The 72,089-nt window shown below is 39.9% G+C and overlaps 2 protein-coding genes and 1 long non-coding RNA gene across 3 annotated transcripts; 1 reads left to right on the top strand and 2 right to left on the bottom strand.

Annotated features, from left to right (window-relative positions):
• Window positions 1-14,492: 14,492 nt before the first annotated feature.
• Window positions 14,493-22,265, bottom strand: LOC125377076. Its single transcript, XM_048389964.1, has 14 exons — window positions 21,595-22,265; window positions 21,159-21,360; window positions 20,863-20,967; window positions 20,399-20,601; window positions 20,086-20,227; window positions 19,109-19,762; window positions 18,763-18,789; window positions 18,408-18,470; window positions 17,529-17,632; window positions 16,225-16,504; window positions 15,408-15,466; window positions 14,989-15,171; window positions 14,855-14,896; window positions 14,493-14,642 (listed from the first exon to the last, which is right to left on the bottom strand). The coding sequence occupies exons 1-14, from the start codon at window positions 21,997-21,999 to the stop codon at window positions 14,538-14,540; spliced, it is 2,574 nt and encodes an 857-aa protein (XP_048245921.1). The 5' UTR covers window positions 22,000-22,265; the 3' UTR covers window positions 14,493-14,537.
• Window positions 22,266-22,783: 518 nt separating this feature from the next.
• Window positions 22,784-44,866, bottom strand: LOC125376822. The gene is made up of 3 exons (XR_007219278.1): window positions 44,291-44,866; window positions 23,171-23,192; window positions 22,784-22,930 (listed from the first exon to the last, which is right to left on the bottom strand). It is a non-coding gene; the product is annotated as an uncharacterized LOC125376822 (long non-coding RNA).
• Window positions 44,867-45,832: 966 nt separating this feature from the next.
• On the top strand, window positions 45,833-71,026 carry LOC124141815 (pre-mRNA-splicing factor ATP-dependent RNA helicase DHX16-like). Its single transcript, XM_046509967.2, has 18 exons — window positions 45,833-46,137; window positions 46,493-46,621; window positions 47,666-47,748; window positions 49,384-49,555; window positions 51,208-51,380; window positions 52,516-52,852; window positions 54,196-54,384; window positions 56,246-56,356; window positions 57,832-57,947; window positions 59,549-59,690; window positions 60,682-60,750; window positions 62,484-62,615; window positions 63,192-63,311; window positions 64,177-64,317; window positions 65,428-65,777; window positions 66,718-67,042; window positions 67,543-67,719; window positions 70,696-71,026. The coding sequence occupies exons 1-18, from the start codon at window positions 45,940-45,942 to the stop codon at window positions 70,831-70,833; spliced, it is 3,102 nt and encodes a 1,033-aa protein (XP_046365923.2). The 5' UTR covers window positions 45,833-45,939; the 3' UTR covers window positions 70,834-71,026.
• Window positions 71,027-72,089: the final 1,063 nt, after the last annotated feature.

Below are 72,089 nucleotides of genomic sequence, written 5' to 3'. Positions count from 1 at the left end.
GATACGCCGTGGTATAACTGGAATACTGTTAAAATCGGCGTTAAAGTCAGCTCACTCACTCACTTCAATAGTCTGTGGTAACGTTAACTGCACAGCAAAGTGGATCTCCTTGCCCTATGTTACTTACTACTATATTACGTCAATGACGTGGTTGCTGCACACTAACGACCCAATGCTGACAATATAACGCAGACAATATAACCACAGAAATATATGCTAATATTGTTAATATGGTAATCTTCCATTTACCTATAACCGAAATGTAGGAGCGTATGAAACAGGATAAATCTAAACCTTTCTTGTGTCATATGTGTTCAACATTTACACTTATTGCACACGTTAGAAAATACATGAAAAAGCGATGACCATATTTATACACCTCAGTGATATATGTTCATTGCTACTTTATGCTCTTTAATTTCATGGGACCGCCTCCGTGGTCGAGTGGTAGAGCGTCCGCCCGGAGAGCGGAAGGTCCGGGGTTCGATCCCCGGCTGTGTCATACCAAAAGACGTTAAAAGATGGTTCTTGTTGTTACCCTGTCTGGCGCTCGGCATTAAGGGGCTAAAACAAGGACTGGTCGGCTCGGAGTCAGTATACTGTGTCTGAGTGGGGTATTCATGTTAAACTGCGGCATGGTATCTCAGTGAGCTAGCACTATAAATCGGCATCAGTCTGGACTAGTACAAGCAGCCACACAAACACACACACGTACATGCACGTCACTATATAAGTGCAACAATCTTGGACGCGACGTTAAACCCAATTTCACCTCACCTTTATTTCATGACCTGCGTAATATATGCAAACTTGGCGGCCACATGATACGTACATTTCACACGTTGGTCATTTGGTCATTGGACTACACCTTCATTTCCTAGCATGCATAAATTTGGAAAATACTGTCCCTTCGTGTCGTGTTAATCCGCGTGAATACACCCAATACATCGGGATACAATGACATGCAATCAACCAAGTGGTCGAGCCCGACCATCCGATCTATTTGGTCGCTATTTGGAAGACAAGCGATTGGTTGCTGAGGACCAGTATTTCCAAAGCTTGCCACAAAAGGGTCACAGTCGTATGCAAGCGAACTGTTAGGATTAAAAAGACGGCGTCATCTAATGTTGACATTTTATTCTTCTAGAGATGTATTTGTGGCTTGACAGTTAAACTGTGTTGTGCAGACAAATAAGAAACACGACTGTGATGGCTGTTGTTAACTCCAAAGGTAAGTTGTTTTGACAGACTGCAGGTGTCTGAGAAAGACGCGTGTTCTATTCATTAATTACAAACTACAATAAAAGATGATGTTTGTTGTTCCATTTTACCAGCATTACCAGCATTACCATTAGGTTAAAATTATTTGTTACAAGTGCGGCTTGATCGATCGGGACAAGACAAACACCTGACGATTGTACGGAGGTGGCTGAAAAGCTACAAAAGACGTACAGTACACCCGTAACAGTTTGCATGTATCAAGCATAATGCCTTCCGTGCCTCCGGGCTGCACTTAAACCACATACACAACCAGACAGCATAATTCTGCAGGCTTCCAAATGACTACGCATACTCTGTTGATGAAAATGGACAAAACTGGCTGCCGTGCTGTCATCAAGTATCTCCAACTGAAAGGACGAGCTCCAACACCCATCCATGCGGACACGGCAGCAACCAAAGGATTCCCAGTGTTAAGAGGTGGGTAGCGGGGTTAAAGAGGGATTGAAGACGATCCAAGATCAGAAAGATCTTCAACTGCTACCAAAATGGAAAATGTTGATAAAATATATGATGTGCTTGTGGATGATTGACGACACACCACACGTCACATAGCCAATATGAACTGGGCATGACAAAGGTTTCCGCATGCTGTGTTCAAAGGCTTCTGACTCCGGATCAGAGACGCTCCAGGTTCATCACCTCTCGTGAGAAAGTACGTCGTTTTGTTGAGCGAATTGTAACCATGGATGAGTCTTGGCTTCACCACTATCAGACAGAGACTAAACAACAGTCAAAGCTGTAGAAACATCTAACATCTCCTCCCCCGAAGAAGGTGAAGTCTGTCCCATCAGCTCGAAAGGTGTATCTTCGGTTTTCTGGGATTCCAAAGGAATCCCATTGGTGGGCTACCCCCCGAAAGTTTAGACCATTAATTACCAATATTATGTTAATCTGCTTTGGCAACTTGCTGATAATATCCAGGCTAACCGTCGTGGAAAACTCGCAAAAGGTATGTTGTTCCACCAGGACAAGTCTGTTGTCGCCATGGCTGAAATGCATGGCTGTGGCTTTGAACTCATTGAACATCCTCCGTATTCACCATAACTGGCATCATCAAATTCCACCTCTTCCCAAACTTGAAGAAATTGATTGAGTGAGTATGGTTTTACGCCGCTTTTAGCAATATTCCAGCAATATCACGGCGGGGGACACGGGCTGAATACATTGTACCCATGTCGGGAATCGAACCCGGGTCTACTTGAAGAAAGAACCGCCGGGCAAGCACAACGCAAATGATGATGACGTCGTGTCTGCTGTGGGGGACTTTATACACAGCCAGGCGGAAGCTCTCTAAACCAGTGGGAGCCAGGCACTCCAGCGTCGTTGGCAGAAATGTCCGAACCTCTGAGGGGATTATTTTAAACATAGTTAGCACCCAACTCCATCGACGCAGTCCATCGCAGTAAGACTCGGAACTTCTGAGCTACCCCCAGTAGAATCAACTTCATTTGTTTACTTCAATAGTTGCAGGGGAACTAATAGCCCGTGAAACCATACACTACACCTGTGTCATCACAGAAAGAAACTACCTCTTCCGATTGTGTTAAATTGTAAGGGAGATTCACGAATCTACATCTAAAAGCTAACATTTCGTTCTATCGTACGCGCTCATGTTTGCGTCTTTTACGAAGCCAAGGTTATAATAAATCAAATAATCACCCTTATTCCATTCTTTGCCCATTTCAGGTCAGAAAGTAAGAGATTTAGAAGTTCGTTTATACTGGAGGGTTCTTTTGTCTAAACATTGTACTAAACCTTAACTATGACTACATTTTAGGGACTATACGTAATTACGTATATTCGTAAGAAACTCACAAGCTTATATATACGAAATTACATAATTCACACACACGTTTACCTCTACGTACCTAGGTAACTCGCGCGCACATATATATCTTCGAACATTCATGATTTATAAACATGCATCTGCGTACTTACATAACACAACCCACACATGTGTATCAACGAACTTTCACAACATATAAACACTTATGTATCGAAAATGCACAAAATACACAATGCATCTACGAACTTGCACAACTCATGCATGTGTATCTACGAAATATTTAATCCACACAATGCGTCTACGTACCAGCGAAACCCATGCATGTGTATCTACGAACTTGCGCAACACAATCACGTAACTACGAATTTGCACACCCACACATGTGTATCAACGAACCTGTGCAATCCACTGATGTGTATCTACGAACTTGCATAACACAATCATATATCCATGAACTTAAACTACACACACCCACACATGTATCTACGAACTTGCACAACCCACACATGTGTATCAACGAACCTGTGCAATCCACTGATGTGTATCTACGAACTTGTACAACCCAATCATGTATCTACGAACTTTAACCACACACATACACACACATGTATCTACGAACTTACACACCACACACACGTGTTTCTACGAACTTGAACACACACATGTATCAACGAACTTGCACAACCGACAACTATGTATCTACGAACTTGCACAACACACACGTGCCTACGAACTTACACAATACACTGATGTGTATCTACGAACTTGAACAACACAATCATGTATCTACGAACTTAAACCACACACACACACACATATATCTAAGAACTTGCACACCACACATGTGTATCTACGAACTTGAACACACACATGTATCAACAAACTTGCACAACCCACAAACATGTATCTACGAGCTTGAACAACACACACATGTATCTACGAACTTGCACAACACAATTAGTATCTACGAACTTGCACAACACAATTAATCTACGAACTTGCACAACCCACAAACATGTATCTACGAACTTGCACAACCCACACATACAATAGGTGCCATAACCCAACATTTGATTAAAACATCTTTTCAAACGGATTTGTTTCAAACTCAGGACTTATATCTGACCGCTATTAATAGGTGAATACAATTGTATCTCTTCCCACGTTTTCAATGTGTTCATCGTCTTACCTTTATAGTGACGTCTTGACCGCCATGACAACATGTCTCCAATGTTCAACAACTGCAACTCCTGACAATCAAACAGATCGACAGCATCGCGTCGTCTTATTGATCGCTCCTCTGATCACAAACAACATTCAGTACAATGTAGACTATATCAAACTGCTGATAAATCACTACCTGGACCACTTCAAAACATTTGCTGACAAACACACACGCAGATTCACGTCAATGGGAAATAAACGTGAACGTCGCGGCTTCTGTTCCAGCGAATACTCTGACTGATCTGATACAACGATTCGTTCAATATTTCAGCAAACAAAACAAACGGGGCTATTTCAGCAAAGCTTGGTATTGTCTGTTTTAATCTTCTCTCTGCTTCCGTAGACACTTCAATGGTAAGACGTGTGTGGTACTTGCCTCTAAGCAAATAGAATTAAAGGGAAATAACATTAGCGATGAATAGTTGTTAAATATTACTTTCGACGATCACTTATGGTAAAACAATGTATCTAGGCAACGTGTCTTGTTTGTTCATGTCTTGCGTGGTGTTAAAAGCGCGTGTATGTGTTCCGTGTGTATGATTTGTCAGAATACAGCGCATATATTGAGGTTTTTTAGATTATCTTGTCAAATAACAAATTTATTTCATCGACTTATCTGGAAAGAAAATATGATCACGAGTACGAAAGTTACGTCGGACCACGAAAACAACAGGCCTGGCATTTAACTAGGTTAACAAAATATTTATTTTCAGCTCGTATTTTGAAAAACATCCACAAACACTTAACTCTCTTGTCCTTTTTCTCTCAAGCCGTTTGTTCAATGACGTCTTTATATTAATACATGCGTAAAAGCAACAAGAATGAAAACAGTTCTTTGCATTCGAGGGCCCCCTCGAAAATATATCATATTAAAGAGAGTGATATCGATCCGATAAACCAAGCGGATATATTTTGTATCACCAACCGATAAATATGCAAATGAGGTTAACGAACTTCCTTTAATAAATTCCATTACTGCTACTTTGGTTAACGTTCCCCAGTTACGTAATAGGGCCTTCACGAATTGTAAGAGTTCATGTAATCAAACAGTTTGCACGACATAATACATAGAGCGGTTCACTCAGGCAACGTATTCCTAAAGTTACTTTAGGGATGAAAATAGGGCTCAAACTTCAGTTATTTTGAGGAGGAGCTCATGGACCAATATACACATTCCTGATCTCTCCGTTCTGACAACAAACGTCTTCTTAAATGTCACTCCCCACTCACTCCTCCCATACTCCTCACTCACTCTTCCTACTCTCCTCATCCATTCCTCCCACTCTCCTCCTACTCTCCCCACTCACTCCTCCCACACTCCTCCCACTCTCTTCCCACTCTCCTCACTCACTCCTCCAACACTCCTCACTCACTCTTCCTACTCTCCTCACTCACTCCTCCCACTCTCCTCACTCACTCTTCCTACTCTCCTCACTCACTCTTCCCACTCTCCTCACTCACTCCTCCAACACTCCTCACTCACTCTTCCTACTCTCCTCACTCACTCTTCCTACTCTCCTCACTCACTCCTCCCACTCCCCTCACTCACTCTTCCTACTCTCCTCACTCACTCCCCCAACACTCCTCACTCACTCCTCCCATTATCCTCCTCCAACACTCCTCACTCACTCTTCCTACTCTCCTCACTCACTCTTCCCACTCTCCTCACTCACTCCCCCAACACTCCTCACTCACTCCTCCTCCAACACTCCTCACTCACTCCTCCCACTCTCCTCACTCACTCCTCCAACACTCCTCACTCACTCTTCCTACTCTCCTCACTCACTCTTCCTACTCTCCTCACTCACTCCCCAAACACTCCTCACTCACTCCTCCCACTCTCCTCCTCCAACACTCCTCACTCACTCCTCCCACTCTCCTCACTCACTCCTCCAACACTCCTCACTCACTCTTCCTACTCTCCTCACTCACTCCTCCCACTCTCCTCACTCACTCCTCCAACACTCCTTAATCACTCTTCCTACTCTCCTCACTCACTCCCCCAACACTCCTCACTCACTCTTCCTACTCTCCTCACTCACTCCTCCAACACTCCTCACTCACTCTTCCTACTCTCCTCACTCACTCCTCCAACACTCCTCACTCACTCTTCCTACTCTCTTCACTCACTCCTCCAACACTCCTCACTCACTCTTCCTACTCTCCTCACTCACTCCCCCACCACTCCTCACTCACTCCTCCCATTCTCCTCACTCGCTCCTCCCACACACCTCACTCAATCCTCCCACATTTCTCACTCACTCCCCCCACTCTCCTTACTCACTAATCCCACCTTCCTCCCATTCTCCTCACTCACTCCCCCCACTGTTCTAACTCACTCCTCCAACACTCCCCCCATTCTCCTAACTCACTCATCCCACCTTCCTCCCATTCTCCTCACTCACTCTTCCAACACTGATCACTTAGTGCGCTCGACAGTAGTTTCGACATGGTTTTAACTGATTTTGCCCTGTTTAAACGTATGTTCGAGTAACCTCCATAAAGCATCAACATCGGTTTGATTGTTTTAATATCTGGATGAAACGCCGACGTGCGAGATGAGCGATGGGCTTTAACATGAATAACATCTACACAGTGCCGGAAGCAGTCGCGCGCCGTGCTGCAGGAACGCTCTATGAAGTATAGTTAGCTATTCCAAAGCAATCAAAGCGAGTGTGTACAATAAAGCAAATGATACAACAGTACATATCAAACCCTGATTATACAAATCATCTGAATGAATTCGCGTACTTGCCTCGCTCTCGACCGGGCTAACAAAGACTTTCTGACACTCGATTAGTAGATCCCAGTATGGTCCACGGACCCGTGTAAATAATCTTCGTTCTTTCTTTGTGTGTTGTTTAACGCCGCACTCAGCAATGTTCCAGCTATATAACATCGGTCTGTAAATAATCGAGTCTAGACCAGACAATCCACTCATTGACATCATGAGCATCGATCCACGCAATTGGGAGACGATGACATGCATCAACCAAGTCAGCGAGTCTGACCACCCGATCTCGTTAGTCGCCTCGTACGACAAGCATAGTCGCGTTTACGGCAAGCATGGGTTGCTGAAGACCAATTCCACCCCGGATCTTCACGGATGGTAAATAATCTCTATTACCACGTGACCAACATATCGTGGACATCATTGAACCTTTGGTTCAGTATTGATCCTTTGACTAGTACACGAACGGATTAATGTGAAGGAGCGTTATACGAGTGCAAGTCTTATATATAGCGATTTAATCTAGGATACTGGCCTGTTCATCACCAGCGTGTGTTAATTCGTTAATCGTTATACCAACCCGTTCTTTATAGTCAATCCTAGCCGGTCAGAATATTTAAGCGACAATTATCGTATTTTATCTAATAAGCCCAGAACTGTTAACTTTAAAGATTACCGTATTAAACATACCACCGCTGTAGTCATTGATACAGTTGAAGAAAAAAATTCACGATTCTAAATTATTGACAAACGTCCCCGGTGGCTCGGTTGATGTTTTGATTAAATATTGCTTCAACCATGGTGCATATTAGATTACAGTACTTTTTATAGGAAATATGGTATTAAACAATCATTAATGTCATCCGATTGTTCCAAAAGAAGACATCGGCTATAGGCAGAGATTAGAAAGGCGTCGTATGTTGAAAAATATGTCCCTAGTTGGACGTGAATTAGTTTTTACATATAGAAGATAGAACTGACAATCCTTGAACCTTTATGCGGTGGGCTGTTACACAAATTTAGGTGATGGATTATTTTTTTAATATTGTCCTTCAAAGGGAACCTTTCAAACACTCATTTGAACAATGTTTGAAGTGTATGACTATCTCCAATGTGTCCGTATAGCTGTACATATAAACGCTCTCCCTTCAACTATTGAACATGCATACCAATTAGCAGATTAACGGTTAAATAATTGTTGTATTCCTATTAATGTGTGTAGTACTCTACACAGCGCAAGTTCATCTGTTCATGCTTGCTTTGGGTTCCGAAGAAGAGTGAGTGAGTGAGTGAGTGAGTGGATGGGTGGGAAGGTGGGTGGGTGGCTGAGTGAGTGAGTGAGTGTGTAAGTGCGTGAGTGGGTGAGTATTGTTTTACGCCGCCGCTTTTAGAAATATTCCAACAATATCACACATAATGCCCATGTCGGGAATCAAACCCGGGTCTTCGGTGTGACTAGCGAACGCTTTAACCACAAGGCTACCCGACCGCCCAAGTTCCGTGGAGTATAGATCTCTAGTGTTTCATTCTTCGCAGTAAACAAAAGCCGATGAATCAGAGCCAGGCCAGGTGATTGGCTGAGTGCATGACATTGGAAGCAGTTGCTATTTCCGAAATGAATTTTAAAATTAAATAACATCCGTGCTATACATTCCCCTCGTCCTGCATGGTGTGTTCCGAAAGCCTTAGAAATATCTGGAACAATGTTTCAAAACATTATTTTTGTTTTTCATGTTTAATGATTACAGGTTTCTATTTTTAAGGTAGCATAATGTGTTACTGGGCGATTTCCAAATTAAAAGGCAAAGTAATGTTATATTTGGGATAACACTTTCATAATAAAGTACAGATTCTCGAACTTTTGGGTTGCGTACCGTCCGGGATTCGAACACACACTGCCAGAGTGAGGCATCTAATCGCCAGCACACAAAGTCACACCTCAGCCACCGAGGCTTCCACAAAAATGAAAGTTTGACAACTGGTAGTCTAGATCACGTACTTTGTGTACCCCTCTGACAAGTGTAAATTGATGGTTGGAGTTTTTGATGTTGAAAAAAATAATCCTAGCAAGAAAATAAGACATAAGTCTGGTGGTTAGAGACATCGTATCGCCCCATCTTCTTGTTATAATAGGCATTCTCATTTTTCCAGAAACTGTTCCATCCCGAAACGTCTCGGGCGATCAAGCCTGCCATGTTTGTAAACAACCAGGGGCAGATAACTCTAATCACTCCGTGCCACCGACAGCGCTTGATATTACCGCGATATAACTTGGATATAGCTGACTGAATACTCACTCAACTCCAACCACCAAACCACCAAACCACCAACCCACATATTCACTCACTCACTATTTATTTATTTCTGTCACACCGGTGGGGTACATTAGAGTACACTTAAAAATAACAACCCCAAAATAGACACGCATAGTTTCGTCACACAACGACGGTTTTTTTCGAACGGCACGAATTGATAATGATAAATTCGTAGGCATACTTTGCCTATTAAGTACAAGAAATGAGGGGGTAAGATAAGGGCCCTTTATTGCCCACTGGAAATGTCAATTTTTGTAGTTACTGCAAACTTGTACCAATGGTGTAAAAATCAGCGAACAGACACACTAACACACGGAGACATCTAAGACCGGAAAGCCCACTGTACACTTGACAGTTCAGTTTCATTTTAATATTTGTTTTCATCGCACATGAAATTGTTGAAAACAAGCCCTTCTTCTGCTTTCTTGAACTTGCACAGCTTTTGCTTCTGGCATGTTCAAGAACGCAAGGGACCCGTGAAGATTCGGGGTAGAAAAGTTCCTCAGCAACCCATGCTTGCTGTAAAGGGCGACTGTGCTTGCCGTAAGAGGTGACTAACGGGATCGGGTGGTCAGGCTCGCTGACTTGGTTGATGCATGTCATCGTATCCCAATATTGCGTAGATCGATGCTCATGATGTCAATCACTGGATTGTCTGGTCCACACTCGATTACTTACAGACCGTCGTCATATATCTGGAATATTTCTGAGTTGGGTGTTAAACAACAAACAAACAAAAGTACGCAAGGGTGGCTAAAATGACCACAACAAGGCAGATTTTAAAAGAAAACCTAACCACGAACAAGTCCGTGACCCAAAACGACCTTCACTTACATCTCCTAAGCTAATCTGTGTGGGTCAAACACTTGATCAATGTTAGAATATATTTATAAACTATTGCTCTGTTGTTGTGAATACATACATATTCATAAAATACAATGTCTGTAAATAACCTTATCCTTGAATAAATAAAACAGTGTTGTTCTCGTTCATATGAACATAGATCTATCTATATGATAACTTTCAGAATGATTTCCGAATGTTTTTGTTGAAGCATGTGCATGAGCTCAAATATGCCGAAATCAGTGCCGTAGCAACCCCTGTCAAAAAAAGAGTAGGGGAAGGCTCCTATGTGCCGTGTGCCGGGAGCCACAAGGAAGTGCCAGTAAGCGTGAACCCAGGGGAGAGTTAAGTTACATAGACTGGCGGCAAGCCTCCCTCGCCAGATCCTTTATTACGAGGCTGTAGAAATACGGGACGCCCCTCACTCACATCTGTCTCCAGAACTCTCACGCCGACTTCTTGAGATAATTAAAATATTTTTTCAATGTTCTGCACTTTTTAATATAAAAATGTATTTAGTGTTTGTCAGAAAAGTTAGTTACATAGTTTACTTAATCAATTCTGGTTTATTTACGGTAGACGAATTTATATAACCATAGTGTTATTGCCAAACCCTTCAGTCAATTCTAATTGATCCAGACTGCACAATATCAGGGGAAATCATCATTACAGAAGAAGAAGAAGAAGAAAATTATTTTATTATAGTGCCACCTGGTGTTTAAAAACAGTAAAAAACATTACACGTATACATACGTATGATTGCACTTAAAATCATTAAATTATCCATTATATAAATTGGCAAGAATAATACACGAACATAATCGAAAGTACACACACACGCACGCACGCACGCACGCACGCACGCACGCACCCACGCACGCACACACACACATAAATATTACACGCATTTCATTTTCAATCACACATGCAGTGTACCACATCCACTCAATATCACGTGCGCATACATCACATACAAACACTACCCACATACTCATCTATCATTCACAAAAACATACACATTATATACATCACTGCCCGGCACGATACATCTCTGTAGTGTTTTTGTACCGTTAACAAAGGCGAAAATATTGCATTAGTGTGTCGCATCATGTATGACGAACAATACACAATAAATTACTAAAAATACAACATCTGGCCGATTCAAATAACGGGGATTGCTGATTGTAACAACCTGTAAATACCTCCCATGGTAGGTGAGACGCCGTTTATGCTCCTGATTAGAATCGGTCGTCAGCAACCCATGCATGTCGTAAAAGGCGATTAACAGTATCGGGTTGTCAGGCTCGCTGACTTAGTTGATGTATGTCATCTTATTCCAATTGCGTAGATAGATGCTCATGATGTTAATCACTGGATTGTCTGGTGCAGGTTCGATTATTTACAGACGCCGTCATATAGCTAGAATACTGCTGAGTGCGGCGTTAAACAACAAACAAATCATCATTTATCACCATGCATTTGGTGAAGTCTACCGTAAGGACGAGCGCAGGATTCTCTGGAATGCTGAGAACACCGCAATCTATGTGTACAAAGCTTTGGAATTCCCTTTGCCGCCAACATTTGAGAGAATTACCCTATCGCATCAGCATTGCAATTGCACGTTCATCCAATGGGCTTTTGACGTTCAATGTGTATTGTGTAGTACAGTGGAATATCTGCTTCGGACTTCATTGCGTCAATGTTTTGACATCCAGGGGAAATGAACGTTTTACTTATTGTGGGGCCGAAAGTAAGTCTGATTGTTACAGAGGCCTGTGTTAGGAATATTATAGAAGTATTATTATGAATCATAGTATATTCGGCACCATTGATATCGCCTTGTATTACAAATGCTGATTAGTTAAAGTCCTGTCCCGACAGATTCCACTTTGCACGGTAATATTTGTAAATGTAATAGGTGTGAAGAAAATATGTCCATATTAGCGATAGGGTAGCTCAGTGTCTCAATCAACGCCGAAACTGTCGAGTTCGATTCCTTACATCGGGGTAATGTTTCGTTTGAAGCCCATTCCTGCAGCCCCCCGACGCCGTGATGTAGCCGTTGAAGCGTATAAAACCATACACATGCATTAAGTGCACACAAAGAACTCAAACTTTGGGGTACATGATAACAAAGAAATTTATTCATAACAGAATAATAAACACATATAATATATCCATTGTAATAAAAAAGGTGTGTTAGGTATACCTGCTTCAAATAGCTTCACCAGCAAATATTAACACACTCGGGATACTGTGACACTCAATCAACCGAGTCACCGAGTCCGACCACCCAGTCCACGTAAGTCGCCGCTTACGACAAGCACAGGTTACTTGAGGCAACGCCTACTTCTTTAGGACTCCCCATAGGGTCACATCAACATTTAAGGCCATTAATACATTTATATTTGTTATTTAACGCCGCACTCAGCAATATTCCAGCTAATGACCACGGGTCTGTAAATAATCGAGTCTACACCAGACAATCAAGTGATTGACATCGTGAGCATCGATCACGCAAATGGTATACGATGATATGCATCCCGTTAGTCGTCTTTTACTACAAGCATGGGTTGCTGAAGACCAGTACATGTACTAACCCTCGCGTTCTTGGGGTCGTGATTACATAATTAAGAGAGTATTAGATATAAACACAGAGCAAGTAGTACAAATGACACAATTATTCAAATGAACAGTTCACTCATTCACTTGCCCTAGCGACTGTCCATTACACATACGCAAGACACTGAACTGAACTTTATATACATTTGATGGCTAATGGTTGTGTTGTACAAACATATATCTACAAAATTGAAAATATGGAAAAGAGTAAACTAAGTGAAGAGCCTTTGACTTTAAGTGAAGTGATTCATGTATTAGGGGTGTTCTGTAAACGTCAGATCTGAGAATAAGTTTGTCGGCCTTTGACACAGTGCATGGGTTGCGTCTGTCTGGACTGCTTGAGTACTCAGATCAATGATGCGTGAGTAGATCTCTTGTCCCCAACAGTGATAACTCACCGGATGCCTTTTGTGTAAGTTCTATTCTATGAATGACATTGTTATAAACTTGTCACAGCTGCTGCTGCTTAATAAACCGTAAGGTGCAATATACACTGTATGTGCAACGATTAGACTTGATATGTATCCAGTTACCTGTTGCTAAATTAAGGGAATGTTTGTCTTCATCAACTTTATTCAATTCATTCAATTCATTTCCTCAATATGTCGGCGTCTTTCGGCGGTTCACAAACTCTTCCAGTGCATCTTATCTCACTTATGATACTGTCAATTTCAGAAAACGCTTTTTCTTGAAGATTTAATTTTCCTTTCTCAATAATGACAAGCCTTGCAAGGCTAGGCGATTCTTATTCACCAACCGACAGTGAATGATATCTTCTCCTCAACGTCATCTTCGAAATATTCTTCTCTTTACCCATTCCCACTTTATGACAAATAGAGAATACTAAACGAGCTCCTTTGTAATACTTATTGTATGAAACGAGTGAATAGTTCTGGTATCTCACGATCGAAAGGGAGTCCGATATAAGAAACTATTGACGAGTTTCATAAAAATGTTATTAAACAGGAGCGAGCTTAGTAATTTATTTATTACTTGCCGTTTATAACTTTTCTAAATATGTTACTGACCCACTTTTACAAATATGGAAATGTCATAGAACAAACCAGATGATGTCATACTTGGGTTTTGACTATTTGTTAGGATAGGGATAGGTGACGTCATGTTCAATAGTGACGTCATCTGGTTTGTTCTATGGCGTTTCCATATTTGTAAAAGCGGGTCAGTGACATTCGTGTTGATTGCAGTAAATGTTTCAAAACCGATATCGTTGATTCTTTTTATTTGATAACAAATTCCATCCTTTTTAGCTATTATAACGGTAACGCTATTTTCAGGGCATTATCATTTGCAGAAACCCTCGGTCTTAATGGAAGACCTCTGGCTTCTCAGGATGCTGCATCAAAAAGATTACAACACGTCACAATACCCTCTGACGTAATATGTAGAATATTGTTACAAGATCCAACCACGAAACAATGTCATGTGACGTCAGCATAGCATCAGGGTTGAGAGGGTCATTGCGTGTGCATACCCTCTCAGTGATCTATCGTCACTACACGCAATGTCGTTGAATAAGCCCAAGGATGTTGGGAGTTTTCAATATTTGTTACTGAAACTTGTTCCCGCAGTATATAAGCACGCGCTTTGGTATAATACAACGTGTTATACAGCTGTATGTTTATTAAACGGGTGATCTCTTTACGGGCGAATAAAAGAACTATATATTCCCTTGGCATATTTTGTCTTCAGTTTAAAATTGTAACTGCAGATATTTCTAAAAAGCAATTCTGACCTTTTGAACAAGTGGCGCCCGGCGTCTCCTTTTGGACTTGAAATGTTGCCATCCCTCTATAACTTGGCTTGATAAAGCTGCGTTTCTCTGCTTACCCCGAAACAAATAACATATTCTAAAATAGCAAGTGATATATTCAAGGACGAATATTGTTTTGGTATTTGCACACATTATCACAATTTGTAACAAAGTTGATTAATCTATTAATGAATGACATGGCATCTTGTAAACATATCTACATATCATTTTGTACATATCATATGTATATATCACGGTATGTTGAATATCCTGTCACTTACCCCCCACCTTTGACACAGCACATACAAGAAGACGTTTATTATCTGCAAAGAAACATAATATTATTAACGTTATTGTTCCACTTTATCACCGTTTAATAAATGTACTTCATGTGTATACAGTGGTGTACACATACCTGATCATATAGCCAGCCCACAGCCCATCTGGTCTCTTTGTCAATTTTCACTCTCATCTGGTCTTCTGTTTCTTTCGGAAGTATTGGTGCTATTGTCAGAATATCCAATTTTGATATTCGGTAGGGACCTATCGTCACTACTATTTCGTCCAATCTTCTGTCATCATTACAGATATCTTGAAACTGAAAAACATACAACAAATTATATCTATATATCAAAGATATCATTGTATCCGCCAAGTTTATATTTCCTTTATATATTGTAAGTGTACTTAGTTATAGGTTACAAGTAACAGTTACAGTTAAACCGCCCTGTAATAACAAACATTATTACATGACTCTCTACCTTAAGGCAGTTCGCCCTGTATCGTAAGCATATTTGTAAAGACGAAAATATCAATATGTTTCATCACACTCACCACATCCTCCGCCGGCAATGGTGATGAATCTGCTTGCGCGGTGGAACATTCCACTTGTCCTAAAATAACAATGACGGATTGTTTCGGCAACAGCTTGCTAAAATGACATATACGTCATGTATTACTTTTTTTATTACTTGTACTTATATACATTGCAAGTGATTCCATGGCATTTCATTGACTAACCAAGGAATTTTAGGCGGAAACAATTACCGAAAAATATTTAGGTCACTAACGAACAACTGTGTTATGATTGGCTTATGAAGTGTGTGCGCTGTTTTAGCTCGAAATGTTGGCTACAGTTGTTTGTTTAATGAACAGTCTGTGAAGTTACTATCGTTGACGTACTTATTTATGCTTATGTACACAGTGTGCAAACCGGTTTTTATCTTTATACCAACATAAAAGCAAAAGATATATATTGAAGTTAATTCTTAAATGTAACACGTCAACGACAGCGATTAACCAGTCTCGATAATCTGACGAAACAGATTCCACTGGGCGTAAAAGGCTCAATAGTGGTGATAGTTAAAGGAAATATTCCGCGTTGTATGCGGTTGTGAAAAAAAATATACTTTGTATTTTTAATTAGAATAAGTCGCCAGCGCTTGTCTTAAGAGACGACTAAAATGTATCGGATGATAACACTTATTATGCCAACCACTGGCCCAGGTTCTTGAATTAGAAGAATTGATATAGAAGAACTGTTGGTGAAAGCAAATGTGTGGCAAAAGTGGGTACTTATTTCATATTTGATCTTTTAGTTACTTATATATGAAACCCGTATGAATGAAAATATTGAATATAGAATACTTACCAGCACGTTGGAAATCCAGACTTTGATAATGTGCTTCATGATAGTGACCTAACATCATAGCCGCTCCTGGTCCACCAGATATCATTACAACATTGCTGTCGGACGCGGTTCCATCTTCGGAACTTGTGAAAACGGCAATGTCCTTTTTGAGAAACTGCGATGTTCTCTGTACTACAAGGTGATCAACGTATTCACCCGGTGTAGACATGGCCTCCAAGTAAAGGTTCCAGGTTTTGTGCCGTTGCACATCGACAAAATTGGATAGGTGTGTGCCTCCTTCCTATAGAAAACAAGTATATATAATTGACGTTACACAAGCAGGTTTGGTAGCATTTTAATTAGTAATTCATCATATATCAATTTTAGGCACACTTAGGGTGTGGGTGTAGTATTGTGGCTGAAACGTTTGCTTGTCACGCCGCAAGCCATTGTTACATTTCCCACATGAGTACCATCTATGGATCTAATTTCTGAGGTCATCAACGGTTCCATTGACCGGCTAAAACCACAATCACTCTCTGAAATTAAACACCTACATGCGCCTTAAACTCTAATCATAGCGAGGTGAGGTTGAATGGGGCGAGGAACAAGGAGCTGTCATCTATTCGCTGTGCAGAGTTACGTCCATTAACCATGTTAGAAAATACCGACCATGTACACAGCTATAGAACTGACATTATCCTCCACTTTAGTCGGCATGTTTTATGCCAGTCTTGGAACTGCCTTGTCCAGCGAAATTTCGTACCTCCACCTGAACCCCACTGAATACCTGTGTTATGAATTTGAATGATGTGCGCAGACATCCTGTATCATCTGTATTCACTTATCGAGTGTATCTGCACGCGAAGGGCAACCCAAGTACCCTCACCAGACCAATAACACGTCACAATGGTTATCTGCATGAATTCTCCATGTGATTCCTTGACAATGCTGTTTTCCATTATGTTGTTATCTGATTATGTATTATCCTTTCGAAATGTGTTCCTAGACACAGATTAATTTGAAGCCATTACTAGCCTATTATACTGTACTCGCCTAAGCATATATCAGTGGCATGCGTCTTCCATGACAGCTCGCCCTTATATAGAAGGGTTCTGTATGAGCTTACATATGCACAAATATATGGTCCGGTGTGCACTTACATAAGGATACCTCCGTAGGCTGTCAACTACTGCCATCATTAGTCCCCTGTGGTCAAACACTGATCTGGTATCGAGGCGTTGAAGCTGATCTACAACTGCGTGGAAAAAACAGTTGCCATCTCCGGCAGTTCTCCCTCTAAAACGCAGCCCGTGTTCGGTTACCGAGGCCAGAAGTCGTTCTGATGTCCCTTGGCAAAACGTTGTCACGTTTGATGGACTAGCCTTCTGCAGTGCTTCTTGCAGTTGTTTCAAGGTAACTTTGTGATCTGTATCATACAAAAGTACAATAAAAAGTAGGCAATATGTGTGTGTGTGTATATATATATATATATGTGCGTGTGTGTGTGTGTGTGTGTGTGTGTGTGTGTGTGTGTGTGTGTGTGTGTGTGTGTGTGTGTGTGTGTGTGTGTGTGCGCGCGCGCACATGTGTCAATCTAGGCACGGATCGAGTCTATAGTCTGTGTGTGCATATCTTTAAATATTATGTTCACTAGGATGAGTCGTAACGAGGATATTCCATCACTGCCATACAGTCAAACACTTGTATGCAGAAACCCTAAGTTCAAGATGAAAATGCCCAAATGATCAATACTGACACTTCTCAATTCTTCGTTATAGAGAATTCCCAGGAGTTTCCCATGGGGATGTGGAAGAAGTCCGCCATTGTTTACGACAATTTCTGAAATACAGTATCATGAAGACATGCATCTAAATTTCAATGTGTGTTGTTCATACGCTTATAAACGTCAGTTTCGTGGTCATGTGACCGGCCTCTTGACATGACATGTGACTTCATGACATGTGAACTTCACATTAAAACATTATATTAATGTGTTAAAAATACATGCAGGTCAACAGATTCATCAGTGAAATGACTAATATTTGATGCCGCTGTTAGCACTATTCTAGCAATATCCCATACAGGGACATAAGACATTTGCTTCATGCATTTCCCACGTGTGAAATCGGACATTGACCATCGGGAAGAACACCGACCTCTAGGGTACCACACTGCCCAACAGATACATAAATGTTACTTACATTTGAGCGATATTTTCTTGTGCTTCTGTGCGTCTTCAGTCCTCGTCCAAAGGTCTGTTTTCCCTGTAAATATGAAAGGTCAACACCAGAACGATTATCTCGATTATCCGACGAAGCAGATTCCATTGGTTGTAAAAGGAACAATAGCCTTGAAAATTATATGAATGGATCACTGAAAAACAACAGATAAAGTTTAACATGCCATTGTAAAAGTTCAAATAAAATACAACAAGAGCCTTTATTATTTCTTGTCATCTAACTTATAATTAGACAAGGCACGTAATGGATGCTAAATCATGCTGGATGTTTAGGTACATGTATATCAACATGTTAGAAATAAATTGTATCAATTTACCTTCTTTTTCTGCTGCATTGTCCAAATCTGGAAGGTAAAATGTCACTTTGGAAATGAAATACGACGCTTGTGCGTGCTGATTGGCGTATATCGTCAAAATAATGTCAACCTATTATATTGTATTCAATTTCTTCATATGGACGGTGGAGTACCCTAGTGGTTAAAACGCTTGCTGGTCACGCTGAAGACCCGGGTTCGATTCCCACATGTGAAGCCTATTTCTGGTGTCCCTCGCCGCAATATTGCTGGAATATTGATGAAAGCGGCGTAAAACCATACTCACTCACTCACTTCCCAATAAAGTCATACATGATCATGTCATAGAATGCCACTTATAAGTTCTTACCTGAAAGATGCAGGCGGCCAAACTTGTCATGACGTATTTCACCATACGAAATGTCTGTGTACAGTTTTCCTTTGATTGCTTCTGTCATTTTCCTGTTTGTATGTTCATTGTGAAAATGTAGAAGCAATCGCAGGACAAACATGTAGTTTCCCGGCGACATCGCATCTAGAAAGTAGTTGTTCCGGTTCATTTCCCTGTGCAGCTGCTCTTCAACTTGTGAATTTATTGAGCCCTTCATTTCGGGAACAAACGTTATACGCCTTAGGAGTTCCTCATCTGATTTTGTATTCCCTTCATGAAACCTATCCAGCAAACAGAACGTTTCATTTGAGGTTGGCAAATCATAGTCGGAGACTGGTGCTACTGTCACCCATTCCTTCATGCAAGGTATACTCTTTGAAAATACCCCCTCCTTAGCTTTTTTTATGTTGTCTGCAGTCGCTTCACCCAAGCGTCCTTCGTTGGGCGAGAACATGTTCTTCCGCCGCTTGTTACCATGGCGTGACATCATTGGGGCTACGTCACTAATGATGACTGGCGGTTGTCTTGACATAGATAGAATTATGTCGACATGGTCTCTGACACTTTCAGGCCTCAGAATAGCTTTGAATGCGTACACTATTCTATGGGGGCAGGACGCTGATACCCATCCACCTGAATGAACATTAACATAGTGATGGGACACATTTGGTTTAACCTTGCTTTTAATAGTATACTATATACTCCAGTAGTCAGATTGTGGAGTTTCAAGTTACAAAATGACATTCCATTAACAGACTCAGTGCTGATTCTTATGCAGAGGGGGCTGGGGATGGCCTATCTTGAAGACATTTAACGAAAATAATATTACCAAGCAAAAGCAATTGTGTTACAAAGTAAGTAGTTATTTTGCATCATTTAGTCTGGCACTTGAATGTGGGAACACACACTATATATGTTTTATTCATCATTTTAAATGCAATAGTAGGCATAATTACCAGAATGGCCCCATATGCTTGAAAATAACTTGTTGAAGGTTGATTTGCTTTTCAACTTTTCCTTCAAGCTGTTGATCATCTCTAATTTGGTCCCTTTGGCGTCTACTTCCATCTTTGTACACCAGTGCCGTACATCCAGAACCTACATGATATGATATAGAAAATGTCGAAAACATGAGTGACTATGCTTATCATATCATATCATATCATATCTCAATTTGTAATATTACTACCTACGCATATCAAGATTGCAAGAATTATACAAATGTGCCTAGTTGATATCAATAAGGCCTTTCGATTATGTCATATTTACCTTCTTTTCACATAACATTTGGATCAGGAAATCTTCAGTCAGTTCCTTATCCCCTGTATCAAAATCTGTATCTCGAAGATGGGTTCTGAGAGATCGAACTTTTTCAGCTTCAGTGTTGAAAGCATTTTCATCTTTTCTGGCTAATCCAATGAAAGGAGCCCAGTTGTCATAACTAGGTGTAACACGCCCGACGTTGGCTGCTTCTGTCAGGGAATGAAATGATAAATACATTATAGTGTATATAAACAATATCCTTACAGTAACTTTAATTTTAGTCCCCCCCCCCCCTCTCTCTCTCTCTCTCTCTCTCTCTCTCTCTCTCTCTCTCTCTCTCTCTCACTCACTCACTCTCTCTCTCTCTCTCTCTCTCTCTCTCTCTCTCTCTCTCTCTCTCTCACACACACACACACACACACACACACAGACAAGATGAGTCATTTATAATACAATATGAGGATTTGCACCTTTTCCAAAACCCCGAAGTAAAATAGACGCCTCCACCGTTTGGCTCCAAAACACATCCATGTTGATTCCATCTGTAGCTGTTTCTGTCCCTGGTACTTGTGACACTGTAAGCAATACATGTTTACCATAAGAGACGAGAGAACAGGGATTAGGAAACATCATTATGGGATATTGTTTGTGATCAACCATGAGATAATGGACCTTACATTTTTGCTTTCCATTTTTACATTTTGAAACTACATCGTTAATGCGCTTATACATTTCTTAGACACTGGAAATTATAAATTAGACTTACATGCTAATGGAAATGCACATTTCCTATTTGCATCTGTCACCAGGCAACATGGAAAACGGCCACAGATGTCACAGGTAAAGTTGTACTTGTGATCGCACATTGCCTCAAAGTGCAGATATCCCTGTAACATTTTGTCTCCGGGAAAATGTAAGCCGGAATCTTCTGATAAGATATCGGCAGCCCTTCCAACGGCTGTATGATTCTGAAACCATTAAGCAGGCGAAATTGATCACATTCATTATGCCGATATTTTAAACTAATCCTAAGTTAACAGTCAAAAGTGTTTAAAGTCCGAATGTCACCGGCCCACATCAAGTGCATATATCAACAAACAATGCGCCATACAACAATCAGATATCACGATCACATAAATATGCAAAGTGTTGTTTTGGAGAAGGGAGTCGTCCATAAACTAACTAAATTAGGTATAATGTACCTTCAAGTTAACTCTGAACCAGTGGCACAGGCGAACTGACAGGAACACGTGGTCGTCAAAATTGTGTATACCATCCCTGTGCTCTTGGTACCTGTAGAAGTGACCGCACGCTTTGCACTTCTTTATGATAACTGATTGCAAATGGTGGCACTGATAAATACCTACATTGCCCCTTGCTGCAACACCCAAAGCTAAATTGCAATTTTCATGTTCACATTGTATCTGCTGTGTGACAGTGTTCATTTGTACATGAAGTGGGTAATCTGGACCGATACTGGACTTGCTGATCATGTAGAGACCGCGGTGTTTATCAACGCATATTCCACGTTGGTATGACTTGGTTTTCACTTCATCTCGTGCATTGTGTGTCTCAATATGTCTTTTAATGTTTTTCTTAGAGATCATTGCATTGCAGACAAAACATGTCACTTTCGGAACTTGCTCTCTCTTCACTTTTTGGATTTTAGGGGACTCTGCTGAAGTTCTTTCCTCAGAAGCTGTCTGGTTTGTTGTCAGAACAAAAGGGCAAACCGTGGTCGTGAGTCGGACAAATGTGAACTTTCTCCGGAAGAGTTTACCACACGGGCAGTGGTAATGGCACCGGTCTTGTTTCGGAGTACAATCCAAAAAGCAGCTTAACACCCATAAATCTGCAAGGACACAAATACGGATTATTATACCGGACCGCCTCCGTGGTCTAGTGGTAGAACGTCCGCCCGGTGAGCGGAAGGTCCGGGGTTCGATCCCCGGCCGCGTGATACCAAAAGATGGTACTTGTTGTTAACATGTCTGGCGCTCGGCATTAAGGTGCTTAAACAAGGACTGGTCGGCTGGGAGTCAGTATGCTGTCTCTGTGTGGGGTATTCATGTTAAACTGTGGCATGGTATCTCAGTGAGCTAGCACTATAAAACGGCATCAGTCCGGACCAGTACAAGCAGCCACTCACACAAACACGAGCATGCACGTCGCTAAATAGTGCAATAATCTTCGAGGCGACGTTAAACCCCATTTTACCTCACCTCACCTCACTATTATACCAGATAAAATGGTGCGTTGGGCTTGTGAGGTTGTGTAATGGACACCGTTTTACACGTATGCGTAATGCCACGTATACGCTAGGTACATACCACGCAATATTAGATTAATAACAAACACCAATTTATACATACCCCCAACTTTGACGGCATGTTGTGTGTGCTTGTGTATGTGTCCTTCCTTGATATTGTACCGTCGTGACGTTGATTCAGGACACAGTTTGCACTGGAGTATTCCATCAACTTTAGCCAGTAAACTCTTACATGTGCCGAGCTCTTTTGTGTGCCATATGTCTTCATTCTGTAGACAAAGGTAGAAAGTGTAAAATCAACAAGTTTTCAAAAGAAGTCCTATTTTTCTATTGCTTGAGACTCCCGGACACTGAGTGGTGTAAAGCCACTTACATTTATGAGTACTAAATGAAACATAACGCGTCGATATCCATTATCTTCGCCGTGCATTTATGAAAACCTGTAACCAACTGAAGGTAGGGTGCTACAATGTCTAGGTTACATGGCCACTGTAGATAATAATACTCACGTTTGTTTCACAACGTCCATGCCTGGAAGAAATAAAATAATGACAATATATAAACATTTGAAGAAATGTGTACAACCATTAGAATCCTTAAATTTATGTTAACACTGTTACCAGTTTTTAGCACAAGGTGTAGGCAGTTTAAACTAGAACCAATGTCTTTATAACTAGGAATATATGCTCTTGGTTTATGTATATCACAATTCCATTAACGAGTTTCAGCCATCTCTTTCTATAACCTTATATAGTACGAACAATATAGTTAACATATACCATTACTTTCTTATTTGTGTGTTAGTGAGTGAATGAGTGCGTGCGTTCGTGTGTTCGTGTGTTCGTGTGTGTGTCTATGCAAACGTCTCAATTGAAATAGCCTGAAAACTTAGTGGCACATCTGTGAAGCTCACATGTTTCGCATAGAAAAGGTTTAATATACGGGTTTGAAATATTATAAATATTATTATCTCTTTCCTTTACCATTTAGGCATAAAATAACTTTAAAACAGTCGCTCTATACCCCCTTTTAGAAACTATATTGCTTCCCTTTACTACATGGGGTTGTCTATGCAAACGTTCTTATGGACATAGCCTGAAAACTAAGTGGCACATCTGGGAGCCTCGCATTTTTCGCATCGAAGTAGTTTAAAATACGTATTTGAAATACTATTTTCTCCTTCCTTAACTGTTTAGGCATAAATAACGTAAATGTATTCGCTCTACACCCCGTTTGGAACGCTAAAATACGGGTTTAAAATAGTATTAGTTCTTTTCACATTGATTTAGGCATCAAATAACTTAAAAAGAGTTGTTTAAAAACGCACTTTGGGAAGATATATGGCTTCGCTTTGACACGATCATCGATCCCGATTGCGTGAAGAGATGCGCATCATATTAAATACTGGATTGTCTGGTCCAGACTCGATTATTTACAGACCGCCGTCAAATAGCTCGAATATTGCTGAGTGCAGCGTTAAACAACCAAACAACCAACCAACCCAACCAACACGAGGGGCTGTCTATGCAAACGTCCCTTTGGAAATGCCCTGAAAACGTAGTGGCACATCTGGGAGCCTCGCATTTCTTGCATGCAAATAGTTTACAATACGTGTTTGAAATACAATGTTCACCTTCCTTAACTAGTTAGGCATAAAAAAACGTAAACGGAATCGTTCTGTGTCCCGTTTGGAAAACTATATTTGAAATACTATTTTCTCCTTCCTTAACTATTTAGGTATAAACAAACGTAAAAGGAGTCTCTCAATACCCCCTTTGGAACACTATATGGCTTTCCTTTAACACGGGGGAGATTATCTACACAACATCCCTTTGGAAATAGCCTGAAAACTTAGTGGCAAATCCAGGAGCATGGAAATAGTTTCAAATGCGGGTATGCAGCATTATTATCTCCTTCCTTCCATAAGAATGTTTAATGACATAACAAAACAAAACATAACATAACATAACATAACATAACATAACATAACATAACATAACATAACATAACATAACATAACATAACATGAGAAAAAGTAATATTCAAATGAATGTATTTTACATAAAAAGAACAATAGATACTCATTTCCACTGCGCATATGATAAAGACTAAACCTAAACGCCCTTCACCCTACCGTCATTCAATACGTATTGTCCCCGACATGAAAGATACGTGGAGTGCTCTTCTTTATGAAATTTTAATATTTTACGTTTCACATGCGAGCACATACTAATCGAAAACCATTTGAAACCCATTAAACAAAACTCTGGACATATTATACCCGCAAACATGGAGAAAAGAAACGCCTCTATTTTAATAAATTACTAAAAACTAACACGTGACAATGTACATGTTTCCCAAAGTGGCATTTTGAAAGCAAATCCTGCTTCCTTTCAACGTTGCACGAAAACTTAAAAAAATAGTACGTACCTTGCAAGAAATATTTTTTTGGACATGATCCAGTCTTGAAAGTTACATAGCCCTGTTTGTGAGTTCTCAGCGCTCTGTAAATATCTGAGTCTTATTGAGAGTCTGTTGTGAGATGCCCTGGGTGTGTTAAAGGCTGACCACGGCCTAAGTTTCAAAAATCTGTAGCTAGCTGGTGTTAGCACTTTTATCATGAGGCAGGATGTTCCTTGTTTATATGTATCAGTTAGCCCTGTCAACTTCATGAACCTCATTCTTACAGAATGTCAACCGCATGCCCCATTATGGGTTTCAGGTAGTATGTGCTTATCTTTTAGGATCTCACAGAAGCACTAAATGTGTTATCCAGTTATTGCTGTGACATCTCTAACTCCCTAGAAACTCCTCTGGGATCTGGAACTTGCCACAGAATGTATCACGTCACAATAAACAAACAAGTCCCCTAACAGACCCTAAAAGGAAAGAGTCTAGAGAGTCTAGACTTCTTGTTTCCAAAAATGAAGATATTCATTCTGGATTAAGAAAGGGCTACCGAACATCAAGTAATGTATTTGTTCATAAAATATTTACTTAATAGTTTTAACAAAAAGTAAAAAGAAAAATGTATACACTTCCTTTGTAGACTTTCAAAAGGCCTCTGATTCAGTTGACAGAGCACTACCCCTAACAAAGCTATTTCACATAAAATGTCAGGAAATAGTTCTTATAAAGTGAAAATTGACGGGGCATTTCACAATCCTTTAAATCCAACATCGGCATAAGACATGGGTGCATTTTGTCTCCCAGATTATTTAATATATTCCACAATGATCGTCCACCACATATCAAACAAGAAAATAACAAAATAACACTTAATGCTTTAAACATTTGTCATTTGTTGTTTGCCGATGACTTTGTACTTTTTGCCACTTCCAAAAATTCTGCACGAGTTATTTGATGGTCTAAGAGTATTTCGTGTAACAAATAACCTAAAGATTAAAGGTGAAAAAACAAATGTTGCAGTGTTTGGCAAATCAAGTAAAATAGAAGAAACGAATACTTGGACCTTGGTTGGTGCAAAAATTCTAGTTATGGATAGATATAATTATTTATGAATAACATTTGAAGCAAATGATAAACTTAATAATAGCGCCAAACCTCCCTTGAAATAGGGTCTAGGTACTACCATAAGCTTCAGTCTACCAATAATCTACCCAAATCTGGGGTATAGACGCAACACCCCTAGTCTGAACAACTTTGATTAATTAATCCCCGAGAAACTGCGGCGCCGATGTTGTATATCCATGTTAGGTGTCAACAAAACAACACACAATTGGGCAAGGCGAGCAGAACTAGGATTCTATACTCTTATGTACACAGTACTAATATAAATTACGAATTGCTATCACTATGGTGGTTCTTCAACATAGTGAAATTCTGCTTTACCCACTAGGCTACCCGACCGCCCCGTTCCATGTGATAGGAAAGCCCGAAGTGATGCAGGTGTCAGACGTTAACCACTTCGGTGAAACCCACGAGCACGGTTGTCGTACTGACCAAATCTAGAAACATAATCGGGGCGAACCGGGATTCGAACCCACGATCATAGATTTCTGGCGTGCCCAAGGGACGCGCTTTTCTGCACAGCGAATTGCTGCGCCTCAGACGACTCGGCCAACCGTGCCCCAAAAGGTGCAAGAAAAAACTGAGGACATTCAGGACAGTTAAAAATGAAATAAGATTAGAATCATATTTCAGTCACTGTAAAATAAGAAAATATCGAGTGCACTTTTCTAAACTAGGAGTAAGTAACCATAAATTAACTATAGAACTTGGAAGACATACAAAGCCACCCACCCCACTACATCAGAAACTATGCTCTACATGTTCAACCATTAATGAGGAAAGACACTACCTACTTTATTGTATCAAACACACGAAAGAAATAAATATACTCTTTGGAAAAGTATCCACACAAAATGTAAATGTCCACAATAATGAAAACATATTATTTCACCACATCCTCTCAAATATTTAGCCATCAACATCAATTGCATATGTTTCAAATGGATGGTGTCGAGCAATAGATTCCCGTGGATCAACCTATGAGTGAGTGAGTGAGTGAGTATGGTTTTACGCCGCTTTTAGCAATATTCCAGCAATATCACGGCGGGGGACACCAGAAATGGGCTTCACACATTGTACCCATGTCGGGAATCGAACCCGGGTCTTCGGCGTGACGAGCGAACGCTTTAACCACTAGGCTACCCGACCGCCCCTGGATCAACCTATGACATTTTATGTATAATATCATCAAATCTGTACTGTTGATATTTTCTATGCATTAAATTATTTCTTTGTGTTTTCAGGTATGTATGTCTGTCTGTATATGTGTATGTATGAATTATGATGTGTTTTTTTCGGGAATGGATTATTTTCTGCAATAAATATCCTTTCCAGATACAAATAAATCAGACATAATCCTATTGTACCTATGCTGTCATACAGATCATGAAACAAATATATCCATTACAGTCCCTTCCAAGCCTATGATATTTGGCAAGTCAAGATTACTGCAGTATCAGGGTCTGTACAAATCTGCTGAAATCACAGGCCTTGTAATCATCAGTTAATCTCCAGCTGGCATTAGTGACACCACACCAAGACCTCCTGCTCCTGCTCTTCCCCTGCCACTCGAGCTCTGGCCAGACATGTGTGATGACATTGGAGACCTGGTGACATATACAACCTTACCAAGCTCCGACTGAGTCTTCACAGCCTGGAAATTGAGAGGGGGAGATACTCCAACACCCCAGTTGAAAATAGGTTCTGTCCGCACTGTGACTGCCATTCCGTAGAGGATGAAGAACACTTCCTGCTTTCATGCCCACTATATACAGACCTTAGGAGAAATCTGATGGCACTGGTAGAAATAGGCGACCCTTCCCAGACCGATAAAACAAACCTCTTAAAACACTTTATGAATCCACCAAAAGAATGGTCAAGTCTTGTTGCCCGGACTATATACCACATGTACAAGCTGAGGCCATGAGAAAATTATATTATATTCAATCCAATTAAGTGAAATAACCAGCAATAACCTAATATACATAAATGTTTATATGATGTAAATGAAATAATGCCTCTATACAAAATGTACATCATATATACATATACCTGTCATATCTATAATTATATACATGTTCATATGTAGATAGTCTGTACCCTGCCCTATGAGGGTGTTCAGTACAATAAATTCTATTCTATTCTATACAACCTTTGTATTTTTTTTAGTTGTTTAATTGGTTGGCATTTCTGGTTAAAAATTAATAGGAACATTCACAAGTTGGCTTAAAGTATTGTCCACTCAAGTTGCCTCACCTAGACATGTTCGGGACACGTTATGTGAAGAACATTTTCGATGTACTGCTCTTTGAAAACTTTGCAGTCAGAAGAAATGTCTCTGTCTAAGTACTTCTAATAAAAACGTATATTCTGTCATACAACAATCAAGTCTCGTTAATCCGACAATCGGCTTTATCCGACACTAATGATGGGAACCTATTTAGACCCGTTAATCCGACAGTCTAGCACTCCGACTCCGACACACCTAATTTGCAACGAATTACCGAAATCACTCATTAATCAGTCTCGTTAATCCGACACAGTCATCAGCGTACTCCGTGGTCATCTGCCCTTTACTTCTATTTTAAGTGAAAGAATTAATAATTATCTAGAAAATAATAATTTGTTATCAGAATCACAAGGATGATTTCGATACGGATATTCTACTGTTGATAACATGTTCGTATTGCACTCCCTCATTGAATACCTCAAGACACACAAAAAGAAACTGTATTGTACATTTATAGACTTCTCTAAGGCCTTCGAAAACGTTTGGTGCTTTGGGCTATGGCAAAAATTAATAAAAACAAATGTACAAGGTAAACGTTTCGAGCTCATATTTAACATGTATCAAGGCATAAAGTCGTGTGAAGATTCATCGTTTTTCTCTAGTAATATCGGAGTAAGACAGGGGGAAAATCTATCGCCAATCCTGTGTGCTCTGTACCTAAATGACCTTGAAGAATATCTACAACAGGAAATACGTAAAGGTATTGATGTTATATCGGAAGATGAAGTAGTTAGAATCTGTAAAAATATTATTGTTTTGCAATATGCAGATGATACTATTAGACTTGCAGATAACCCCTGTGACCTAAGAGAAAAATAATATGAATGTTTTATTATGAATATTGAAAACAATGGAAGCTGAGTATTAATATTGATAAAACTAAGGTGGTTGTATTTGGATCAAGAAAGAACAATAATGTGTTTAGGATAGGCGATAATGTTGTTGAAGTAGTAGATCACTATAAGTACTTGGGTCTGGTTTTTAAACGAACTTGAAATTCCCTAGCAGCCAAGATGTCGTTAGTAGCTCAAGCTAGAAAAGCTAAGCACTTAATATATATTAGAATACGTAATCTTGACTTGCCAATAGACTGCCAGCTATTATTATTTGATCAAACAATCGTGCCTATATTAACATATGGTTCCGAAATTTGGGGATTTGATAAACTAGATATAATAGAAAATGTTTACACAGATTTCTTAATATATATACTAAGGGTAAAAAAAGCACACCCCACTATTTTTTATATGGAGAGCTGGGAAGAACCCCTATTACGGATTTAATTAAACAAAGAATGTTGACATATTGGTCTAAGATAACTTATAATAAACCAACGTGTACTGTTATGTATAGTTTTGCAGACTGCTGTAACCATAAATATGTTAAAGGACTATTTGATAGATTAGGCCTTAGTTTTATACGGACCTAACAATTCATGCCAAATATAAACGGATTAAATCAGTGTAGCCAGACGTGGACAAGTTATGTAAACAACTCTCCCAAGGCAGTATTTTACCGAATATTTAAACATAAACTCCAGTTAGAAAATCATCTGCTGTCGCTACCCTGAAGACTCGGTATCCCGATTACTAAAATAAGATCCACAAACCATAGATTACCAATAGAAAAGGGGCGATGGGAAAATATACCGCGGGAAGACAGAATTTGTAGTCATTGACTTAGCTGACGAATATCACTATCTACTAATATATCCTTTTCTGCATAACTTGCGTAAGTTATATCTTCAAAAGAAGTATTTTACAAGACCTTGTGCGATACCACTATGTTACTCAATACTGAAAGTTTATCAGAACAAAGAAAACTAGCACAGTTTGTAAAAGAAATCCTCAAAATGCTTAATTAAATGTATGAGTTTGTTGCAGTTAAACGTATAGTCTCCTGCCTCGTGTCACCATATACGAAATATACGTTTGTTGTTGTTGCCCGCGAGTACACAGCCTTGTGTTTTGATGCGAGACGAGTCGGCGAGAAGCTGCATATTTCAACGGCTGCAGAGATAAACTTGCTCAACAATAAACAATTACTGCTTTAAATAAACAAAACAGGAATAATCACATGCCTAGATTACCTCAATCTCATAAAATCGGATTCAAGTTCTCGCTACCACTGAGGACATCCCATTACAAGTATAGTGCAAACAGAATCTTTAGATTTTGCAGAAATATTGAATAACTTTGAAATCGTTGTCGGATTTTTCGAGAGATTTCTGGACATTAGACACTTAAGCTCTCTCAACTGCCCACGACTGACAGTGAGAGTGTGCGTGTTTGGGGAGAGGCAGTAGCGTCAGTAAATGATCCTGTCAGACACACTTTCAGCGGCCTGTCAGTGATGGGTGATAGCAATCTTTACGTGTGTTGTGAATTTCCAGGCAATTATAGCTCTACAGATTTGTTTAGTCCCTGAAAATGAAGAGAGTTTTATTATTAATATATTTCATAACTAATATTTAACAACTGTTTATATCTGTAAAATATGTTAATTTCAGAGACAAGATGTTCGTCTAAGACATATCATGTCGTAAAAGTTACGGTTTGTGGCTGTTTTAGTTTTGAGGCACACTCACCAAGAAAGGGTGATGACCAACAGTAACACACCCCGAGACACAAACCAATTTCAGATGTGAAACGCAGAGATTGTATAAGAAGATATGAAGATAAGATGGAGTAAAAGATATAGCAGAATCACTGCAAACCCCTCACCCCGACTCCTCACCTCCAACCCCCACCAGAGGGAAGCAATATAGTTTTCACCAGGTGGTATAGAGCGACTCTTTTTACGTTAGTTTATGCATGAAAGATTAAGGAATCAGAAAATATTATTTCAAAAACGTACTTAAAACAATTTCCATTCGAAAAAGCTAGGCTCCCAGATGTGCCACTATGTTTTCAGGCTATAGTTTCCAAAAGGGGGTATAGAGCGACTGTTTTAAAGTTATTTAATGCCTAAATGGTTAAGGAAAGAGATAATAATATTTCAAACCCGTATTTTAAACTATTTCCATGCGAAACATGCGAGGCTCCCAGATGTGCCACTAAGTTTTCAGGCTTTTACGATGGGGACGTTTGTATAGAGGGCCCCCTGTGGTAAAGGGAAGCTATATAGTTTTCACCAGGTGGTATAGATCGACTGTTTTAAAGTTATTTAATGCCTAAATGGTTAAGGAAAGAGATAATAATATTTCAAACCCGTATTTTAAACTATTTCCATGCGAAAGATGCGAGGCTCCCGGATGTGCCACTAAGTTTTCAGGCTATATCCATAGGGACGTTTGTATAGACGACCCCTTGTAGTAAAGGGAAGCTATATAGTTTCCAAGAAAGGATATAGAGCGACTGTTTTAAAGTTATTTAACGCCTAAATGGTTAAGGAAAGAGATAATAATATTTCAAACCCGTATTTTAAACTATTTCCATGCGAAAAATGCGAGGCTCCCAGATGTGCCACTAAGTTTTCAGGCTATTTCCATTCGGACGTTTGTATAGACAACCCCCCGTGGTAAAGGGAAGCTATATAGTTTTCACCAGGTGGTATAGATCGACTGTTTTAAAGTTATTTAATGCCTAAATGGTTAAGGAAAGAGATAATAATATTTCAAACCCGTATTTTAAACTATTTCCATGCGAAAAATGCGAGGCTCCCAGATGTGCCACTAAGTTTTCAGGCTATATCCATAGGGACGTTTGTATAGACGACCCCCCGTAGTAAAGGGAAGCTATATAGTTTCCAAGAAAGGATATAGAGCGACTGTTTTAAAGTTATTTAATGCCTAAATGGTTAAGGAAAGAGATAATAATATTTCAAACCCGTATTTTAAACTATTTCCATGCGAAAAATGCGAGGCTCCCAGATGTGCCACTAAGTTTTCAGGCTATTTCCATTCGGACGTTTGTATAGACAACCCCCCGTGGTAAAGGGAAGCTATATAGTTTTCACCAGGTGGTATAGATCGACTGTTTTAAAGTTATTTAATGCCTAAATGGTTAAGGAAAGAGATAATAATATTTCAAACCCGTATTTTAAACTATTTCCATGCGAAAGATGCGAGGCTCCCAGATGTGCCACTAAGTTTTCAGGCTATATCCATAGGGACGTTTGTATAGACGACCCCTTGTAGTAAAGGGAAGCTATATAGTTTCCAAGAAAGGATATAGAGCGACTGTTTTAAAGTTATTTAATGCCTAAATGGTTAAGGAAAGAGATAATAATATTTCAAACCCGTATTTTAAACTATTTCCATGCGAAAAATGCGAGGCTCCCAGATGTGCCACTAAGTTTTCAGGCTATTTCCATTCGGACGTTTGTATAGACAACCCCCCGTGGTAAAGGGAAGCTATATAGTTTTCACCAGGTGGTATAGATCGACTGTTTTAAAGTTATTTAATGCCTAAATGGTTAAGGAAAGAGATAATAATATTTCAAACCCGTATTTTAAACTATTTCCATGCGAAAAATGCGAGGCTCCCAGATGTGCCACTAAGTTTTCAGGCTATATCCATAGGGACGTTTGTATAGACGACCCCTTGTAGTAAAGGGAAGCTATATAGTTTCCAAGAAAGGATATAGAGCGACTGTTTTAAAGTTATTTAATGCCTAAATGGTTAAGGAAAGAGATAATAATATTTCAAACCCGTATTTTAAACTATTTCCATGCGAAAAATGCGAGGCTCCCAGATGTGCCACTAAGTTTTCAGGCTATTTCCATTCGGACGTTTGTATAGACAACCCCCCGTGGTAAAGGGAAGCTATATAGTTTTCACCAGGTGGTATAGAGCGACTGTTTTAAAGTTATTTAATGCCTAAATGGTTAAGGAAAGAGATAATAATATTTCAAACCCGTATTTTAAACTATTTCCATGCGAAAGATGCGAGGCTCCCAGATGTGCCACTAAGTTTTCAGGCTATATCCATAGGGACGTTTGTATAGACGACCCCTTGTAGTAAAGGGAAGCTATATAGTTTCCAAGAAAGGATATAGAGCGACTGTTTTAAAGTTATTTAATGCCTAAATGGTTAAGGAAAGAGATAATAATATTTCAAACCCGTATTTTAAACTATTTCCATGCGAAAAATGCGAGGCTCCCAGATGTGCCACTAAGTTTTCAGGCTATATCCATAGGGACGTTTGTATAGACGACCCCTTGTAGTAAAGGGAAGCTATATAGTTTCCAAGAAAGGATATAGAGCGACTGTTTTAAAGTTATTTAATGCCTAAATGGTTAAGGAAAGAGATAATAATAATTCAAACCCGTATTTTAAACTATTTCCATGCGAAAAATGCGAGGCTCCCAGATGTGCCACTAAGTTTTCAGGCTATATCCGTAGGGACGTTTGTATAGACGACCCCTTGTAGTAAAGGGAAGCTATATAGTTTCCAAGAAAGGATATAGAGCGACTGTTTTAAAGTTATTTAATGCCTAAATGGTTAAGGAAAGAGATAATAATATTTCAAACCCGTATTTTAAACTATTTCCATGCGAAAAATGCGAGGCTCCCAGATGTGCCACTAAGTTTTCAGGCTATTTCCATTCGGACGTTTGTATAGACAACCCCCCGTGGTAAAGGGAAGCTATATAGTTTTCACCAGGTGGTATAGATCGACTGTTTTAAAGTTATTTAATGCCTAAATGGTTAAGGAAAGAGATAATAATATTTCAAACCCGTATTTTAAACTATTTCCATGCGAAAAATGCGAGGCTCCCAGATGTGCCACTAAGTTTTCAGGCTATATCCATAGGGACGTTTGCATAGACGACCCCTTGTAGTAAAGGGAAGGTATATAGTTTCCAAGAAAGGATATAGAGCGACTGTTTTAAAGTTATTTAATGCCTAAATGGTTAAGGAAAGAGATAATAATATTTCAAACCCGTATTTTAAACTATTTCCATGCGAAAGATGCGAGGCTCCCAGATGTGCCACTAAGTTTTCAGGCTATATCCATAGGGACGTTTGTATAGACGACCCCTTGTAGTAAAGGGAAGCTATATAGTTTCCAAAAAAGGATATAGAGCGACTGTTTTAAAGTTATTTAATGCCTAAATGGTTAAGGAAAGAGATAATAATATTTCAAACCCGTATTTTAAACTATTTCCATGCGAAAAATGCGAGGCTCCATAGGGACGTTTGCATAGACTAACCCCTTGTAGTAAAGGGAAGCTATATAGTTTCCAAGAAAGGATATAGAGCGACTGTTTTAAAGTTATTTAACGCCTAAATGGTTAAGGAAAGAGATAATAATATTTCAAACACGTATTTTAAACTATTTCCATGCGAAAAATGCGAGGCTCCCAGATGTGCCACTAAGTTTTCAGGCTATTTCCATTCGGACGTTTGTATAGGCAACCCCCCGTGGTAAAGGGAAGCTATATAGTTTTTACCAGGTGGTATAGAGCGACTGTTTTAAAGTTATTTAATGCCTAAATGGTTAAGGAAAGAGATAATAATATTTCAAACACGTATTTTAAACTATTTCCAAGCGAAAAATGCGAGGCTCCCGGATGTGCCACTAAGTTTTCAGGCTATATCCATAGGGACGTTTGTATAGACGACCCCTTGTAGTAAAGGGAAGCTATATAGTTTCCAAGAAAGGATATAGAGCGACTGTTTTAAAGTTATTTAATGCCTAAATGGTTAAGGAAAGAGATAATAATATTTCAAACACGTATTTTAAACTATTTCCATGCGAAAAATGCGAGGCTCCATAGGGACGTTTGCATAGACTAACTCCTTGTAGTAAAGGGAAGCTATATAGTTTCCAAGAAAGGATATAGAGCGACTGTTTTAAAGTTATTTAACGCCTAAATGGTTAAGGAAAGAGATAATAATATTTCAAACCCGTATTTTAAACTATTTCCATGCGAAAAATGCGATGCTCCCAGATGTGCCACTAAGTTTTCAGGCTATTTCCATTCGGACGTTTGTATAGGCAACCCCCCGTGGTAAAGGGAAGCTATATAGTTTTTACCAGGTGGTATAGAGCGACTGTTTTAAAGTTATTTAATGCCTAAATGGTTAAGGAAAGAGATAATAATATTTCAAACACGTATTTTAAACTATTTCCAACCGAAAAATGCGAGGCTCCCAGATGTGCCACTAAGTTTTCAGGCTATATCCATAGGGACGTTTGTATAGACGACCCCTTGTAGTAAAGGGAAGCTATATAGTTTCCAAGAAAGGATATAGAGCGACTGTTTTAAAGTTATTTAATGCCTAAATGGTTAAGGAAAGAGATAATAATATTTCAAACACGTATTTTAAACTATTTCCATGCGAAAAATGCGAGGCTCCCAGATGTGCCACTAAGTTTTCAGGCTATATCCATAGGGACGTTTGCATAGACGACCCCTTGTAGTAAAGGGAAGGTATATAGTTTCCAAGAAAGGATATAGAGCGACTGTTTTAAAGTTATTTAATGCCTAAATGGTTAAGGAAAGAGATAATAATATTTCAAACCCGTATTTTAAACTATTTCCATGCGAAAGATGCGAGGCTCCCAGATGTGCCACTAAGTTTTCAGGCTATATCCATAGGGACGTTTGTATAGACGACCCCTTGTAGTAAAGGGAAGCTATATAGTTTCCAAAAAAGGATATAGAGCGACTGTTTTAAAGTTATTTAATGCCTAAATGGTTAAGGAAAGAGATAATAATATTTCAAACCCGTATTTTAAACTATTTCCATGCGAAAAATGCGAGGCTCCCAGATGTGCCACTAAGTTTTCAGGCTATATCCATAGGGACGTTTGTATAGACGACCCCTTGTAGTAAAGGGAAGCTATATAGTTTCCAAGAAAGGATATAGAGCGACTGTTTTAAAGTTATTTAATGCCTAAATGGTTAAGGAAAGAGATAATAATATTTCAAACCCGTATTTTAAACTATTTCCATGCGAAAAATGCGAGGCTCCCAGATGTGCCACTAAGTTTTCAGGCTATATCCATAGGGACGTTTGTATAGACGACCCCTTGTAGTAAAGGGAAGCTATATAGTTTCCAAGAAAGGATATAGAGCGACTGTTTTAAAGTTATTTAATGCCTAAATGGTTAAGGAAAGAGATAATAATATTTCAAACCCGTATTTTAAACTATTTCCATGCGAAAAATGCGAGGCTCCATAGGGACGTTTGCATAGACTAACCCCTTGTAGTAAAGGGAAGCTATATAGTTTCCAAGAAAGGATATAGAGCGACTGTTTTAAAGTTATTTAACGCCTAAATGGTTAAGGAAAGAGATAATAATATTTCAAACACGTATTTTAAACTATTTCCATGCGAAAAATGCGAGGCTCCCGGATGTGCCACTAAGTTTTCAGGCTATTTCCATTCGGACGTTTGTATAGGCAACCCCCCGTGGTAAAGGGAAGCTATATAGTTTTTACCAGGTGGTATAGAGCGACTGTTTTAAAGTTATTTAATGCCTAAATGGTTAAGGAAAGAGATAATAATATTTCAAACACGTATTTTAAACTATTTCCAAGCGAAAAATGCGAGGCTCCCGGATGTGCCACTAAGTTTTCAGGCTATATCCATAGGGACGTTTGTATAGACGACCCCTTGTAGTAAAGGGAAGCTATATAGTTTCCAAGAAAGGATATAGAGCGACTGTTTTAAAGTTATTTAATGCCTAAATGGTTAAGGAAAGAGATAATAATATTTCAAACACGTATTTTAAACTATTTCCATGCGAAAAATGCGAGGCTCCATAGGGACGTTTGCATAGACTAACTCCTTGTAGTAAAGGGAAGCTATATAGTTTCCAAGAAAGGATATAGAGCGACTGTTTTAAAGTTATTTAACGCCTAAATGGTTAAGGAAAGAGATAATAATATTTCAAACCCGTATTTTAAACTATTTCCATGCGAAAAATGCGATGCTCCCAGATGTGCCACTAAGTTTTCAGGCTATTTCCATTCGGACGTTTGTATAGGCAACCCCCCGTGGTAAAGGGAAGCTATATAGTTTTTACCAGGTGGTATAGAGCGACTGTTTTAAAGTTATTTAATGCCTAAATGGTTAAGGAAAGAGATAATAATATTTCAAACACGTATTTTAAACTATTTCCAACCGAAAAATGCGAGGCTCCCAGATGTGCCACTAAGTTTTCAGGCTATATCCATAGGGACGTTTGTATAGACGACCCCTTGTAGTAAAGGGAAGCTATATAGTTTCCAAGAAAGGATATAGAGCGACTGTTTTAAAGTTATTTAATGCCTAAATGGTTAAGGAAAGAGATAATAATATTTCAAACCCGTATTTTAAACTATTTCCATGCGAAAAATGCGAGGCTCCCAGATGTGCCACTAAGTTTTCAGGCTATATCCATTCGGACGTTTGCATAGACGACCCCTTGTAGTAAAGGGAAGGTATATAGTTTCCAAGAAAGGATATAGAGCGACTGTTTTAAAGTTATTTAATGCCTAAATGGTTAAGGAAAGAGATAATAATATTTCAAACCCGTATTTTAAACTATTTCCATGCGAAAGATGCGAGGCTCCCAGATGTGCCACTAAGTTTTCAGGCTATATCCATAGGGACGTTTGTATAGACGACCCCTTGTAGTAAAGGGAAGCTATATAGTTTCCAAAAAAGGATATAGAGCGACTGTTTTAAAGTTATTTAATGCCTAAATGGTTAAGGAAAGAGATAATAATATTTCAAACCCGTATTTTAAACTATTTCCATGCGAAAAATGCGAGGCTCCCAGATGTGCCACTAAGTTTTCAGGCTATATCCATAGGGACGTTTGTATAGACGACCCCTTGTAGTAAAGGGAAGCTATATAGTTTCCAAGAAAGGATATAGAGCGACTGTTTTAAAGTTATTTAATGCCTAAATGGTTAAGGAAAGAGATAATAATATTTCAAACCCGTATTTTAAACTATTTCCATGCGAAAAATGCGAGGCTCCCAGATGTGCCACTAAGTTTTCAGGCTATATCCATAGGGACGTTTGTATAGACGACCCCTTGTAGTAAAGGGAAGCTATATAGTTTCCAAGAAAGGATATAGAGCGACTGTTTTAAAGTTATTTAATGCCTAAATGGTTAAGGAAAGAGATAATAATAATTCAAACCCGTATTTTAAACTATTTCCATGCGAAAAATGCGAGGCTCCCAGATGTGCCACTAAGTTTTCAGGCTATATCCGTAGGGACGTTTGTATAGACGACCCCTTGTAGTAAAGGGAAGCTATATAGTTTCCAAGAAAGGATATAGAGCGACTGTTTTAAAGTTATTTAATGCCTAAATGGTTAAGGAAAGAGATAATAATATTTCAAACCCGTATTTTAAACTATTTCCATGCGAAAAATGCGAGGCTCCCAGATGTGCCACTAAGTTTTCAGGCTATTTCCATTCGGACGTTTGTATAGGCAACCCCCCGTGGTAAAGGGAAGCTATATAGTTTTTACCAGGTGGTATAGAGCGACTGTTTTAAAGTTATTTAATGCCTAAATGGTTAAGGAAAGAGATAATAATATTTCAAACACGTATTTTAAACTATTTCCAACCGAAAAATGCGAGGCTCCCAGATGTGCCACTAAGTTTTCAGGCTATATCCATAGGGACGTTTGTATAGACGACCCCTTGTAGTAAAGGGAAGCTATATAGTTTCCAAGAAAGGATATAGAGCGACTGTTTTAAAGTTATTTAATGCCTAAATGGTTAAGGAAAGAGATAATAATATTTCAAACCCGTATTTTAAACTATTTCCATGCGAAAAATGCGAGGCTCCCAGATGTGCCACTAAGTTTTCAGGCTATATCCATTCGGACGTTTGCATAGACGACCCCTTGTAGTAAAGGGAAGGTATATAGTTTCCAAGAAAGGATATAGAGCGACTGTTTTAAAGTTATTTAATGCCTAAATGGTTAAGGAAAGAGATAATAATATTTCAAACCCGTATTTTAAACTATTTCCATGCGAAAGATGCGAGGCTCCCAGATGTGCCACTAAGTTTTCAGGCTATATCCATAGGGACGTTTGTATAGACGACCCCTTGTAGTAAAGGGAAGCTATATAGTTTCCAAAAAAGGATATAGAGCGACTGTTTTAAAGTTATTTAATGCCTAAATGGTTAAGGAAAGAGATAATAATATTTCAAACCCGTATTTTAAACTATTTCCATGCGAAAAATGCGAGGCTCCCAGATGTGCCACTAAGTTTTCAGGCTATATCCATAGGGACGTTTGTATAGACGACCCCTTGTAGTAAAGGGAAGCTATATAGTTTCCAAGAAAGGATATAGAGCGACTGTTTTAAAGTTATTTAATGCCTAAATGGTTAAGGAAAGAGATAATAATATTTCAAACCCGTATTTTAAACTATTTCCATGCGAAAAATGCGAGGCTCCCAGATGTGCCACTAAGTTTTCAGGCTATATCCATAGGGACGTTTGTATAGACGACCCCTTGTAGTAAAGGGAAGCTATATAGTTTCCAAGAAAGGATATAGAGCGACTGTTTTAAAGTTATTTAATGCCTAAATGGTTAAGGAAAGAGATAATAATAATTCAAACCCGTATTTTAAACTATTTCCATGCGAAAAATGCGAGGCTCCCAGATGTGCCACTAAGTTTTCAGGCTATATCCGTAGGGACGTTTGTATAGACGACCCCTTGTAGTAAAGGGAAGCTATATAGTTTCCAAGAAAGGATATAGAGCGACTGTTTTAAAGTTATTTAATGCCTAAATGGTTAAGGAAAGAGATAATAATATTTCAAACCCGTATTTTAAACTATTTCCATGCGAAAAATGCGAGGCTCCCAGATGTGCCACTAAGTTTTCAGGCTATTTCCATTCGGACGTTTGTATAGACAACCCCCCGTGGTAAAGGGAAGCTATATAGTTTTCACCAGGTGGTATAGAGCGACTGTTTTAAAGTTATTTAATGCCTAAATGGTTAAGGAAAGAGATAATAATATTTCAAACACGTATTTTAAACTATTTCCATGCGAAAAATGCGAGGCTCCCAGATGTGCCACTAAGTTTTCAGGCTATATCCATAGGGACGTTTGTATAGACGACCCCTTGTAGTAAAGGGAAGCTATATAGTTTCCAAGAAAGGATATAGAGCGACTGTTTTAAAGTTATTTAATGCCTAAATGGTTAAGGAAAGAGATAATAATATTTCAAACCCGTATTTTAAACTATTTCCATGCGAAAGATGCGAGGCTCCCAGATGTGCCACTAAGTTTTCAGGCTATATCCATAGGGACGTTTGTATAGACGACCCCTTGTAGTAAAGGGAAGCTATATAGTTTCCAAAAAAGGATATAGAGCGACTGTTTTAAAGTTATTTAATGCCTAAATGGTTAAGGAAAGAGATAATAATATTTCAAACCCGTATTTTAAACTATTTCCATGCGAAAAATGCGAGGCTCCCAGATGTGCCACTAAGTTTTCAGGCTATATCCATAGGGACGTTTGTATAGACGACCCCTTGTAGTAAAGGGAAGCTATATAGTTTCCAAGAAAGGATACAGAGCGACTGTTTTAAAGTTATTTAATGCCTAAATGGTTAAGGAAAGAGATAATAATATTTCAAACACGTATTTTAAACTATTTCCATGCGAAAAATGCGAGGCTCCCAGATGTGCCACTAAGTTTTCAGGCTATATCCATAGGGACGTTTGTATAGACGACCCCTTGTAGTAAAGGGAAGCTATATAGTTTCCAAGAAAGGATATAGAGCGACTGTTTTAAAGTTATTTAATGCCTAAATGGTTAAGGAAAGCGATAATAATATTTCAAACCCGTATTTTAAACTATTTCCATGCGAAAAATGCGAGGCTCCCAGATGTGCCACTAAGTTTTCAGGCTATATCCATAGGGACGTTTGTATAGACGACCCCTTGTAGTAAAGGGAAGCTATATAGTTTCCAAGAAAGGATATAGAGCGACTGTTTTAAAGTTATTTAATGCCTAAGTGGTTAAGGAAAGAGATAATAATATTTCAAACCCGTATTTTAAACTATTTCCATGCGAAAAATGCGAGGCTCCCAGATGTGCCACTAAGTTTTCAGGCTATTTCCATGGGGACGTTTGTATAGACAACCCCCCGTGGTAAAGGGAAGCTATATAGTTTTCACCAGGTGGTATAGAGCGACTGTTTTAAAGTTATTTAATGCCTAAATGGTTAAGGAAAGAGATAATAATATTTCAAACCCGTATTTTAAACTATTTCCATGCGAAAAATGCGAGGCTCCCAGATGTGCCACTAAGTTTTCAGGCTATATCCATAGGGACGTTTGTATAGACGACCCCTTGTAGTAAAGGGAAGCTATATAGTTTCCAAGAAAGGATATAGAGCGACTGTTTTAAAGTTATTTAATGCCTAAATGGTTAAGGAAAGAGATAATAATATTTCAAACACGTATTTTAAACTATTTCCATGCGAAAAATGCGAGGCTCCCAGATGTGCCACTAAGTTTTCAGGCTATATCCATAGGGACGTTTGTATAGACGACCCCTTGTAGTAAAGGGAAGCTATATAGTTTCCAAGAAAGGATATAGAGCGACTGTTTTAAAGTTATTTAATGCCTAAATGGTTAAGGAAAGAGATAATAATAATTCAAACCCGTATTTTAAACTATTTCCATGCGAAAAATGCGAGGCTCCCAGATGTGCCACTAAGTTTTCAGGCTATATCCGTAGGGACGTTTGTATAGACGACCCCTTGTAGTAAAGGGAAGCTATATAGTTTCCAAGAAAGGATATAGAGCGACTGTTTTAAAGTTATTTAATGCCTAAATGGTTAAGGAAAGAGATAATAATATTTCAAACCCGTATTTTAAACTATTTCCATGCGAAAAATGCGAGGCTCCCAGATGTGCCACTAAGTTTTCAGGCTATTTCCATTCGGACGTTTGTATAGACAACCCCCCGTGGTAAAGGGAAGCTATATAGTTTTCACCAGGTGGTATAGAGCGACTGTTTTAAAGTTATTTAATGCCTAAATGGTTAAGGAAAGAGATAATAATATTTCAAACACGTATTTTAAACTATTTCCATGCGAAAAATGCGAGGCTCCCAGATGTGCCACTAAGTTTTCAGGCTATATCCATAGGGACGTTTGTATAGACGACCCCTTGTAGTAAAGGGAAGCTATATAGTTTCCAAGAAAGGATATAGAGCGACTGTTTTAAAGTTATTTAATGCCTAAATGGTTAAGGAAAGAGATAATAATATTTCAAACCCGTATTTTAAACTATTTCCATGCGAAAAATGCGAGGCTCCCAGATGTGCCACTAAGTTTTCAGGCTATTTCCATTCGGACGTTTGTAGACGACCCCCTGTGTTAAAGAGAAGCGATATAGTTTCCGAGACAGGATATAGAGCTACACCTTTTACTTCATTTTATGCCTAAATGGTGAAGTAAAGATATAATAATATTTTAAACCCGTATATTAAACTATTTCCATGCGAAAAATGCGAGGCTCCCAGATGTGCCACTAAGTTTTCAGGCTTTTTCCATAGGGACGTTTGCATAGACAACGCCCTGTGTTAAAGAGAAGCAATATTGTTTCCAAATGGGGGTATAGAGGGTCTGTTTTAGAGTTATTTTATGCCTCAGTTGTTCAGAAAAGAGAAAATAATATTTCAAACACTTTTTTCAAACTATTTCCATGCGAAACATGCGAGGCTCCCAGATGTGCCACTAAGTTTTCAGGCTAATTCCATTCGGACGTTTGTAATAGTCGACCCTCTGTGTTAAAGGGAAGCTATAAAGTTTCCAAAAGGGGATATAGAGCGACTGTTTTCAAGTTATTGTATGCCTAAATGGTTAAGGAAAGAGATAATAATATTTCAAACCCGTATTTTAAACTATTTCCATGCGAAAAATGCGAGGCTCCCAGATGTGCCACTAAGTCTTCAGGCTATTTCCATACGGACGTTTCCATAGACAACCCCTAGTGGTAAAGGGAAGCAATATAGTTTCCAAAAGGGGGTATAGAGCGACTGTTTTAAAGTTATTTTATGCCTAAATTGTTTAGGAAAGAGATAATAATATTTCAAACAAGTATTTTAAACTATTTCCATGCGAAACATGCGAGGCTCCCAGATGTGCCACTAAGTTTTCAGGCTCTTTTCCAATGGGACGTTTGTATAGACGACCCCCTGTGTTAAAGGGAAGCTATATAGTTTCCGAGACAGGATATAGAGCTACTCCTTTTACCTCATTTTATGCCTAAATGTTTAAGTAAAAAGATAATAATATTTCAAACCTGTATTTGAAACTATTTCCATGCGATTCATGCGAGGCTTCCAGATGTGCTACGAAATTTTCAGGCTATTTCCATAGTGACGTTTGGATAGAGAAAACCCTATGTTAAAGGGAAGACATATAGTTCCCGAGTGAATGAGTTAAAAGTTAACGAGAGAGGTTGTAGATCGAAATGATTTACCAACAATTTTACAGGTTGGGAGTTATGCAGAAGAAGCATATGATGTGACTGTAATTCCCTTGACTTTACTACTAAGATAATCTAGTTTACCCTTTCTTTACCAATGTGTTGTATTTAACTTAGATTTTATGGTAATGTTGCAGCCATGTTTCTTATTTCGTTTCCGATGAAACTTTGATCATTGGTAACATTACATAACATTTGCAAAGGACGGGCATACAAAAGAACTACACAAAGGTCAAACTACTGATCATATGAATCATATTATATATAGTAGCTTCACGCGATGTATGCTCAGTTGCTTTATAAGATTATTTGATGAGAAACAAATGCATTATAACACAAGAACATACTGATATATATCTTTACTATCTATATGGCTACTTTACCTATTTGACACGCTTGATGATAAAATAGTTGGAACTAATTGAAGATGATATTGTATAATATAAATGCATTCCCAGCCGGAAGTAAAGAACGTGTCGTCTGTTACAAACAGCTTGCAGATTAATTATCCAGCCGTCCTCGTCTTTATCAGTTAGGAGGTGGGAGATTTGTTCATGTGAACCTTCACTGAAGGGATTTGTTCCGGGGCCGCGCTGCAGTTTATTTGGAGATGTCGTATCAGATTACAAAAGTGCTGTCATCATTTGGCCTTGACGTGTTGACGGGAGAATGGCGTTGAGCAGGCGGCGGAGAGGGGTTCTTATTTAAGATGACCCAGACTGGAGAAATAGAATAAAAACGCATAATTGAATTCAATAGAAAAACACTGGAACATGCATGCTGAAACAGAACAGTGAACTAAAATGTACCTAAATATAGGTGGCTGGAGGGGTTGGTGCAGCGTTCGAAATACCTGCCTGCCCGACCGTCCGAGACTGGTTGATTTTAACCCGTACTGTCAGATTTTCAAATCCCCCTGCCCGACGGTCGGGTTTTATTTTATAGGTGAAAATATTCTAAATAATTCCCGATGATAAGCATTAATTCACATGTAAAGATGAATGATAAAATGTAACCAAAAAGAAACCCCGTTAGCTTTTAGCCAACCTAACATTTAGCGATGCGCTTATGCTACAAGCAATCAGTTTTGATATTTTTAATTAAACTATCCTGAGAAACATATGATTATAGTGGGCAGGCAGGTTTTGGTCAGGGCTGGCAAGTATTTCTGCTAGCCAGTCCTGTGGTCTGGCTGAAATTTTTGGGAGTTTCATACCCTGGTTGGTGGTGGGGAAATTAAAGGAAACATTATTCAGGAGCTCTTAACTGTTTGGACAATATTTTAAAAGAGTTCAATTTAACTATAAACCCCCAAAGTATAGACTTTCTTGGTCAAACTCCTCTCACGGTATTTACTTTCGAAACAAGAATATTATATGAACAGGGTGTTATATACTACCTAGTATGCACTAGACAAATAATGTAACATGTGAATAAGTATAAGATATGTGAATAAGTACTATAATAAGACACAAAAATGTTATCAATGCTTTGGGAAAAGCCTGTGTAAGTCTATGTCTCCTGACCCCGGGTTCCATCAGATAAGGGACAGTCTCGCCACAACACAGCTGTTGCTGAAAGGGGATATAAACAATAACACAGAGATGTGGGTCAGCTCACTGGCACTTTTTACTGGCACATGTGCCGATCAGTGGCATGAGCCTTCCCCATATGCAAAAAAAAAGTTAACTACGGCCTTGGAAATCATATCTTAAATTGTTCTTTTATACTTGCAGTACACAATATCATGCTGCGATAGCTCTTAGGTTTTCATTGACCAAATTAGAATTTACAAATGTGTAGCTGTCCTTGCAAAAATCTCGTCTAGAGGAGTTGGGTCGTATATATATATCAGGGTGGTGAGCAAGGCTATCGTGCGAGAGCGAACATACTACGTCATCAGTATGTGTGTACACAAGAACGACTACTGTGCGTTTTGAGAAAATGGCTGCGCCCATTGAGATCAAGTCAACACAGAAGTGTTTCTCTTAACATTCTTGAGATAATATCAACAGAACGTTTCACTAAGACAATGGCTTCTATAGAAACATGGGTAAATGACAAGCTCCACGATCTACTAGGCATATCTGACAAATACATCGGCCAGTACTTCGTTGGACTTGCTGCGAAATCGGAAAGCCATGACGAGTTCGTTGACAAACTTCGCGACACAGGAGCAGTTGATGTCGACGAGCAAGTGACACAGTTTGCAAAAGAATTATTTGATCGGGTGAGTATGAGAGCTATGTCAACCCATTACAACAGTGGAGATAATATTCAGTATAGCCAGCGCCCTAGACCAACTGTGACATGGTTCGGGCAGCAAGTAGTATTAAACAAGCAACACGGAACAGCTGATGAATGTGTCATGAGTTTTGTGTTCTGTAGTATAATTGTATGTCACAAAGAATAGAAGTACACATAATGTCAGCGTGACTTTATATGGTTAATACTTTGCCTGAATGTCTTCAAAGCATAGATTGAACCTAGCACATGTGACCAAGCAGACAAAAGGAAAGGTTCTTGGGCTTGTATCGTGTATAATTGTAGAATTAGCCATATATTGTTTTGGTCTGTTTCTGCAGGTACCTCATAAAAGGAAAATAGAGAGAACCTTGACAACAGATCAACATCGTCAAAAGGAATTAGAACACAAGAACAAGACGTATACTCTGTTGTCTGACGATGAGGAGGACGCTGTGCCTGCAGCAACAGTAAGTCATGAACATGATGAAGTGACAGAAGAACTACTAAAAATACCGAGAGAAAGTGTGTGTGTGTGTGTGTGTGTGTGTGTGTGTGTGTGTGTGTGTGTGTGTGTGTGTGTGTGTGTGTGTGTGTGTGTGTGTGTGTGTGTGTGTGTGTGTGTGTTGTACTAGTCTGGACTAATGCCTAATTTATGGTGCTAACCCACTGAGGTACCATGCCACAGTTTACATGAATACCTAACTCAGACACAGTATACTGACTCTGAGTCGACCAGTCCTTGTCTAAGCCCCTTAATGCCGAGCATCAGGCAGGGTAGCAACAAGTTCCTTCTTCTAACATCTTTTGGTATGGTGTGGCTGGGGATCAAACCCCTAACCTTCCGCTCTCCAGGCAGATGCTCTTTCAAGCCCATTGTCGGCACATCTATTGTTAGACTAGCTACTTAGTTTGTTTGGGTTTGGGTTTCATGTAACAAAACACAGGATGCTCCAATGTTCGTTTGAATAACTGGTTTGTTTAGTTAGATACCTTCAACCAAGATGTTGTACTAGAAGTTATCACAGTCATAACAATGTTGACAGCTATCATTACCAATGATCTGTCACTAAAATAAACATTGATTAATGTGATGTCACCAATTAACTACTAACACCAAATGTATCACTATGACACACTTTATTCAGTTGACAAAAAGCCTTAAAAAGAATTACCCTATTATCTTTATTATTATTATCTATATATGTACTTTTATAATTTCAATTTCTGTACCCAGTAACTGCATCAGACTCCACTAAATAGTGGAATCTAGTGATTGATCCAGCGGTGTTGTGTAGCCAATTATAGGCCTAAACATGCTAAAAGGGACTTCCATATTGGCATATTTAAATGACATGCTACTGTAAGCATGATAAGTCTTCCAGTCTGAGTGTATAGCTTCATGACTTCCTTCAAACATACCCAAGGCTCTCCCTTAGTGGTTAGCACACTCTTGCATTCCAAACTGTTCAGAGTTGTATGGCTAATTCACTTAAACTTCATTTATGTTACAGATGCCAAAGAGAAGTTCAAAGGAGAAAAAAAGAAATATTCGCAAGAAGCAAGAATCATCTGAGAGCAGTAGCGAGAGTGACAGGTATTTGTCTCAGTAGGTCTACAGTGGGCATCAGGCCATCCAGTAGGACTGGTAGTACTAGTTCCAGGGTCAGAAATATTTACAGACAACTTCGTCAATGTAATTAGTCTGTGCATTAAGTCATAGATGCCATGTCATGTTCCAGGAGTGATGCTGATGACCATGATGCAGATATGAGTGTTATATCATCTTCCAGGAATGATGCTGATGCAGATAAGAGTGTTTATATAATCTTCCAGGAATTATGCTGAAGCTCATTCAAGAATTTATTGTATGTTCCAGGAATGATGCTGATATGAGTGTTTATATCTTGTACAGACATTTTGCCAATATGAGTGTTTATATCATCTTCCAGGAATGATGCTGATGCAGATATGAGTATGTATATCATCTTCCAGGAATGATGCTGATGCAGATACAGGTATTTATATCATCTTCCAGGAATGATGCTGATGCTGATACAAGAATTTATAGCATTTTCCAGGAATGATGTTGATGCTGATATGAGTATGTATATTATCTTCCAGGAATAATGTTGATGCTGATACAAGTATTTATATCTTGTTCCAGGAATGATGCTGATGCAGATACGACTATTTATATCATTTTCCAGGAATGATGTTAATGCTGATACAAGTATTTATAGCATCTTCCAGGAAGATTGCTGGTACAAGTATATATATCTTGTTCCAGGAATGATGCCGGTACAAGTATTTATATCTTGTTCCAGGAATGATGCTGGTACAAGTATTTATATCTTGTTCCAGGAATGATGCTGATGCAGATATGACTATTTATATCATTTTCCAGGAAGGATGTTAATGCTGATACAAGTATTTATAGCATCTTCCAGGAAGATTGCTGGTACAAGTATATATATCTTGTTCCAGGAATGATGCCGGTACAAGTATTTATATCTTGTTCCAGGAATGATGCTGGTACAAGTATTTATATCTTGTTCCAGGAATGATGCTGATGCAGATATGACTATTTATATCATTTTCCAGGAAGGATGTTAATGCTGATACAAGTATTTATAGCATCTTCCAGGAAGATTGCTGGTACAAGTATATATATCTTGTTCCAGGAACGATGCCAAGACAAGTATTTATATCTTGTTCCAGGAATGATGCTGATGCAGATATGACTATTTATATCATTTTCCAGGAATGATGTTAATGCTGATACAAGTATTTATAGCATCTTCCAGGAAAATTGCTGGTACAAGTATATATATCTTGTTCCAGGAATGATGCCGGTACAAGTATTTACATCTTGTTCCAGGAATGATGCTGGTACAAGTATTTATATCTTGTTCCAGGAATGATGCTGATGCAGATATGACTATTTATATCATTTTCCAGGAAGGATGTTAATGCAGATACAAGTATTTATAGCATCTTCCAGGAAGAATGCTGCTACAAGTATATATATCTTGTTCCAGGAATGATGCCGGTACAAGTATTTATATCTTGTTCCAGGAATGATGTTAATGCTGATACAAGTATTTATAGCATCTTCCAGGAAGAATGCCGGTACAAGTATATATATCTTGTTCCAGGAACGATGCCAGTACAAGTATTTATATCTTGTTCCAGGAACGATGCCAGTACAAGTATTTATATCTTGTTCCAGGAATGACGCTGATGACCTTGATGCAGATCTGGACATGGACTCGGAGTCGGAGTCAGACCCAGACGAGGCTGAGCGGCAGCTTGACCTGAAGGAGCGAGATGAGTTTGCCAAGAGACTGAAGGACAAAGACAAGGAGAAAACACGAACTGTTACATCTAAAAGTGACAAGAAGGTAGCACTTTGTTGTTACTCATGTTGGGGGTTCTTTGGCACACTTTTTTATCATGTTTCTTTGTCATTTATTTGTTGTTTCATTCTTCAAAGACACACCTGAGCAAAAGTCGGGGCATTTGATATGCTGCGAGTAATTGGTAAATGCAAACTTACTTATCTTTGCTCCTGTCTTTGACAGCCATGTGCCCTTTTCTAGATTTCTAACTTATAAATGCATCTTTGACATCACAAAGTCAATGATGCTCATAATTGCTTGCATATGATCACATGATACTGATAACATCATTTTGCTCTATTATACAACCATATATGCATGAATAGAAATGTATTCTTTTTACAAGTGTGCCACTGGGCACTTTTGGAAATGTTAAGGTGAATTTAATTTGAATTTAAGTGTGCCAACAAAAAGAAGGCTTTTGACCCACTTCGACCTTGCTTGATACCATTTCACCATGAGCTTAATGATAAACTGTTGTATTTTGGAAAGTGTTGCCCCCTTCAATTTCTTTGACATTGATGAAACTCTATTCAATTTCCAAAATGTGAATCATATTTTGTGAATCCTAATTTCGTAAAGTACAGATTCTCGTACTTTGTGGGGTTGAGTCCCATCCGGAATACGCATCCACACTGCCAGAGTAAGGAACCAAATTGTCAGCACACAGTCAGCGATCTAACCCACTCAGCCAACGGGGCTTATACAAAATGGAAGTCCAACAACTGGTAGTCTAGATCACGTACTTTGTGTACCCCTCTGACTAGTGTAAATCATAATGTCTTCAAGCACATTCATGTGGTTAATTTTCCTTGTGTTCGTCCAGTTTACTTGTGCAAAAGTACATTTATCTCTGGTTAACCTAAAAAACGTTGACACCTTTTTTCGGGTAAAGAACAGCGTTTCAAACTACAATGTATGTCATCCGGACAGTTTTTTTAATTCTGTTATGATTTTATCAGTACCATTGTCGAGCTAATCCAAGGAATTTCAAATGCTGACATTTTACATGTATGTATGTGACATCTAATGTCTAGTGAGAGCATAAGTTGATAACAAGATGTTTCTTTATCTGAGATATACATAAGCTCTTTTCACTTCCCTTTAAAAGTTGTCATGACTCAAAAGGCTCACTGACTTCCCATGTTTACAGAGGGTAAAACCTGACATTATCTGTGGTGGCATGAAATAGACAACAGTCTGTGCCAAAAAACGTTCGCGTCTGCTACCCCGAACTTGGCCCCTTAGTACATTTAAGTGTTATAATATGGACTATAATTAGCTGAGACCCATGGAGATCCAGGCTAGAATAGGTCTTCAGCAACCCATGCTTTCTGTAAAAGGCGACTGTGCTTGTCGTAAGAGGTGACTAAGAGGCGATGGGGTGGTCAGGCTCACTGACGTGGTTGATGTATGTCATTGTATCCCAATTGCGTGGATTAATGCTCATGATATCAATCACTGAATTGTCTGGTCCAGACTCGATTATTTACAGCTGCTGTCATAAAGTTTGAATATTGCTGAGGTGTTAAACCTCAAATAAACAAATAAAAACTTTAAATGATAACCAAATGATTTGTTTGTTGTGGTGTAAACATGTTTGTCTGTTGAAAGTGAAATGTTGACAGTCTCCCAACTTGGTGTCTGTATTGCAGGCATACGAAGAAGCCAAGAATCGTCTGCAGCTGGAGACGGAGGACAGGAAGCGCATCATCCCAGATTTGCGGAAACAGTCCCGCCGCGACTACCTCAAGAAGCGAGGTCATGACAAGCTAGAGGACCTGGAAGCTGAGATCATTGATGATGAGTATCTGTTTGATGGCAAGAGGTGAGTTGTGGTGTATATAGTCTAGATTTCTTTCGCATAGTCAGAAGAAGATACCAGGTCCCTCTTTAGCATGCTAGATTTGACAATAATTTCTACAAATTTGCGTTATTGCACTATGATATGATTGTATGATACACAAGCCTATGTGATAAGCTGGACTCAGCATTTACCTCGCACACTTAATGGGTCATCCCACTACTGTGTCAAGGCTGCTGATAGTTGTTTATTTTTATAATTGATGGGTGGGGGCACGGGTCAAGAAAAACTGTTAAATGTATTTGAACATTAAAAAATGTTATATAACATAGGGGGGGGAAGCAAAATATGATGCAGTCCGGTGACCAATCTCAGCCCTAATGTGGCGTCGGGGTAGCCTTGTGGTTAAAGCATTCGCGTGTCATGCCAAAGACCCCCACATGATTACAATGTGTGAAGCCAGTTTCTGGTATTCTCCCCTGTGATATTGCTGGAATATTGCTAAAGTGGTGTAACACCATACTTACTCACTCATCCCAAACACCACACCACACCACACCCCACACCCACCACCACCACCAGTTGGGTACGATATGTCTGAATGGGAATTGCTGGCAAAAACTTTTTAGATACATGTGTCAAATGATCAGATCATGCATACACTGAAGTTGATAGGGGCTTTATCCTTATTCAAACATCTGAGGGGCAGTCGGGTAGCCTTGTGGTTAAAGCATTCGCTCGTCACGCCGAAGACCCGGATTTTGATTCCTGACATGGATACAATGTGTGAAGCCCATTTCTGGTGTCCCCCGCCGTGATATTGCTGGAATATTGCGAAAAGCGGCGTAAAACCAACTCACTCACTCATTCACTCAAACATCTGAAGGTGATAGGCGCTTTACCCTTACTCAAACATATAAAAGTCAGAACAGATGCTTGCTTTGTCAGTATGAAATGTGAACATTACCTATAATTGTAGTGTAACCATAGAGCTTTATGGTTAATGTCATTAAACAGTATATCACATGACTAATGACGGGTCAGGGTAGTCGTGTGGGTACCCAGATCCTTCTCAGGACCCACCCGACCCAAGAACCCGAGTTGCCTGCCCCACCCTAGTACATGGGCTTGTTCCTGACATGCTGTTGTCTGTCATCAGTCTCACCAGGCGGGAACAAGCTGAACTCAACTACAAGAAGAAGGTGCTAAAACTGGCCAAGGACCATCGCAAAGCTGGGGACATCGAGAAGGTGAACCGCTACTACATGCCCAAGGACGACGTGAAGCCCCAGGACAAGTATGTGGAGGACGTGACGGAGCGTGGGCCCAACTATGAACAGAGTCGCTGGGAGGAGGACCATCTGTCCACGGCTCTCCTCAAGTTCGGAGCCAAAGATGCCAAATCCAAGAAGAAGGCTCCGGAGTATGAGGTCATCATGGACGATGAGATCGAGTTTGTGCAAGCTCTCCAGTTGCCGGGCTCCATCAAGGACAAGGTGAGCACATGGTGTTTGTCATGGTACCATTCTTGTGTACTGGTAAACATATCTGGCTTTCATGGTCTTTTTCACAAATTCCAAAGAATCAGCACTGTCAACTAGACCAATCAACATTAGAAATTGGCACTAGTCCTATAGTCCTTACCAAACTGCCCAACAGTTGAGGTATCATAAGGACTAGTAGAAGTTTGCCATTTTAAAGGGTTTTGCTATATGTTATCATTATAACAACTATCGGAATGTAAGTCAGTGGATCACCAGTCACGTTACACATGACTTACTATATTACCCAAAATATTTCTGATATTTAAAGGTTTTAGAGATTCTCAATGCTGATTGGTCAGTTGAAAGATGACGACGTCACTTTGCTTCATTGTTGAGAAAATTATGAATGTTGTCATCCTTTGTTCATGATGTCACAAACTGAATACATTACATCATCTGAGTGAGTAAGTGAGTTAAGATTTAACGTCACATCGGCAGTATTTCAGCCATATCGTGACCATTACATCATCTGAACAATAAACTGCCTTCAGCGAAGACTCTCTGTGCGGTTGACATTTCATAAGCATTCTTTCTTCATTTTCTCTCGTAAATGTCATTGAGTAATATGTCGAATAACCGACTCGAATCTCGGAATTACGGAGTATCAGTCCCTCATGTATGAATGCTGTATGTCCTTCGCCAAAGGCTCTGGATTCTCTAAATATACAACCGTGTATGCATCAGTGTGCAAAATTGGTATGCAGAGCATAGACAAATTAAATAGCTGTGTAAAAAGATTTTTTAGTTTTGACAATTTACTTTTATTAGCCGCTTCAGCCTGGTGATATGTTATGACAGGCATAGGCTCTGAAGTCACAAGGTCCATGAAGCTCCACTAATTATAACAGCCACTGCAACCATGGTCAGGTCCATTACATGTCATTTACATAAATACGAAATTTCAGATTCTGTATTATAAAATGTTAAGAGACCCGTGTAGAATAGGTCTTCAGCAACCCATGCTTGCTGTAAAAGGTGACTATGCTTGTCGTAAGAAGCGACTAATGGGATCTTGTGGTCAGGCTCACTTACTTGGTTGATGCATGTCATTGTATCCCAATTGCGTGGATCAATGCTCATGATGTCAATCACTGGATTGGTTGGTCCAGACTCGATTAATTGTACTCCGCCGTCATATGCTGCGTTAAACAAAAAACGGACGAACGAAAATACAAACGAATGTATTGTTACAACCAAACAATCCAGATAATAAAGAAGTGATCTTGTGCAAAGTTTATTTGAAAGTGTTGGGATTATCACGTTATTCAGAAATGCAAACTCTTTGACTTTACTAGGACCAAATGCCCCAAATGTCAGAGGGGGAGAAACAGAAAATGACCATTGAGGAGACGAAGAAGAGCCTGCCCATCTTTCCCTTCAAGCAGGACCTGATCGATGCCATTCACACCCACCAGGTCCTGATCATCGAGGGCGAGACGGGGTCGGGCAAGACCACACAGATACCACAGTACCTCAATGACGCGGTCAGTACTTCATCTTGTGCCTGCCACGGAAGCCATATTGAAAAAGACCGCCTCAGTGGTCTAGTGGTAAAGCATCAGCCTGGAGAGCTGCGTCATGCCAAAAGATGTTAAAATATGGTACTTGTTGTTACTCTGCCTGGCGCTCGGACTAAGGTGCTAAAACAAGGACTGGTCAGCTCGGAGTCAGTATACTGTGTCTGAGTGGGGTATTCATGTTAAACTGCGGCATAGTATCTCAGTGAACTAGCACTATAAATCGGCATCAGTCCTGACTAGTACAAGCAACAACACACACACACATGTGCATGCATGTCACTATACAAGTGCAATAATCTTGGACATAACGTTAAACCCCATTTCACCTCACCTCACCATGTTGAAAAAAGCTCCTTATGGTCGTTTTGGTTCAAAATGTTATGAAATTTGGTATGTGTGTAGTTAGTACTTGGGATCAACATTTATGCTTCAGGTTTTTTGCCGTGTAAATATCATGTCGTCAGGAACCATTTGAACAGCGAAGCTGACATTCAGATGTATGTTCACACAAAGGATGACACCTGAATTTGTTTGAATCTAATTTTCAAAATGGCTGCCATGGCAGCCATATTGAAGGAACTATTTATTGCCATTACTCAGCCATGTATGTACACAATAAAATCAGATGTGGTACTTGTATAGTGTAGCTTAAAATATATTCTTGTCTTTTTGGCAATATTTTACATTTTGACCTTGTGTGACTATGCTCTTAATTTCTCTGAAAGTGCATATTTGCCTCTGTAAAATTCTTCTTCTCTTAAATTGCAAGGCTGAAGGAGATTAACTTTAGCTGACATATTTTGTTCCAATGATTAGATTTTAGAGTTAGGTTTTAGTATTTTGGCAGGAAATATTTGAATATGAACATGATCAATGATACCAGCTTAAACCATGTAAAAAGTTGACACTTAGGACTGTTGAATACATATGCCATTAAGCTAAGTTGCCTTGGCACTATTATTGTTAATTTTGAAGCGGAAAACAATTTGGGAAAATTAGTTGGTTCACAGAAATAACCTTGAAAGCTATGGCTTGCAAATCACTGTGCCATGATGGGGACAGGGTGTCTAGACAGCTGTTTTATTCAGTTGTGATGTTATTGTAATTTTCCTGAAATGTTTTTAAATGTAATAGTAGGTGAGGTGAAATGGGGTTTAGTGTTGCATTCAAGATATAGCACTTATATGGCGACGTGCATGAGTGTGTGTGCGTGTGTACGTACGTGCGTGACTGCGTGTGTGACTGCTTGTTCAAGTCAGGTTTTATTGTGCTTGCCCACTGGGATACCATGCCATAGTTGAAGATGGATACCCCACACAGTACAGTACACAGACAATCTGCTGACCAGTCCTTGTTTTATTGCCTCAATGCCGAGGGCAAGGCAGGGAAACAACAAGTACCATCTTTTTGTTTGACATGGCTGGGGATCGAACCCTCAACCTTCTACTCTAGGCGAAGACACTCTATCCTCTAGTCTTTAAATGTAATAAGCCAACAATCTACTTTTTGGTCTCTTTAGTGTGTAACCCTTTAGCTTCTAGAAACATGTTTTATTTTGGTTACATAAAGTTTACACCTTGGGGATTCCGGTTTAGAACAGGTCCCCAGCAACCTGTACTGGTAGTAAGAGGTGACCAAATGGCTCGGTGACTTGGTTCATTGTGTGACTGTACCCCAATGGTGTGGATCATTGCTCACTATAACAATCACTGGATTGTCTGTCACCGTCAAGTAGCTGGAATATTTCTGAGTGCAACATTACAGTCATTCTAAAATGGAAAGTGATAGTTTTGTTCTTGTGCATACATTGAGATAAATGTTTCAGGGTTTTAACGAAAATGGCATGATGGTCGGATGCACCCAACCTCGCCGAGTGGCAGCCATGTCAGTAGCATCCAGAGTGGCACAAGAGATGGGATACAAACTCGGGAATGAGGTGAGATCGGTGGCACTCTTCCTCAGGGCCACCATTGTAACAATAGCCTGTACTATGTGGAGTTGACATGGATATAAAGCTTATTTTAGAACTTTACAACCCGAAATGACAGAAAAAGTGGAATAAAGTTACCGGTGCATGTCATTTTTGTAATGAATTTAAGAAATGAAAGAGTTTGTCAGTAAGAAAATGGCAGTTACCCATGGTCCACTTAAAAAAACAGATTTTTTTTTATCACCTCATATTTTCTTGTTTCACCCTGCCAAATCAACTTTAAAGAGGTCCATTTGATAAAACAAGTTTCTTTCAAAAAACTACATGTATTTGGACTTGGAGAAGAAAAGTTTGTTGTACTGGTAATAAATAAACTTTGGCCTGCCTGCTGGATATATAGTCATTAACATTTATGAACATTTCCTCCATAGTCATTGGCTAAGAAGCGGTCACATGTCATTTGACAGAGACACATATTGACTGCAGCTCATGATTTACTGTATTGACTAGAGTTACTAAAAATAGAATGGGGATTTCCCCGGAAGAGGTATTCTTCAAACCTGAGCCAATCAGGTGTCTCAGTTTGTTGGAACCTCTTTACATTGTTGTAGCTAACATATTGAATCTGCTTTTGTCTCATTATTATATAAGAAAACAATTACCGTATATGTCCGCAGATAAGCCGAATTTTGAGGACCAGAAAAAAAAATCTGTAGAAAGGGGTCAGTTTATCCACGGGATACACTTTCATGATTGTCTCTTTCATATCATGAACTGTCAGAAACATCACCTGAATGACGGCTTGACAGGTTACAACTTCCCGAAAGTTTGGAAGTTGCCATGACTACAGCCATTATTGTTATAAATGATCAATAAAATTATCATTATACACCAATTTTGTCATTATTAAAAAAAATTATGCATGTTATTATTTCAGATCATAAGTTTTCAATTGAATGTTCAAGGTTTATCATTCTTCAGAAACTCCACCATCTTTACATATAACAATAATATCCACAAATATAATATATAATCCACAAATGAAATCGCTAATAGCTATTACTTTGCAAAGTTCATAAATTGACAGTGAACAAGTATCTACCTTTATTGAAAGAGGCAAATAAACAACTGAAACGGCGAGTTATTCCGTTCACCATTTGCAAAAACATGTGATCAGCTGTTTCCTGTTTCCTGTGACGTCACAAACGGTGACCACTGTGATTGCTTCCTGTTGTTTAAAAAGCAACACGGTACACAAGGAAATGAGCACTGAGATAATAATTGGGCCGATTGGTATTGTTCTTTCATATTTCGATGGTCAAGTTAATACCTCGACTTATTTAGGGGTCGGCTTATCTGCGATCATATACAGTATGGACTTTATATGAGCTCAATACCTGTATTTATGGACATGTAAAAAGAAGAATCATCTGTGATTGTATAATGTCTATGTAGTCCAGAAAGTCTGGTGTCTATTGCAGGTGGGCTACAGCATCAGGTTTGAGGACTGCACCTCCGAGAGAACTATCCTCAAGTACATGACAGACGGCATGCTGCTCCGGGAGTTCCTGTCAGAACCAGATCTGGCCAGTTACAGGTAGGGCTCTGTGTGTCCATGTTGACTAAGGTGCTGCAAGCTGCTGTATAGAAAAGTGACCAGCGTTAGAAATTGGCACTAGTCCTATTGTCCTTGCCAAACCGACCAATAGTTAAGGTGTCATAAGGACTGTTAGAAATTTCCCTTATTAAGGATTTTGCTATATGTTATCATTATGAGGACTAGTGGACTAATATGTTAGTTTCTCGTGTTGTGATGGTCAGGTCACAAATTAGGTGAAGTGAAGCAATGTTGGTTGCAGGGAGTAGATGGGGTAATGACCGTGTTCTCCAGTTTCTTGGGCTTTGGTCCTGCCCACACTGAAGCACGCAGACTGCCTCCGTGGTCTAATGGAAGAGCATCCGCCCGGAGAGCGGAAGGTCCGGGGTTTGATCCCCGGACACATCATACCTAAAGACGTTAAGAGATGGTACTTGTTGTTACCCTGTCTTGCGCTCGGCATTAAGGGGCTAAAACAAGGACTGGTCGGTTGGGAGTCAGTATACTGTGTCTGAGTGGGGTATTCATGTTAAACTGCGGCATGGTATCTCAGTGAGCTAGCACTATAAATCGGCATCAGTCCGGACTAAAAAAAGCAGCCACACACACATACACGTGTATGCACGTTGCTTTATAAGTGCAATAATCTTCGACATAACGTTAAACCCCATTTCATCCCACCTCACTGAAGCACCCTACATGTAGTATCTCCTTAGGCAAGTGACTTTGTTCGAAATATGCCTCTGTTCACCCTGCAGTGAACCTTCTAGCTTGGGTTCCCAGGGAGCGGAGAATGGAAGAATCTAGCTTAGGCTGTTTACTCCCCAGGGAGTGGAGAATGGAAGAATCTAGCTGAGGCTGTATACTCCCCAGGGAGTGGAGAATGGAAGAATCTAGCTTAGGCTGTATACTCCCCAGGGAGCGGAGAATGGGAGAATCTAGCTTAGGCTGTATACTCCCCAGGGAGCGGAGAATGGGAGAATCTAGCTTAGGCTGTATACTCCCCAGGGAGCGGAGGATGGAAGAATCTAGCTTAGGCTGTATACTCCCCAGGGAGCGGAGAATGGGAGAATCTAGCTTAGGCTGTATACTCCCCAGGGAGCGGAGAATGGGAGAATCTAGCTTAGGCTGTATACTCCCCAGGGAGCGGAGAATGGAAGAATCTAGCTTAGGCTGTATACTCCCCAGGGAGGGGAGAATGGAAGAATCTAGCTTAGGCTGTATACTCCCCAGGGAGAGGAGAATGGAAGAATCTAGCTTAGGCTGTATACTCCCCAGGGAGCGGAGAATGGAAGAATCTAGCTTAGGCTGTATACTTCCCAGGGAGCGGAGAATGGAAGAATTTAATGCCTTGAGCATGCTTTAGTGTGTGCATCTGTGTTTGAATCCCACATGTATCAAAACTTACATGTAAGGTTGTTGACTCAATACAATGATTCAAGTATTCGGTTCACCTCTGTATTACAGATCTTAGTTTAGTGTAAAATTGTCAAACAATAAAATTGTGGAATAATTTGTTTGTGATGAGGTCAACACGACTACTGGTCAAACTTGGTCTGTTGTTAGTGTTGCAATTTATGATTATTATTATTGTTTTGCAGTGTGTTGATAATTGATGAGGCCCATGAGCGGACGCTTCACACGGATGTCCTCTTCGGTTTGGTCAAGGACATAGCAAGGTTTCGGCCTGATCTCAAACTTCTCATTTCTAGTGCGACTCTTGATGCCCAGAAGTTCTCAGAGGTTTGTCACCATGTCCTGACAATTGTTTCATTTAAAGTCGAACCAGACATATTTTTGTCTAAAGGTTTTAGGTATTCCTTTTGAGTAAGGTTGAAAATGTTTCGGAAACACAAATTTAATTCACTCTCTTCAAACTGTCAATTTTTATAACTTATCCTATCTCATACTATGGATTTCTTCCTTATTCTTTCGATCCTTATCACTGCTTATGTGGAAACATGCTTGAACAAAGTTTCCAGCTTCTAAAAATGTTTCAGGCAGGCACATCCAAGCATCACCATGGTCATGAACCAAAGAAATAGGTCACGCACTGTAATGTCGTGTGTTGTGACTTTGAAATGACATGATCACCTGACTGACCCGTGAAGATCTGAGTTGGATTAGGACTTCAGCAACCCATGCTTTTCGTCAAAGGCGACAATGGTTGTCATCAGAGGCGACTAACGGGATCGGGTGGTCAGGCTCGCTGACTTGGTTGATGCATGTCATCGTATCCCAATTAGGCGGATCGATGCTCATGATGTCAATCACTGGATTGTTTGGTCCAGACTTGATTATTTAAAGACTGACGTCATATAGCTGAAATATTGCTGAGTGCAGTGTTAAACAACAAACAATCAAATGATCACCTGACTGCCCCTGCCACCTCATTCTCTCTCTTAGAGCTGACAGGCTAGAGGAGCTGTGATGTGAGGATGGTTGGCATAAATACTGAAACAACAAAACAAAACAAAACATAAAAAAACAATGTATTCTCTAATGCACAATACACGTCACCACAGGGTGGCAGGGGTAGTCTGGTGCATAATGTAATGCAGGCTAAGTATTACATGGAGAATATATTCTGATGTTCTATTGTCTCTTAAGCATGTTAAATATTGAAATATTTGTGAGGTAACTTACTTTTTTATTTAAGTTCATTTATGATGAATAAGAATTGAAATGCACTGTCATTATTGTAGTTGGTAAAAGGTTTTAATTTGTATTTCAGTTCTTTGATGATGCTCCAATATTCCGGATTCCTGGAAGGAGGTTTCCTGTGCATATCTTCTACACTAAGGTGAGATTCTGATTCTCCTGTATACAAGTTGTAGAACCATTCTTCTGTTTCTATAGAGTATATAATCCTGTTTCAGAATACTACTTTGTTTTCCCCCTAATTCACCCTAAAATGACTCTTAATGCTTCCACAGGTACTGAAAATCGGGAAGGTTTTATGCCATGAAATTATTGCAAGTGGCTAGCAATGGCCTTAACTGCGTCTGGAAAGTTGTGTGACTCCCTGTTAAGATATCAAATATCAAAGCTACTTTTGCAGGTGTTATATTTGATAAGTAGGAAGTGGCATGATAAAATGGTAACTCTGTGTCAGTCAGTGAATTTTGAACTATAGATGCATGTGTAGTTGTAGTTGACAAGGGAGGTTGGATTAACAGGTTTAAGAGAATAGATGCTGGCATATGTCTGTATTTCTTTGTGATTTGATGTGGCACTTTAGTGAACTTAGACTAATTAGACTATTGACACCAGAGCTCCAGATAAGCTGCGTATCTGCGTGAAATAAGCATCAGAAATACAGAAATACGCAGTAAAATAAAATCCAAGCGTATCAAATACGCAACGAACATTACAGATACGCTACAAAAATAAAACTTGTGCGTATCATCAAAATATTGTGAAGGAACCCTGCGTATTCAATTAGCAAATCAGCAACTTATTTTGAAATTATAAACAGGTATTCCGTCAACCTTGCCAAACTCCACGATGACAGTTACATCATGATCATTTGCCATCACACTTTCTTGTGGAAGTATCGTGGTATTTTTGAGTCCTATAAAGCTCTCAAACCCACACGACACCAGTTTGCAGGGACTAGATGAATAGTGTTTTTAAACATTTAACTTAAATACCAACATGTGTAAAAACTAGTGGGTAACAGAAATTTGAATACTCAGATAGAATTACTGATACCCAATGATTTTAAAATGCATGGGTAAAATACCCACAACACCAAAAGCTTATCTGGAGCTCTGGACACTAAGTGACAGTATGTAATTATGGAAACACGGGATGTGTTTAAACATGTTCTGGCTGGTGTGACAGCTTGTAGAAGTGAATTCAAGAAATATGCCTCCATACATCTTTTGTTTGTTGTTGGTCTGCAAAATTAACTGCGAGTCTGTGTCACTCGCAGTTTTTGCAGTACATTCCTGCTTGCAAAACGTTCCAGATTTACAGTACTTGCCCTGTTACTGACTTGATAGTGTTTTTAGATGTTGCTGTATGGTTCTGACAAGATCTTATAGGAAAAACAGTGTCGAGGCATCATCTGTTGTGTGTTAGAGGCCCTGACTTGTTACAGGAAGCATCAGCTTCTGTTTAGTGCTCAGTGTCCTCCCTCACATGTATGCCAGTAGCAGTCAGTGCCAACAGATTATAACCTACTGGCACAAAGTGGTCCTTTTACTCACAACATTTTGCTGTCATAAGCTCATGACACCAAAGCCCCCAGCTCTATTCCCCACGTGGGTACAATGTGTGAATCCCATTTCTGGTGGGACTGGCCCGGAATATGCTAAAAGTGGTCTACAAACTCACTCACTCACTCACTCACTCACTCACTCACTCACTCACTCACTCACTCACTCACTCACTCACTCACTCACTCACTCACTCACTCACTCACTCACTCACTCAGGCTGCCATGATACAGGTACAATATTGCTGACTGGCGTAAAACAACAAATCTATTTGTCACTGGTTGTATGAGTCATCTCCCCTGATCTGCTGCAGGCCCCGGAGGCGGACTACCTGGACGCGGTGGTGGTGTCGGTGCTGCAGATCCATGTCACCCAGGCTCCAGGGGACATCCTCGTCTTCCTCACAGGTCAGGAGGAGATCGAGACAGCGCAGGAAATGTTGACAGTACGTGGGGATGTTTACATTCTTCTTAAGTATCAGTAGGCATGTGTACCATGTTGTTCAGTATCAGTAGGCCTGTGTAACATGTTGTTCAGTATCAGTAGGCCTGTGTAACATGTTGTTCAGTATCAGTAGGCATGTGTAACATGTTGTTCAGTATCAGTAGGCATGTGTAACATGTTGTTCAGTATCAGTAGGCATGTGTAACATGTTGTTCAGTATCAGTAGGCATGTGTACCATGTTGTTAAGTGTCAGTAGGCATGTGTGCCATGGTGTTAAGTATCAGAAATACTTTTTTGTGTCCATAGAAGCTGGAAGTCACTTTATTGTTGCATCCATTTTCAAGTGTAACATGCAGGATAGGATGCAATATTTTGCTTCTGTTGTTAGGTAGCAATGACTTTATGATGAAAAGTATGGATAGAGTAGGGTAGATTCTCAAGTGAGGCCTCGAAGAGATCATCAATAATTTTATGTTAAACATGAATTTTGACAAAAGAAAAAAATAGTTTAGGCCACATGGTATCAACACACAAGCAGGATTCCCTCCTTTCATGGTCTGTAACTTATAACTTCAGGAAAGAACAAGGAAGTTGGGGTCAAAGATCAAGGAGTTGGTGATTCTTCCAATCTACTCCAATCTACCTTCTGAGATGCAGGCTAAGATATTTGAACCAACACCACCAGGGGGCAGGAAGGTAGGTGGCAGAGTTTGTCAGAGTTGTCTCCCTGCTGTAGTATATACCCTCCATGATGCAGGCCAAGATATTTGAACCCACACCACCAGGGGGCAGGAAGGTAGGTGGAAGAATTTGCCAGAGTTGTCTCCCTGCTGTAGTATATACACTCCATGATGCAGGCCAAGATATTTGACCCACACCAACAGGTGGCAGGAAGGTAGGTTGTAGTGTTGCCGGAGTTGTCTCCCTGTTGTAGTATATACACTCCATGATGCAGGCCAAGATATGTCAACCTATGCCACCAGGGGGCAGGAAGGTAGGTGGCAGTGCTTTCCAGAGTTGTCTCCCTGCTGTAGTATATACCCTCCATGATGCATGCCAAGATATTTGAACCCACGCCACAAGGGGGCAGGAAGGTAGGTAATAGTGCTTGCGGGAGTTGTCTCCCTGTTGTAGTATATACACTCCATGATGCAGGCCAAGATATTTGAACCCACGCTACCAGGGGGCAGGAAGGTAGGTGGCAGTGCTGCCAGGGTCACAGCAGTCATTACTTGTTTGTAAAATATAATAACGGTCAGTCGGTCAGCAAATGGGCTATCACTGTGATGAGCTTGGTATGTACCCTCCATGGTGCATGTCAAGATATTTGACCCCACACAACCAGGGGCAAGGAAGTAAGTAGTTGTAGTATTGATCAGTGTGTGGATTTATTAACATGATGCCGAGTAATTGGAACAGATAATTTACTACTTAAGGTAAAAAAATTCATAGTACGTCTATAAATCTCAGATGACTGTTTTGGTAGTTAAATCTTAAATTTCTTCTTCAAACATAGTACCTCATAATGTTCCTCACACAATGTTCTTCTGACTTTTTCAAGGTTATTCTGGCAACAAATATCGCAGAGACGTCCCTGACAATAGACGGCATCATCTATGTGATTGATCCTGGTTTCTGTAAAATGAAGAGCTACAACGCCCGCACAGGCATGGAGTCACTGGTTGTCAGTCCTATATCGAGGGTATGTTCTGCTAATAATAGGGATAGACACACTCTAATTCACCAGTTAATTGCAATACATTTGTTTTTTATGATTTATTTGTATTGCCATCTGCCACCTCCATTGTGTAGTTGAAAGAGCATCTGCTGGAGAACGGAATGTCGTGGTTATATCCCCAGCTGCATCATACCAAAAGATGTTAAGAGATGGTACTTGTTGCCTGGTGCTTGGTATTAAGGGCATAAAACAAAGACTGGTCGGCTCGTAGTCTGTATGCTGTGTCTGAGTGGGGTATCCGTGTTTAACTGTGGCATGGCTAGCACCATAAAACCTGCATCAGTCCATAATAGTGAAAGCATCAACACACTCATAGTGAGTGAGTGAGTATGTTTTTTTACGCTGCTTTTAGAAATATGCCAGCAATATTCCAGCAATATCACGGCGGGGGACACCAGAAATAGGCTTCACACATTGTACCCATTTAGGGTGAACGCTTTAACCACTAGCTTACATCACCGCCCCCCCCCCCACACACACACACACAGTGACAATCATGACTTCAGTGTGTAGTGTCAGCAATACTTGCATTTAATACATATGTACTCTATTTCATCTTTCTTATACAGGCATCAGTCACTGACATTGGCCTTGTTTCCATCTAGCCTAATGGTTAAGGTGTTCACTTGCTATGACCAAGGCCCGGGTTCGATTTCCCACATGCATACAATGTGTGGAGCAAATTTGTGAGGTTCCATCCACGATACTGCAGGAATACTGCTTAAAAATTGGCATAAAAGAACATTCACTCACTCTGTCTGTCCGTCCGAAAACTTTGTCCACACGATTTCTCTTAAACTATTCAGTGGATTCATCTCAAACTTAGTACATATAATCTGTGTCATATGGAGGGGTGCAGTCCCAAAAAAAATTGTTTTTAGGAATTTTCCATTTTTTAATGAATTTTTCAAAACCTAACCATATCCTAGCTATTTAATTTGAAACTAGTGACACACAAGCGGGTCGGGAGTATTATTGAGCCACGCTCACTTTTGTCCTCGTTTCTTACCTCTTCAACCAGTCAGGACAGTAGAATGATGACAAGAGTGTATGATTTATTCTCGACCCTTCCAGGCGTCGGCCAATCAGCGGGCGGGTCGGGCAGGGCGTGTTGCTGCAGGGAAATGTTTCCGGTTGTACACGGCATGGGCGTACAAGAATGAATTGGAGGACAACACCATCCCCGAGATCCAGCGCACCAACCTCGGCAACGTGGTGCTGTTGTTGAAGAGCCTGGGTATCAACGACCTCATCAACTTTGATTTCATGGACGCGCCGCCCCACGAGACACTGGTGCTAGCCCTGGAGCAACTGTACGCTCTCGGGGCACTCAACCACATGGGGGAGCTCACTAAGCTAGGGAGACGCATGGCCGAGTTTCCCGTCGATCCCATGATGTCAAAGATGATCCTTGCTTCCGAAAAGTAAGATGGATTTTATTATCAGCATTATTTTGATCCTTGTGACCCATGGGGATTTTGGGAAAGAATATATATGTCCCCACGGACCTATCCTTAGATAGGTAATGATAAGAGGCGACTAAATGGATTAGATTGTCAGGTTCTGTGAGTTGGTTGACTGTTTCATTGTATCCGAATTGCATGGATCGATGTTCATGATGTCAATCACTGGATTGCCTTCATTGTTTACAGATTGCTGTCATGTAACTGGAATATTGCTGAGTGTGGCATTAAATAACTATCAACAACGTAAACTTGTAATGTTCGAATGTTTATATTTCATTTTATCACTGTTTATTAATAGTCGATGAAAATTAAATAAATTATTATTAAAAAATCAGCGTTTAGGACATATATAACTTATTTTGTTTTTGCTTTGGATTTTAGAAAAAGATAACCTTGATATTAAACCCATGTTTCTTCTTAAGGCTAAATACCCTCAAATAACACGTACTCAGGCATTGGAATATCGAGGACCCCACGATGAATGGGACATTGAAACACACTCAACAATATGTATCCTTATTAAGTCTTTGGACCGCCTTCGTGGTCTAGTGGTAGAGCGTCTGGAGACCGGAAGGTCCGGGGTGTGATCCCTGGCCATGTCATACCAAAAGACATTTAAAGATGGTACTTGTTGTTACCCTGTCTGGTGCTCGGCATTTAGGAGATAAAACAAACACTGGTCTATCACTATAAAATCGGCATCAGTCTGGACTCGTACAAGCAGAGAGACACACCTACACATGCATGCACGCACACAAACACATACATGTCGCTATATAAGTATGATAATCCTGTACGCGAAAGTTAAACCCCATTTCACCTCACCTCACCTTATTAATTCTTTGCCTGAAAGACAATCATTTTCTGTCACTAGAACAATGACGTTTTTTCCCCGCAGATACAAGTGCTCAAAGGAAGTGATCACAATAGCTGCCATGTTGTCTGTGAACAATGCTGTATTCTACCGTCCCAAAGATAAGATTGTCCATGCTGATACGGCTCGTGTGAATTTCTTTGTCCCTGGAGGAGACCATCTGACCCTGCTGAATGTATACACCCAATGGGAGGACACCGACTACTCCACACAGTGGTGTTACGAGAACTTCATACAGCACCGGTCCATGAAGCGAGCTCGCGATGTCCGTGATCAACTCGAGGGACTCCTGGACAGAGTGGAAATAGAGATTGTTTCCAACCCTGGAGAGACTGTCAATATTAGAAAGGTACGTGTCCATGGCATACCGTCTTTATACCAGGAGTTTCTACAATCAGATGGTTACAATGTTTCACAATGCTACTAACGAGACAGATATGAGTATCCCTGGCAGACTATCTTAATATCAGGACTGTCTACAATCAAATGGTAATAATGTTGTGTAACACATTTGTACGGGGAAATGTAGCACTGTACACACACGCACACGCACACGCACACGCACATACACATGCACATACACACGCACATGCACACGCACACGCACACGCACACGCACATACACACAGATTGCAATGTAAGTGCAACGTTAAACCCCATTTCACCTCACCTCTGAAGTGGTTGTGTTATTGTGTTCCTATAGGCTGTGACAGCAGGCTATTTCCACCACCACATCATGTTTGTGTAGACTATTGTGTCAGTTCATCTCTGAAGTGATTTTGTTATTGTGTTTCTGAAGTGTTTGTGTTATTGTGTTTCTGAAGTGGTTGTGTTATTGTGTTCCTCTAGGCCGTGACAGCAGGCTACTTCTACCACACATCCAGGATGGACAAGGGCGGACAGTACAAGACAGTCAAGCACCATCAGACAGTCATGATCCACCCAAACAGCTCACTGTTTGAGGAGCTGCCACGATGGCTCATCTACCACGAACTGGTGTTCACCTCGAAAGAGTTCATGAGACAAGTGAGTGAGAATGTGATCTTGTGGTCACCTCGAAAGAGTTCATGAGACAAGTGAGTGAGAATGTGATCTTGTGGTCACCTCGAAAGAGTTCATGAGACAAGTGAGTGAGAATGTGATCTTGTGGTCACCTCGAAAGAGTTCATGAGACAAGTGAGTGAGAATGTGATCTTGTGTTCACCTCGAAAGAGTTCATGAGACAAGTGAGTGAGAATGTTATCTTGTGTTCACCTCGAAAGAGTTCATGAGACAAGTGAGTGAGAATGTGATCTTGTGTTCACCTCGAAAGAGTTCATGAGACAAGTGAGTGAGAATGTGATCTTGTGTTCACCTCGAAAGAGTTCATGAGACAAGTGAGTGAGAATGTTATCTTGTGTTCACCTCGAAAGAGTTCATGAGACAAGTGAGTGAGAATGTGATCTTGTGTTCACCTCGAAAGAGTTCATGAGACAAGTGAGTGAGAATGTGATCTTGTGTTCCTGAATGAGTGAGTTCCTGAGACAAGTGAGTGAGAATGTGATCTTGTGTTCACCTCTAAAGAGTTCATGAGACAAGTGAGTGAGAATGTGATCTTGTGTTCACCTCGAAAGAGTTCATGAGACAAGTGAGTGAGAATGTGATCTTGTGTTCACCTCTAAAGAGTTCATGAGACAAGTGAGTGAGAATGTGATCTTGTGTTCACCTCGAAAGAGTTCATGAGACAAGTGAGTGAGAATGTGATCTTGTGTTCACCTCTAAAGAGTTCATGAGACAAGTGAGTGAGAACGTGATCTTGTGTTCACCTCTAAAGAGTTCATGAGACAAGTGAGTGAGAATGTGATCTTGTGTACACCTCTAAAGAGTTCATGAGACAAGTGAGTGAGAATGTGATCTTGTGTTCACCTTGAAAGAGTTCCTGAGACAAGTGAGTGAGAATGTGATCTTGTGGTCACCTCGAAAGAGTTCATGAGACAAGTGAGTGAGAATGTGATCTTGTGTTCCTGAATGAGTGAGTTCCTGAGACAAGTGAGTGAGAATGTGATCTTGTGTTCACCTTGAAAGAGTTCCTGAGACGTAAGTGAGAATGTGATCTTGTGTTCCTGAATGAGTGAGTTCATGAGACAAGTGAGTGAGAATGTGATCTTGTGTTCACCTTGAAAGAGTTCCTGAGACGTAAGTGAGAATGTGATCTTGTGTTCCTGAATGAGTGAGTTCCTGAGACAAGTGAGTGAGAATGTGATCTTGTGTTCACCTTGAAAGAGTTCATGAGACAAGTGAGTGAGAATGTGATCTTGTGTTCACCTCTAAAGAGTTCATGAGACAAGTGAGTGAGAACGTGATCTTGTGTTCACCTCTAAAGAGTTCATGAGACAAGTGAGTGAGAACGTGATCTTGTGTACACCTCTAAAGAGTTCATGAGACAAGTGAGTGAGAATGTGATCTTGTGTTCACCTTGAAAGAGTTCCTGAGACAAGTGAGTGAGAATGTGATCTTGTGGTCACCTCGAAAGAGTTCATGAGACAAGTGAGTGAGAATGTGATCTTGTGTTCCTGAATGAGTAAGTTCCTGAGACAAGTGAGTGAGAATGTGATCTTGTGTTCACCTTGAAAGAGTTCCTGAGACGTAAGTGAGAATGTGATCTTGTGTTCCTGAATGAGTGAGTTCATGAGACAAGTGAGTGAGAATGTGATCTTGTGTTCACCTTGAAAGAGTTCCTGAGACGTAAGTGAGAATGTGATCTTGTGTTCCTGAATGAGTGAGTTCCTGAGACAAGTGAGTGAGAATGTGATCTTGTGTTCACCTTGAAAGAGTTCCTGAGACGAGAGTGAGAATGTGATCTTGTGTTCACCTTGAAAGAGTTCCTGAGAGGTAAGTGAGAATGTGATCTTGTGTTCCTGAATGAGTGAGTTCCTGAGACAAGTGAGTGAGAATGTGATCTTGTGTTCACCTTGAAAGAGTTCCTGAGACGTAAGTGAGAATGTGATCTTGTGTTCCTGAATGAGTGAGTTCCTGAGACAAGTGAGTGAGAATGTGATCTTGTGTTCACCTTTAAAGAGTTCATGAGATGTGAGTGAGAATGTGATCTTGTGTTCCTGAATGAGTGAGTTCCTGAGACATAAGTGAGTAAGAATGTGATTTTGTGTTCACCTTGAAAGAGTACCTGAGACGTATGTAAGTGAGAATGTGATCTTGTGTTCACCTTGAAAGAGTAACTGAGACGTAAGTGAGAATGTGATCTTGTGTTCACCTTGAAAGAGTTCCTGAGACGTAAGTGAGAATGTGATATTGTGTTCACCTTGAATGAGTTCCCGAGACGTAAGTGAGTGAGAATGTGATCTTGTGTTCACCTTGAATGAATTCCTGAGACGTAAGTGAGAATGTGATCTTGTGTTCACCTTGAAATAGTTCCTGAGACGTAAGTGAGTGAGAATGTGATATTGTGTTGACCTTGAAAAAGTTCCTGAGATGTGAGTGAGAATGTGATCTTGTGTTCACCTTGAAAGAGTTCCTGAGATGTGAGTGAGAATGTGATCTTGTGTTCCTGAATGAGTGAGTTCCTGAGACAAGTGAGTGAGAATGTGATCTTGTGTTCACCTTGAAAGAGTTCCTGAGATGTGAGTGAGAATGTGATCTTGTGTTCACCTTGAAAGAGTTCATGAGACATAAGTGAGTGAGAATGTGATCTTGTGGTCACCTCGAAAGAGTTCGTGAGACGTAAGTGAGTGAGAATGTGATCTTGTGTTTACCTCGTAAGAGTTCATGGGACGTGAGTGAGAATGTGATCTTGTGTTCACCTTGAAATTGGTCATAAGTGGTAGAAGATAACAAACAGGTAGTAGAAATAGACCAATTTTTTTTATTAACGGTTAAGAATTATTAACAGAGAAGAATTCATGAGAGGCAGGTTTGAAACATGTTTGATCTAATCCCTTCTATAGATTCTGTTGTTATTGATGAACATGTTTGTCTTGATCTCAGTATCCTGACTTGGTGTTACAGGTGATTGAGATAGAGAATGGCTGGCTTCTGGAAGTGGCGCCACATTACTACCGGGCCAAGGACCTGGAGTCAGGCGCCAATAAGAAGATGCCAAAGAAAGCGGGAAAGGCCAAGGATGACTTGAACAGAGTGTATTAAAAGACTTGCAAGATAATCTTTGTTTTTCTCAACCCTAATGCCAAGTGTTGAGGAATTAAAACAACAGTTGGGGGCACGGGTGGCCAAGTCGTCTAAGGTGCCGTGATTCGCTTTGCAGAGTTATGTCCCTAGGGCACGCCAGAAGCCTATGATTGTGGGTTGAATCCCGGTTCGCCCCGATGATGTTTCTAGTTTTGTCAGCACCATACCTGTGCTCGTGGGTTTCACCTAAGTGGTAAAGGTCTGAGACCTGCATCACTTCAGGCTTTCCTCCCACATTAAGCTGACATGCCGCGATATGACTGGAATACTGTTCAAAGCGGCGTTTAACCCAACTCACTCACTCACTAAAACAACAGTTATGTGGAATCAGATGTGATGGATTTCTTGATGATATTTTGCCACTGGTAGTGTCAGACATCTATAAGCAACAATGAGTTGAGAAAGCAGATGAAGAAATGTATTTGTTTGCATTGGAAGTGTTAGGTTCAGGTCTAAAAAGCACCAATGAGTTGAGCAAGCAGATTGAGACATGTATTCAGTGAGCAGAGTCGGATTCAGGATTTTCATAAAGGAGAGGGGGACACAGCCAAAGTCATTGCTTGAACACATGATAGAGGAACTGACACAGGGGTCTTTAAAATAGGAGAGGTTTAGCATGGTTCAGTTTTAGTAGAACACATATATCTTCAGTCTATGCAAAACCATTTTGAGTCTACTAGCCCGAACAAGGCTCTGAACATAATTTTTAGCAGATTTATTTTTTATTTATGGACTATTAGCTGAACTCACTAGACCGAACAGAATTGTAGTAGACTCTGTCTTAAGACTAGTGGCAAAAGCCTCATCAAACCTACTACAGAATCCCTGATTGTTAAGAAACACATGTTTTAGGTGTACAAAGTACTATGAAAAATCATTATGTACATACCATACTATTCTTGTACATATCCCATGTTGCCTTGCTGTATATATGTATATGTGTGTAAATTAAACATTCAAATCTTAGTTTGAGTTTGAATACTATATTCAAGGTAGTTGGTGCTCGGGGCCTTTGCTTCACTGGTCTTTTGGTTCAAGCAGGAAGTGTCTTTAGTTATTTGGATAATATTGAAAACTGAAGGTGGGAATTGATGCTTGCAAATTTGCATGCAAGGCAAGGTTAAGAGGTTGAGCTAGTCTCTCTGAAACCAATATTTGAACTTTCAGATGATATATCCCTGAGATATTCCAAGTGCCAAGAGGTTTTAAATATA

This window comes from Haliotis rufescens, unplaced genomic scaffold (assembly GCF_023055435.1).
Source record: "Haliotis rufescens isolate VD_foot unplaced genomic scaffold, xgHalRufe1.0.p SCAF_8, whole genome shotgun sequence".
In the NCBI taxonomy this organism is placed as follows: Eukaryota; Metazoa; Mollusca; class Gastropoda; order Lepetellida; family Haliotidae; genus Haliotis; species Haliotis rufescens.
The sequence above is the reverse complement of the archived record's forward strand: the minus strand, read 5'-3'. Positions and strand labels throughout refer to the sequence as shown.

What these genes read in the sequence shown, in the direction of transcription:
- LOC124141815 (XM_046509967.2), top strand. Translation starts at nt 45,940, where the DNA reads ATGGCTTCTATAGAAACATGGGTAAATGACAAGCTCCACGATCTACTA. An exon ending in CATCTAAAAGTGACAAGAAG is followed by an intron (nt 49,556 to 51,207) that starts GTAGCACTTTGT and finishes TCTGTATTGCAG; the next exon opens with GCATACGAAGAAGCCAAGAA. An exon ending in CCAGATCTGGCCAGTTACAG is followed by an intron (nt 57,948 to 59,548) that starts GTAGGGCTCTGT and finishes ATTGTTTTGCAG; the next exon opens with TGTGTTGATAATTGATGAGG.
- LOC125377076 (XM_048389964.1), bottom strand. Translation starts at nt 21,999, where the DNA reads ATGATCTCTAAGAAAAACATTAAAAGACATATTGAGACACACAATGCA. An exon ending in TCTGGATTTCCAACGTGCTG is followed by an intron (nt 15,467 to 16,224) that starts GTAAGTATTCTA and finishes TTGTTATTTTAG; the next exon opens with GACAAGTGGAATGTTCCACC. An exon ending in CATTGCCGGCGGAGGATGTG is followed by an intron (nt 15,172 to 15,407) that starts GTGAGTGTGATG and finishes TATGTTTTTCAG; the next exon opens with TTTCAAGATATCTGTAATGA.